The sequence below is a fragment of the Nelumbo lutea genome, chromosome 8 (genome assembly GCF_056320005.1).
Source record: "Nelumbo lutea isolate HS-2025 chromosome 8, American lotus-T2T, whole genome shotgun sequence".
NCBI lineage: Eukaryota > Viridiplantae > Streptophyta > Magnoliopsida > Proteales > Nelumbonaceae > Nelumbo > Nelumbo lutea.
The window spans coordinates 55725811-55786758 of NC_142691.1; the positions used below are offsets into that span (position 1 = coordinate 55725811).

The following is a 60948-nucleotide window of genomic DNA, read 5'->3' on the forward strand; positions in this document are numbered from 1 at the left end:
AACTATTGAAGATTAAAATATTGCATTTTATCAAATGAGACTATTAATTTATCTGAAATTATGAGTGTTTATGAGTTGGTTCGGTTCGGTTTTAGGTTGTTTTTCCAACCAAATTGACCTGATCAGTTGAAATTGATTGACCATTTATGAAAACCGAGCTACTCAAGTTGTACCAGTTCGGGTCGATTATTTGGTTTGGTCAGTTGGTTCAAAAGATTTAAGCTTGAAAATTAAATTTTAATTTTAAAAATTATAGTGTAATTGTTAAATATTAAATTTAAAAATTAAATTTATGATATAAAACATTTTAGACTAAGAAGTATGGGAAATTTCCCACTTTTTCATATTAGAAATTATATTTAAAATATAAAATATTAATATATATCAATGGTCAATACATCTGATTTTGGTCGATTTACAAATGGCCAAAGCGAAATTGATCCAGTATGGCCAGGTCATGTTGATCGGGTTGGTCGGTTTCATCAATTTAATGAATAAAACTAACTAAAATTAATTATTATTATTTTGTATTATAAAAATTTATTAAAAGTAGTATATAAAATATGAATAATTATTAATTATTTAAAAATTTTGAAAATATAAGATAGTTGTATACTCTTATGTGTTTCTATTAGGGTCATTTAGTATAATACACCGTAGAGTTTTGCATATTTACTTAAACCTACCTTATAGTTTTCATTTTAGTAAAATATGTCATATATTTTACAACTTATTTAATTAATCAACCTTTCACTGAGGAGTGTTTCTTTTTTTGCCATTAGGGCCATGGTTTTTTATTCCAAAAATACCCTTATCACTTCTCTGTACAGAAAACAAAATTGACCAAATATAGCTAATAGAGAGGTTGCTCGTGTCTTATTAGGGAAAAAATGGTATTTAGTTTTATTTTCTTTTGATAAAATTTATTTAAATGAACATTAGGGTCGACACTGTCATTTTCCACTGTCATCTAATAGAAGATTGATTAAATCAATAGAAAATTATAAGTAGTGTTTTAGTAAATTACAAACTATAGGTTAAATTTCAGTAACTCGATGGAACTATAAGGGGTGCTTTAGTAAATGACCCTTTCTATTATTTAGCTTTCACTTAACAAATCCGATGCATCGCACCAATCCCCGCTAGTAAGGATTATATTTTTAAGTTTGAGCAATCTAAGATTGGACATTCTCTTAAATGCTTTATATCAACAGTTCTCCAAGGCACATTTGCTACAAAATACAATAAATAAAAGATAAATAAATAAATAAGTATAGGCTTAGGCCATGGGCAGAGCCAAGGGTGTCACCGGATCGGTTTTGGGTTGGATTTTGTCTAAATCAAAATCAATTTGGGTGTATTGGGCAAGCCAATAAAATGAATTGAATTGGACCAGTCTAGACTTAATAGTTGAAAGTATTTATTGGATTGGACTCCATCTGGCCCATCCTTAATGAATTTATGTTGGATTGGGTTGGATTAAATCAATATCCAGTCCATTAATAAAAGATATGAATATGGATGTCAGTGGACCAAATTTGGATTGGAACTGATCTAAATTAAAGCCAATTTCAATAGATTCGATGGTTCAAACATTGAATTGGATCGGTCCAAAATGTTCCAAAATATTCTAATTGATTAAGGAAATTCTCTTACTATTCACTAGATGAATCACGTGAATAAGGATGAGGCGGATATGTGAGGCCAACGTGACAAGGTACATAATATTAGCATTGTTATCTTGGCAGGATGATATTCATATACAGAGTTGGATGTCCATCCATATACTAGAAATAACCTGTTGGATTGGGTCAAACATACTTTATATAATGTACAGATATATGTGTATGTGTGTTGTACTTAGCATAACATAATATATTATACATAATATGCATTTATATATTTTATTATAACATTTATGTATATGTACATGCATATATATAACAGTATGCATTATATATGTATATATCATGCATATATTTAAGTAAATGGTAAAAATACAAATCAACATTTTACAATCAAAGTTAACATTTATGACTTGCACCAAAACAAGCCAACTATTGGCTTTATAATAGTATAGATATATGCATAGTTTAGGTTAGGTCAGGCTGAAAACGATCACCCAATGAATATAGGTCATAGGCCCACTGGATTTCATCATCTAATCAGCCTAAAACAACTAATTATGGATATGGTAAAGTATCATATCTTTGTGTCAATTTGCTGCTTCGCTTTGAGTCCAGATCATTTGTCCACACAAACGCTGTTCACGTCTACCCACATAAACTATGATTTTTCAGATTATTCAAATTAAATGTGATACAAATAATAGAAATTTAACATTAAAAAATAAAATGTATTTTCAATATTTCAATAACTAAATATCTTCAATAAAAAATATTAAAATAACTAAATTATTACATAGAAAATACTTAATTAATTAAATATTTTAATAAATAATTATCTACAATTCAAATAATCAGTATATTTAAATATTTTATATATTATTTATATATTTAAATAACTATATATTTTAAATAATAAAACATTTAACAAAACTATACCTTAAATAGTTAAAGTAAAGAAATTATGCAGTGAAAAAAAATCATAACATAATATTCAAATAAATATTAATTTAATATTTTCACAAAATTAATAATGAAATTACACAATAATAATATAAACTTTAAAATAATTATTAAAAAGCACAAAAAAATAATTGTAATAGTTTTAATAATATTCATATTATTAATAGTTTTATATTTTTACAAGCTTCATCATGAAATTATGTACTAACAATATAAATTAAGATTTTATAGATTATTCAAATAATAAATAATTAACACTAAAAAATAAAATATTATTCGAACATTTCAATAACAAAATATCTTAAATAATAAAATATTAAATATAGAAAAATAATTACAACGAAAAATGTTTAATTATTTAAATATTCCGATAACCAAATATTAAATTGAAATAACGAGTACTTTTAAATAGTTAAAATAACGAAGTTTTGCAATAAAGTGAAAAATCTTAAAATAAGAATATTATAACATAATATTCAAATTAATAATAATTTAAAATTTTTACAAAATTAATAATGAAGTTATGTAATACAAAAAGTAGTTATAATATATTTAATAATATTTAGTAAAAACACAAAAAGTAGTTATAATATATTTAATAATATTTCATATTATTAATATTTTTAACTTTTTACACAATTCATCACAAATTATTTGCTGACAATAAAAATATTATTTAAATAAAAATATTATTTAAATATATCAATAACTGAATATATTAGATTCAAATAATGAGTATTTTTAAATATTTTATAGATTATATATATATTTAAATAACGGAATATTTAGATAATGAAATATTTAACATAACTATATTTTAAATACTTAAATAACGAAATTATGCAAAAAATTAAGAAATTAAAATTAAAAAATCATAACAAAATATTAAAATTAATAGTAATTTAAGATTTTTATAAAATTAATAATGAAATTATGTAATAATAAAATAAAATATAATTTTATAGATTATTAAATTCAATTAATGATTAAAATTATAAAATTTAAATTATGATATTATTTAAATAGCTAAGTAATATTTTAAATACCCAATGTCACTTATATCAATTAATAGTTCTAGAAAAATAACTTTCAAAAAATAATATTCATTAATAATGATTTTAAAATCTTTAAAATTTCACTTGTATTTTCAGAAATTATTTATAGCATTTTTATAAACATATTTTCAATAATTACGTATAAATCTGTATTTTTCTTGTTACTTAATAGAAATTTTTTAATAATGATTGGATATTAAACTACTTTTATTTAACATTTTAAATTTAATTTATTATACATAATGTATTTATTGTATTTTTGAGATTACAATATTTGTTGACTAAATTATTATATTTTTTAGTATTTTTAATATTTTTGTAATTATTGTAAATATTTTATTTTTACTTTTTATTTAGTTTATTTTCATTATCAATATATTGTCAATTATTTTGCATTTTAGCTCTAAATTTTTAATAATTATTGAAGATTATACCACTTTTGTTTATTAGAGATTAAAATATTAATTTAAATCAAATAAGGAGTATTGATCACGACCTAGTTTAGTTCGGTTGTAGGCTATTTGGCCAACCAAATTGACATGGTCATGTTAGGGAGTTGGTTACCCAAAATTTATTGACCATTAGTGAAAACCAAATAAATTGGTTTGTATTGGTTTGGGTTGATTTTTGGTTTGTTCATGGTTTAAAACATTACATTGAAAATTTAATTTTAAATTTTAAAAATTACATGAATATTATTAAAAAATAAGTTAATGATATAAAATATTTAAGACTAAGAAATGTGCAAATTTCCCCACTTTTTTGTATTAAAAAATTATATTTAAAATATATATAAAATATATATATATATATATCTTTGGTTGGATTATTCGATTTTGGTCAATATACAAACAGCCACAACAAAACTGATCCCAATTTCAATCGAAAATATTAGAAACTGAGCAATTCAAGTCAAGTTGGTGGTTTCACTAGTTTGATGAACAAGCTTAGTTGGAATAAATTATTGTTATTTTTGTATTGTAAAAAGTTATTAAAAGTATTATAAAATATAAATTATTAATCGTTATTGAAAAAATTAGAAATATAAAACAATTGTATACTCTTATGTATTTTATTGTTTATCTTTCCTTAACAAATCCCATGCATCACATAGGTCTCCGCTAGTATATATATTAAAACAAAGCGATCAAGAGATTTTCTCCTTTTTTTAATTTTTTTTATTTTTTATTCCATGTAATTTTTAAAGAACCAATGAAATGCTCGCATAGGTCTTTCTCTCTCTCTCTCTCTCTCTCTCTCTCTCTCTTACCCATAAGTTCCCAACAATCTCCTCTTCTACAATTTATCCTAAATTACTTCCCCCACTTTCATCTAAATCATCTCCAATTCCTATTTATATCCTAACTTATCTTTAATTTACTAGAGCATTTCTCTCCAAATTGTCTCTAATTCCTATTTATCCTCTATGCTATTTTTATCTATATCTATCTAAATAAAGTTTAAATTATAAAATTTTCTCCAAATTATCTCTAATAAACTTTAAAATAATTATTAAAAAATAATTATAATAGATTTCATAATATTCATATTATTAATACTTTTATATTTCTACATAATTCATCACAAAATTCTGTACTAAACAATTATTTCAATATTTTAATAACTAAATATCTTAAATTCAAATAATGAGTATTCCTAAATATTTTATATATTATTTAAATATTTAAATAACAAAATATTTAATGTAACTATATTTTAAATTATTAAAATAACGAAATTATCAATAAAATAAAAAAAAATCTTAAGATAAAAAATCACAACATAATATTCAATATAATAATAATTTAATATTTTCACAAAATTAATAATTAAATTATGTAATAATAGTATAAACTTTAAATTAAAAACACAAAAATAATTATAATAGATTTAATAGTATCGTATTATTAGTAGTTTTAAATTTTTACAAAATTCATCATGAAATTATGTACTAACAATATAAATTATGATTGTCTAGATTATTCAAATTAAATGCTACTCAAATAATGGAAACTTAACATTAAAAAATAAAATATTATTTAAATATGACAGTAACTAAATATCTTAAATAATAAAATACTAAAATATCTTAATAATTACATAAAAGATATTTAATTATTTGAATATTTCAATAACTAAATTTCTTAAATTCAAATAATAAGTATTTTAAAAATTTTATATAAATATTTAAATAACCAATTATCTTAAAATAAAATAAAAAATCATAAAATAGAAAGAATAAAACATAATATTCAAATTAATATTAATTTAGTATTTTTAAAAAAGTAATAATGAGATTATGTAATAATAGAATAAATTATAATTTTATAGATTGTTAAATTCAATAAATAATTAAAGTTATAGAATTTAAATAAGGGTATTATTTAAATAAATAAGCAACATTTTAAATAACCAATTTCACTTACATGACTTAATAATTCTTGTAAAATAACATTCAAAAAATAATATTAATTAATCTATATATATTTTAATTCCATGTCATTTTTGAAACAACCAATGAAGTGCACTTTCCTAGTAACCTATTAATAATTTCTTCTCCTAAAATTTCTCCTAAACTACCTCCCCCACTTTCTCCAAAATTATCTCTAATTTAGTAGAGAGTTTCTCACCTAAATTATCTCTAATTCCAATTTATCCTCACCGCCCCCAACTTTTTATCTATATTTATCTAAAGAATTTGGATTAAAAAATTTAAGAATTATTTAAATATTCTAACATAATTATATAATAACTATAAAATATTTATTAAAAATATAAAAATACTTTTATATTTTACAAATATATCACAAAATTATGTACTAACAATTTAAATTGTTTTTCCAAATTACTAATTTAAATGTTTTTCAAATATTTGATAACATGTAATAACTTTAAATAAATAAAATTCAAATTTCAAAAATTTAAATATTTTATAGATTATTTATATATTTAAATAATTAAATATTTATCATAATTACATTTTAAATAGTTAATATAACGAAATTATATAATAATTTAAAAAATTCTTCAAAGTAGAAATATAATTATAACATAATATTGACATTAAGAATAATTTAATATATTACAAAATTAATAATGACATTATGTAATAATAATATAAATTATGATTTTATGGATAATTCAATTCAATTAAAAGTAATATTTAAAACTTAAATATTTTACATATTATTTAAGTATTTAAATAAGTAATTTTTTATAGGACAAAATATTTAACATGACTAGATTATTAATAGTTAAAATAAAGAAATTATGTAATAAATTAAAAAATCTGAAAAATAGAAAAATAATTATAACATAATATTGATATTTATAATAATTTAATATTTTTACATATTATTGTAAATAACAAATTCACTTATATCAAGTAATAATTCAAGAAAAAGGCTTTCAAAATTTAATATTTATTAATATTAATTTTAAACTCTTAATCTGTATTTATTATATAATTATATATACTAAATTTCATATTTATCGTATTTTAGGAATTATTTATTATTTTTTGTGATAAATGTATTTTCAATGATTATGTATAAATTATTTTGTTTGGTTATTTAACAGGAAACTTTCAATAATTATTGGAGATTAAACTATTATTATTGAAATTTTTAAATTTAAATGATTGTATTTTTGTTATAAATTATTGATTAATATTTATTAAAAATTTAAGTATTATGTGAGATTATACTATTTATTAACTAAATTAATATGTTTTTGGTACTTATTGTATTTTTTTCATTATCAATATATTTTTAATAATTGTGTATTTTTGCTCTAAATTTTCAGTAATTATTGGAGATTAAACTGTTGTTGTTTATCATAGATAAGACTATTAATTTAGTAGAAATTATGAGTGTTCATGAGTTAGTTCATTTTGATCGTATGCTATTTGGCTAACCAAACTAAATTGGTCAAGTTAGGGAGTTGGTTAGTTGAAACCGATTGACCTTTTGCGAAAACTAACCCACTTAAGTTGTATTAGTTTGGGTCGATTTTTTAGTTTGGCCAATTGGTTCAAAAGATTTAAACAAACACTGTCATTTTCCAATATCATCTAATAAAATATTGATTAAATCCGTTGCAACTTATAAGTGGTGCTTTAGTAAAATGCTAACTATAGGGTAGATTTTAGTAAATCAATGAAACTATAGGGGGTATTTTAGTAAATGACATTCTATTATTTAGCTTTCGCTTAATAAATCTCATGCATCACACGGGTTCCTGTTAGTAATTAAATAAGTTTCAACACAAGATATGGATGGGCCTGTGCTTGTTCACACTTCAAGTCCAATGGGCTTTTGTGTGAGGGGGCATGTTAAAGAATATCAACCTATTCAAAGACCTCACTTAACAGCTTAAGCTTTTAAGTCGAATGGTTCTTTGAGATTATATAATTTAATTAAGAATCAAAAGAACACAAGTAAATAGCATTTTGTAAAATGAACGAGACATAAAGGATACCATAGTTCTGCCTAGAGGTGGAATAGGAGGACCTTCGTGGGTTACCAAAGAAGAGGCCATGACTCCTAATGAGTAAGGAAACTTTGTAGACTCATCAAGCCAAGTGAAGTCTAGAAGGACAGATCTCACATTTTGAATTGTTGCAACATGCCCTAATTAATAGTTAAGTGCAAGTTTGCAACTTTCAAGTCTCCATTACTAAAATAATGACAAAAGGATGGTAATTGCAAGTGTTTTTTAAAAAATACAGAAGTTTGTTCAAGTGAAACTTCAAGGGAAAATTTTTATGATTGTCAAAACCCTGAAAGGAATCAAATGCAACGAATAGCATCAACAATTGCCTTTCAATTATGTGATTGATTCTGTCAAGTTGCCAAACTGAAAGCATTTTCACTAACTTTTTTGTTTCTTAATTTTTTTAATTCCTTTTGACCACGAGGGGGCATGTATTGTCCAATCGATAGATGCATCATCAAAAGTAGAGATGACAATTTCACCCGTCTCTAGGGGGCCCGCCCCGATCGGGGTGAGATTCTTTACCATTGATTAGGGTTGGAGGATAACTCAAAACTCTGTGGTTAGGGACAGGGTGGGGATGATATTTGTTCATCCCACCCCAACCCCAAACCCACCCTGACTATGTTATATAACATAATATATATAAAATTATTTTATATATGTTATATTGTATTATATTATATTATACTATATAAAATAATTTTGGGTAAATTTAAAAAATGAAAAAATAAATTAATAAATATACAAGTAAAATAACCAAAACGGAGTGGAGCAAAGTTGGGGATCCCCGACCATTACCTTTAGAATGTAGATGGAGTTAAGATTTTTAGCCCCACCAGAGTTGGGGGCGAGGAATTTGAATTCAAGGTCAGGTACGGGGCAGGCAAAACCCTCCCCCCTTGCCATTCCTAAACAAAAGGACAAAGATAGCAATTACCTTAGCATTTTCTTTCCAAACTTTTAATTCCAACTTGTTATAACCTATAAAATCTCATACAAAAAATAAGATAAATTCCAAGAAACTATTGTATATGTATAGGGCTTCGTCCAGGCTGCCCCCCACTCCCATAAAAAATGATAAATAAATAAATAACCTTGTATAAGAATCTCTATCTTTGTTGAAAATGGATAAGAAGATGTTGATGCCTGTAGAGCTTGAGAGCGTATATATATCTTTTAACACCAATTTAAGGGGGTGTTCTTTAATGTAGATGAGAAATTGGGAAATGTGTTTTCACCCACACCACACCCCAACAGGGTAGTTGTTCTACACTTTGGACAAAAACGTGTGGACCAATCCACACCACACGTCTATGGGCATTCTACAAGGTATGGTGCATTTCAGTCCACACCATGTGTTTGATTCCATGCTTTTCAACTACAACATTTAAGATAACCTATTCCATTAATCATTGAAAAATAATATTTTATTTTATAGTAATATACATAATATAATAATAGTAAATTGCTAAGAATTTTAATAATTAATAAAATTAATATTAACAATAATTAATAATATTAAATAATGCATAATAACATTAATATTAAAAATAAATAAATAGTAAAATTAATGATATTTTATAATATTAACAACAATATTAATAACATTTAATAATTACTATTAATTATTGATATTAACAAAAGTAATATTCAAAACTTGATAATTATATAATAATATTAACATTAATTAATATTATTTAATAATAAATAATATTTGTAATGATGATTGAACAATTATTAATATTAACAAAAATAATATTCAAAATTTAATAATTATTAAAATAATATTTGAAACTTAATATTTTATAAATAAAATAAAATATAATTTTTAATAAAATAATATATAAAACTTAATTATTAATAAAATATACATTTATTTGATTAAATGTAATTAAAACTTTCATGCAAGATCATTGTTATGGATGCATTCTTTGGGAAGACATACCATGGCTGCCGGAAGTAGCAGGAACCTGACCCACCGCCAGCAGCAGTAATGATTCAGTGACTCTCAGTTTACCCAGTTCGGTAGCAATAATCTCATCCAGATTAAATTAGCTTATCTTGCTTGTTCTTATCTTCTTGTTCTTATCTTATTCTATTGCTCTTATCTTATCTTGTTAGTAAGTTATCAGATTATGATTAGTTTATCTTATCCTTAGCAAGATAGAACTGGAAGTCTCCCTATTTAGCAAGGAGACTTCCTCAGATTAGGACTCTTGTAATCTCCTATTTAAGGAGACACCCTTATTGAATGAAATCATCAAATTATTCAGTCAAAGAGTGAGTTTGGAGAGTTGGTGATCTCTTGGACAAATCACCAAAGGCACCAAGATAGGTTCATCACGAGCAGGAAGGAACAAGGGAAAACAGGAGGTTTTCCCCGTGGACTGACCCGTGACGAGATCCTATTCTCGGGCCCTCAACAACTTGATATCAGAGCAAGGCATCATGGGAGATCTGGAACAGCTACCATCCAGGGTCCACGACCTCGAGCACCAACTCGTGGAGACTAGCTCCGAAGTTCGTGAGATCAAAAGCGAAGTGAGGGAACTGCGACGTCTAATGGAGATGTTCCTTTCTAGCAGGGAAAGGAACTCTGAAGGAGAGACAGCCACTAATGACCGCTGACCAGATCCGCCAGAGTCTTCCGGTGAACAGTGGTTCGTTAGCCATGGAACAACCGTCATCCCCAAGTACAGCAGGCTGGAGTTTCCGTCGTACAACGGCAACGGAGACCCTCTAGGCTGGTTGTATCGCTGCGAGCAGTTCTTCCGAAATCAACGGACAGATGACTGGGATAAGGTAAGCCTAGCCGCCTTCATTTAACAGAAGAAGCACAACTTTGGTTTTATCGGTTAGAGCAAGAAGAACCCGGGCTCAGTTGGCCCCATTTTAAATCCTATTGCTTTCTTCGGTTCAGACCCCCACTGACCAGCAACCCACTGGACGAGCTAATTAACCTTAAACAGACCGACACAGTTGCTGAATACCAGTGAGTTCCAAACCCTCCTCGCGAGGGCATCCTCCGTGCAACTCGACCAACAAGTAGATATGTTCACAACAGGGTTAGCAGAACCCCTACGAGTGGATGTCAAGATGCAGAATCCCCCAAATTTGGTCACAGCCATGAACCTAGCCCGCGCATTTGAGCGCAAGTTGCAGCTCAGCCACAGAATTTTTAATGTGGGTCGTCCACCGAACTCGTGGGTGCCCCCAAGATCAGCAGCAACGACCCCCTCTTCTGCTACCAGCCGGGAACTGAAACCTCACACAACCACCACCTCTAGAGCAGTGATAAGTACAGGTAGTAACATGGCCACTCCTCCCATCAAGTGTTTGACCAGAGCAGAAATGGCAGAACGCCGAGCAAGAGGTCAATGTTTCAACTGTGATGACCTCTACTCGGTAGGACATAGATGCAAGAGGCTTTTTTGCCTTCTCATCGATGAGCAGGAGGAGGAGGAAGGGGAACCCGTCACATTCAAGCCAGAGATCTCTCTCCATGCGATCACCGGTATTTAAACCTCTCAGACCATGCAGTTACAGGCACAGATCGCAGGTCGGCCGATGTGCATTCTCGTCAATTCAGGGAGCACACACAACTTCATAAGTGAACATGCCGCCCTGCAGTTAAAACTACCAATGGAACTCCGGCCGCGACTACAGGTAGCCGTTGCAAATGGTGAGAAAGTTCACAGTCCAGGGATTTGTAAGGACGTCCCGATACAGGTCAATTCTGAACTAATTCTTATTGATTTATTTGTACTCTCATTGGATGGGTTCGATATTGTTCTTGGGGTCAAATGGTTAATCACCCTAGGGCCAATTTTATGGGACTTCAGGGTTAAAGAAAAGAGACCACAGGTCCATACTCTTCAAATAGAACCGACAGATATGGAAAAACTCATCGCCGAGTTTTCAGATTTATTCAAGGAACCCAAGGGACTCCCTCCTCCCCGAGCTTGCGACCATCGCATCCCTTTAGTGGTAGGGTCAGCACAGTCGTTGTTCGGCCTTATCGCTACCCTCACCTACAGAAGGATGAGATAGAAAGACAGTGTACAGCGATGCTGCAACAAGGAATCATAGCAAAAGTCACTCCCCCTTCTCTTCACCGGTTCTGTTGGTGGAAAAGCAGGATGGAATGTGGAGGTTCTATGTTGACTATAGAGAACTCAATGATCGGACGATCAAGGATAAGTTCCCTATTCCCGTTGTGGACGAACTGCTGGACGAATTGCATGGTGCGCAGTATTTCTCTAAGTTGGACCTCAGATCAGGGTATTTTCAGGTTTGCATGGCTCCCAGTGACGTGAAGAAGATTGCCTTCCACACCCACCATGGCCACTTCAAATTTTTGGTCATGCCATTCGGTCTCTCCAACGCCCCATCCACATTTCAGTCATTAATGAACGAGGTATTTCAGCCCCATCTGCGTAAATTTGCTTTAGTTTTCTTTGATGATATCCTCGTTTACAGCAAATCATGGGTGAAGCATGTGCATCATCTGTGATCAGTTTTTCGAGCTCCTGCACCAACACAAATTATTCCTCAAAAGGTCCAAGTGTTCCTTCGGGGAGCGACAGGTTCTTTATCTCGGCCACGTTATCCATGGGCAAGGTGTGACAGTTGATGGTTCCAAGATTCAGGCTATCAAAGAATGGCCCAAACCTCAGTCAGCCAAGGCCTTACGCGGATTCCTCAGATTAACGGGTTACTACCGCAAATTTGTTCAAAACTATGGATTGTTGGCAACACCATTAACCAACCTGTTAAAGAAAAATTCCTTCCGCTAGGACGACACAGCCGATGAAGCTTTTCTGGCGCTAAGGACTACCCTGTCCTCCACCCCAGTCCTGTAGTTACCTAATTTTGCCATCGAGTTTACAGTCGAGTGCGATGCTTCCGGAGTAGGTATCGGAGCCGTATTACAGCAGCAAGGGCACCCAATTGCTTTCTTCAGCCGCAGACTGGCCGATCAGCATCTGAAGCTTCCAGCCTATGAGCGCAAACTGATCGGCCTCGCCCGAGCCGTCCAGCAGTGGAGACCATATTTGTGGGGGCGATCGTTCGTCGTCAAAACTGATCATTACAGCCTCAAATACCTGTTAGATCAACGTCTCACCACTTCCCCTCAGTAGCATTGGGTTAGCAAACTGCTCGGGTTCGACTTCCAGGTGGAGTACAAGGCGGGGTCCTCCAGTCGCACAACTGATGTCTTATCTAGGCGAGATGAAGACGTGATGACTCTGTGTGGAATTTCCCAACCCCGGATCTCTCTGTTTGACGACATTAAGAAGGCAGCACCACAGTCTCAGGAATGGTCACCCTTGGTCCAGAAGATCCAGTCAGGCACTGCCGACCCCAATTGGTCGCTTCAAGATGGGTTGGTACTATATAAGGGATGGGTCCATCTTCCGTCAGACTCCCCGTTGATTTCCACCATCATCACCAGCATCCATAACTCCACCCATGAAAGCATTCAAAAAACGCTACACCGCGTCCGGACTAATTTCCATTGGCAAGGTATGAAAACTTCTATTCGAGATTTTGTCCAGAAATGCTCCACATGCCAACAGCATAAATGGGAAAACCTACACCCAACAAGCATCCTTCAGCCCCTTTCCATTCCGTCACAGATCTAGGCCGACATCTCCATGGACTTCATTGAAGGACTACCCAAGGTAGGTGGCAAATCAGTTCTCTTCGTGGTAGTCAATCGCTTCTCTAAATACACCCACTTCATTCCTCTGTCACACCCGTACAGTGCCACTTCAGTTGCCCTCGCCTTCTTTACACATGTTTTTCGCTTACATGGGTTACCAGAATCCATTGTCAGCGATAGGGACCCGATTTTCACCAATGCCTTTTGGAAGGAGTTATTCCGGCTGCACGGCACCACCCTGGCCTACTCTTCAGCTTACCGGCCGCAGACTGACGGTTAGACAGAGGTGGTCAACCACACCATCGAGATGTACCTCCGTTGTTTCATCGGCGATCAACCGTGACGGTGGGTGGATTGGCTCCCTTGGGCTGAGTATCGTTACAACACAGCCTACCACTCTTCCCTCGGCATGACTTCCTTTCGTGTCATTTATGGTCGGGATCCTCCCCTCTTGCTGTCCTATGAGCCTAGTTCTACTTGTTTGGATGCAATTGATCACTCCTTACAAGAACGCGACGCCCTCCTAGCCGACGTCCACCTTCGCTTACAGCAGGCCCAGCTTAGCATGAAGCTCACCTATGACAAGAACCACCGGGAACTGTCGTTCGATCCGGGACAATTTGTTTGGTTAAAGCTCCAGCCCTACCGACAACGCTCCTTGTGCCACAGGGCTGCCCCGAAGCTGATCCCTAAGTTCTATGGGCCCTTCAAGGTTCTACGACGGATTGGCAGTGTAGTCTACCAACTGGAACTGCCAGCGACCAGCCGGATTCATGATGTCTTCCACATCTCCCTACTGAAGCCATTTACAGGTGTTCCTCCGGACCAAGTTCCCCCCCTACCACCCTTGAAAGATGGCAAACTGGTCCCCCAACCAAAAGCTCTCATCCGCTCTCATTTCAATCGAGGAGTTCTTGAAGTCTTGGTGGAATGGCGTAACTTACCATCGGCCGAAGCCACATGGATCCCATTGACAAAGTTCCAGGCCACGTACCTAGAGTTCGAGCCTGAGGACAAGCTCTTAATCCAGGAGGGGAGTAATGTTATGGACGCATTCTTCAGGAAGACATACCATCGCCGCCGAAAGCAGCAGGAACCTGACCCACCGCTAGCAGCAGTAATGATTCAGTGGTTGTCAGTCTACCCAGTTCGGCAGCAGCAATCTCATCCAGATTAGATTAGCTTATCTTGCTTGTTCTTATCTTCTTGTTCTTATCTTATACTATTACTCTTATCTTATCTTGTTAGTAAGTTATTAGATTATGATTAGCTTATCTTATCCTTAGCAAGATAGAATTGGAAGTCTCCCTATTCAGCAAGGAGACTTCCTCATATTAGGACTCTTGTAATCTCCTATTTAAGGAGACACCCTTATTGAATGAAATCATCAAATTATTCAGTCAAAGAGTGAGCTATGAGAATTGGTGATCTCTTGGACAAATCACCAAAGGCACCAAGATAGGTTCATCACGAGCAGGAAGGAACAAGGGAAAACAGGAGGTTTTCCCCGTGGACCGACCCGTGACGAGATCCTATTCTTGGGCCTTCAACAATCATATAGCATGATATATGCAATTCAAAAAAAAAATTTGTCGATTTCATCTAAGTCAACTGAAAGTTAAGCGTCAAACTGAAGGTCAACTATGAGAACATCATGTTTTAAAAGCCAACATCGTGTAATGTAAAACATACAAAGTCAAATACATGAAAATGCAAGAAAAATAGAAAAAATTGCAGAAAAGTGCATGAAAATGCATGAAATTTGCAAAAAAAATTGCATGAAAATCAGAAAATTGCAGAAATTACATGAAAAAGCATCAAAATTGCAGAAAATTGCATGAAAATCAGAAAATCATATGAACATGCATGAAATTTGCAGAAAATTGCATGCAAATGCATGAAATTTGCAGAAATTACAAGAAAATAAGAAAATTGCAAGAAAATAGAAAAATGCAAAAAATTGCATGAGAATTTGTGGAAAATTGCAGAAAAATGCATGAAATTTTCAGAAAATTGCAGAAAAATGCATGAAATTTGCAGAAAATTGGAGAAAAATGCATGAAATTTGCAGAAAATTGTAGAAAAATGCATGAAAATGCAAGAAAATCTGAGTAAGGAACAAAAGGTTCAGTGTCCATAAACCCAAATCCTTAGTACCCAAAAATTCTTCTTTTTTGCTAATACAAGATCATGCTTTAGCCTTTCGGCTGAGCACATTTGTCAAATCTTCAATCCAAGCCCGCAGAAGTTGCACAACCCTGTTGAGTGTTGGCTTGTATAAAGATTAGGCTGTGCTTGGAATAGCATCAGGATAAAGACCCAATTTTAGGTTTTGTGGCTTGGGGCTTGTGTTTTGACTTCAGATTATAATGTTTTCTAAATTAATTTTTACCAAATGCTCAACATAAAGGCAAAAGCTTATCCGAACAGCTACCTTCAAGGCTTTAGGAAATGATCTAAATTTAAGTGTTTTCTTTTCTACCCATGATAATTTTATATGATGAATCTGTAAATTTGAATGCTAGAGTGCCAGTATCAAATGATTTCACTTCATGCTGGTTTTTCAGGTGTCCTTTTATTGCTTCGAACCGTCCATTAAGTGGGCCACTGTATCACCTTTATGAATTAGATTATCAAAATAGTGATGACTCCTGGGAAAAGGTTTCCTAGTAGCTTCCCTGCACGACCAACTCTATTTCTGCAATGTGGGTGGATGGTGCAGTTGATCATCCAAACTCTCCACCCTCTAAAGTTGCCACATGTTTAATCCTCTAATCGCATCACCCTTGCACTCCACTCTGTATTGATATGCACTCGAAGTTCTTAACTTCTTTCTCTCTCTCTTATTTTTTATGACACTAGACATAGCCTAAACATCTTGACTAGAAACCTGTTTCCATATTCCATTGTCTCAGACCAAGTGTTTTTTGTAACATTCTTTATGAACTTTGACTGGAATAATAATGTTTATAAGTAGAAAAACAAACTTGAGTAATGTTTCTGAGGTTGCATTTGACTCTCCCGAAAATAAGGCTTTTTCTCCTTGGTTGGGCAGAATACAAGGAGAAAAGGTTGGTTACTGGTTATTATCCGGATAGATGGGCAAAAGTTATAGATAAAAACTCCTTTTCTCTTATCCCTGTAAGTATGGGTCAATGGCTCAGATGTGTAATTGTTGCCGATAAAGAAAGAAGTTAGAGCTCTTATATCTTATTCTTTACTCTTTTGCCTATTTATTTGACAAGGAGATCAAAATTCTCCAGGTATTATACCATTTGCCATCAAGGATGTATTTAGCATAATCCAAGATGTAAGTGGATCTATAAAGTTTGTAAAATTGATGTCCACCATGTTTTGAAGGTTGATGTGCATAAACTTCTTGTCTTTACCAAATTATCTTGTTGGTTTATGCCAAGAGACCCACATTTTTCTTTCTATTTCTTATCATTTTTCCATCTGCTCTCTCTCTCTCTCTCTCTCTCTCTCTCTCTCTTTTTTTTTAGGTGGCTTTCCAGTTTTCAGTATGAGACTTTTAAGCCTAGTGCTTTGTATATATGGCTAACTGTTTTTCTTTCTATGGAACGTATTTGGTTGCTAAAATGATTTTTGTTTGTTTGTTTATGTATGTTCTGTAATGTTTTTTCCCTCCAGCTACAGCCATTTATATAAACCCACTCTTAGAGTTTTTGTTTTTGTTTTTTCTATTGATATTCGATAGAAAATAATTCCAATAAACCCAACTTTCCACAAAACTGAACAGCAGGGAAAGGCATGGAGTATAATTAGGATGACGGTACAGTCACATCTTATCCTATAATATTACAATGAAAACCCCTGTATCCCCAAACTAAGAATTCCCTATTGACCCCTGACTCCTAGAGTTACTATTTCTGCTTAATGCTTCTGTGAAGATTAACAACTATTTGTTTGAAGAAAAACAACTGCATAAAACTTGGAATCCTGGAATTGGGATCCTGGTGAATCATAAAGCATGTTTTAATTATATATCCAAACAACAGATTCCATTACACCACGATCAAGATCATGCTGGTTTTTTTCATTGTTTTTCATTCCCAAATTTTTTACCAAGTCAGCAACCCAAATTTATTTTATAATAAATATTAGAAAACAGATATTCATTCAGGAACATGGTCATTGTAATAACTATTCCATGAGGCTCAATCTTTGGTCCAGAGGGGCGGGAAAAGTTAAGTAAAACAAAAACGCAGAACACCAACGAACACAAACCTAAAGTTCTGAAAAAGAACACTGATGGTCGATGTAGCAAGGTTGAATACGAACACAACATATGTTTGCAGAAAAAGAATACAAAAGAAAGAAAAAAAAAAAAAAGAAGCCAAGGGTAGCCGGAGAAGGAGCACTTACCGCTGGCAATTTGATGCAGCAAAGTTGAAGTTGCAGAAGCAAGTGAGCGCTGATGGTTGGAATTGCAGTGACAAGCCCAGAAGCAAGCAGCGGCGAGCGGTATACTGCAACGGGAAAAAAAAGGGTTATAAGATAAAATTTATAGGTGAAACACAGGATCAATTAATGAGAGTTGCTTGACGAGAAAAATCCGTTGAGGAGATGTACAACTCGAAGCTCAGTTGGTTCGTGGCCATCCCTAGGTGTGGAGCACACTCTGTGGAAAATACATCCAAACTTTCAAAAGACAAGACTACCAAACAAAACACCAAGAAAGGACACGAGAAATATAGAAAAGTATGGATAGGCCAATTGCAGATTTTTTATTTCCAGTCTAGATCTATAGACATTAAAAATGTCAAATACCCCTACTCTATCAATTGACAACTACCCCGTACTTTGTGCCTAAAAAACCACGTCATTCACCCAAATATATATGGCCTGCTGGAGGTGTACGAAATAGCTAAGCACTATTAATGGCTATGTATGTTGTTAAAATAAATTCGGTTCGTAACGAGGACCAAAATTAATCACAAGAGCAAGGATGAAAAGTTGCTAGAATAGGGTGTCATGTCAGCTATTAAGAGAGACCTCCAACCATAAGAGATGTCAGAAGCCTTGGGTGATCCTAGGGGTGTGAGCTCTGACGATTAAGCCAATAATCGCCAAGGGAAAATAAAATGAGTTGGAGAGCTTGTGAGGAGAATTGGAAAGCTCGTGAGGAGAACTGGATAGGTATATGCGATGAGTTGAAGAGTTCATAGGGGGAGCTAAAGAGCTCATAGGGGGGGTCGGTGAGCTTGCGTAATGAGCTGAAGAGCTCATAGGGGGAGCTTGAGAGCTCTATGTGATGAGTTGAAGATCTCATAGGGGGAGTTTGAGAACTCTATGCGTCGAGGTCGTACCTTGTTCATAGTAGCATACTACTACCATGTTTAGTTGTGTCCAAATGAATGGGGGACTCACCTATTTGTAGGAGAGGGGCTTGATCCAAGAACTAACACGTCTCTTACACATGGTCGGAGCACAGTCCTCTTGTCGTGCCCTTAGTTGACACATTGTGTGCACATGGTAGGCAGTGACTGCATGGAGTACACTGTCATTGATGTTTTAATTAGCTCAACCACGTGTTGCTTGTGCGTGTTATGAGTTGGTGTTAGATCAGCTCGTCAGTACCCAGTCAACTCATAGCCCGTTAGGACCAAGTCAGCTTGTAGCTTGTCACAACTAGGTCAGCTCATAGCTCATCATGACTAGCTCAACTCATTGCTCGTCAGGACTAGATCAGCTCTTCAAGACCAAGTCAGCTCATAGTTCGTCACAATGAAGTCAACTCGTAGCTTGTCACGACCAAGTTAGCTCATAGCTCGTCAGGACCAATTCAACTCATCAATTGATAACTTTTCCCTCTAGCATGCTACCACTTGGTGATTTCTAATTGGTGATCGATTTTGGCCATATCAGATGCCCCCCCCCCCCACCACTTCTGAGGATGAGGTAGCATCTAGATCATCTCATCTAAAGGAAGTACAAGTTTGGTTATTTGTGTCTTCAGGCCGATAGTTTAGCTTGTGAGAAGAACTACAGAGCTATGTGCAATGAGCTGAAGAGCTCGTAGAGGGAGTTGGTGAGCTCATAGGAAGAGCTTGAGAGCTCCATGTGATGAGCTGAAGAGCTCATAAGGGGAGCTTGAGAGCTCCATGTGTTGAGGTGTCTAGCGTGTCCTATTCATAGTAGCGTACTACCATGTTCAGTTGTATCCAAATGAATGGGGGACTCACTTATTTATGGGAGAGGGGTTTCATCAAAGAACCGACATGTCTCTCACACGTGGTCGGAGTTCAGTCCACTTGTTGTGCCCTTAGTTGACACGCTGTGTGCACGTGGTAGGCTATGGGCCTACATGGAATGAGCTGGCATTGATTTTCTAACTAGCTCAACCATGTGTTGCTTGTGCATGTTATGAGTTGGTATTAGATCAGATTGTTAGGACCAAGTCAGCTCGTTGCTCGTCAAGACCAAGTCAGCTCATAGCTTGTCAAGACCAAGTCAACTCGTAGCTCACCACATCTAGGTCAACTATTAGCTCATCAGGACCAGGTCAGCTCGTAGTTCGTCAAGATCAGGTCAGCTCTTCAATTGACAACTTTGCCCCCAACATGCTACAACTTGGTGGTTTCTAATTGGTGGTTGGTTTTGGCCATATCAATTGAAAGAATTTACATTTGACAAGTGCCCGCACATCCCAACTAGACTTGTTCATGGGCTGGATCGGGCCGGCCTTGCCTCTTTATCAATAGAAATGTGCATGCTCAAGCCTAAAACTGGCCCGACCATTGGGCCTAGATATTTAGCCCAAGCCAAACCCTTATATAAAGCCCGAAGCCTTACCTATACACAAAATGTCTTATTTTTAGTATATTTTTATAAACTAATATTATATTAATTTAGTGATAATCTAATAAATTAATAAAGTATTTTGTATTAACTAATAGTAAATTAATATTTATTAATAATTTAATAAACAAATATTATATATTTATTATATATAATATAAATGCTTTTTTATTATATGTAATAGTATCGGGCCAATCTTGGGCCCGGGTCAGGCTTATTTGAAAAAGCTTAAGCCCAGCCCAAAAAATGACCAGGCCTAGTATTTAAAACACGAGCCCGAGCCTATGGGCTTGAAGTTTTGTCCAAGCCTGAAAAATAACAAGCCGGGCTATTGGGCTACCCGACCCATGAACAAATCTAGTCCCAACTGTGTATTGGGAACATCAATTTCCCATACTTGTCCTCTTAATAGATGGCTGAAATGTATTGTGGGACACTTGTGGGGTACAAATGTAAACTCGAATTAGAAAAACCTTATATTAGAATCTCTATCTTTGATTAAAACGAATAAGACAATACAGGTAGAGCCTAAACGTATGTATCCATCCTCCTATAAATTTTAACTGTAGGATTGCTCGGGCATATTCATGATCTTCAATTAATTATTGTTTTGTTGGAATCCTTTTATCTCATATCACATGAGTTATAACCTGGATGGGAGGTGATAATGCCAAAACTGATCACAAGTTAGAAATCACCAAGTGGCAGCATACTAGGGAGAAAAGTTATCAATTAACGAGCTACGAGTTGACCTGGTCCTGGTGGTCTATGAGCTGACTTGGTCTTGATGAGCTATGAGCTAACTTAGTCGTGACGAGGTACAAACTACAAGCTAACTTGGTCTTAACGAGCTATGAGTTGACTTGATCCTGACGAGCTACGAGCTGACCTGGTCCTAAGGAGTTAATCTAACACCAACTCATAACATGCACAAGCAACACATGGTAAACTGAATAGAACATCAATGTCAACACACTCTATGTAGGTCCATTGCCTACCACATGCACACAACATGTCAACTGAGTGCGCAACGAGTGGACTAAGCTCCAACCACTTGTGAGAGACATACCGGTTCTTGGATGAATCCCCTCTCCTATAAATAGGTGAGTCCCTCATTCGTTTGGACACAATTGAAGACGATAGTACACTACTACGAACAAGGCATGCTGGACACCTCAGCACATGGAGCCCTCTAATTCCCTCTATGAGCTCTTCAACTCATCACATGGAGCTCACTAACTGCCCTTATGAACTCTTCAGCTCATTACATGGAGCTTACCATCTCCCCTTACAAGCTTTCCATCTCACCCATATGAGCTCTCAAACTCTCCTTATGAGCTCACTAGCTCTCTTCATGAGCCCTTTAGCTCTCTATATGAGCTCTCACCTCATCTCACTAAACTCTCTAACTCACCTTACTTTCCCTTTGCATTAGTGACTTAACCATCGGAATCCACGCCCCTAGGATCAGCTAGGGCCTTTGACATCTCTTATGGTTGCAGGTTTCTCTTAGCAGATAAGGTGCTGTGTCGAGGTGACAGTCCATGACAAGGAAACACCCTACTCCAGCAACTTTCCATCCTTGCCCTTGTAGTCAATTTTGATCCCTCATCAGGGGGATGAATAAGCCAAAACTCAAAAGAATGTGAACATGTTGGTGTTTACATGTGATGTTCTAGTTTTACTTTTAAACGCTAGTGTGTTGGCATTTTTCCTGAATTATCCATATGCTGAATGTACTTTGGTAGGCCCTTTTTTCTCTAGAAGACACCAACTCATCAATTTCTCTAGATAAATTGGCCTATGTTTTGTTCTACAACTTGTCAATTCCAGGCTTAGAATTGGGAATTTGAGACCAATTCCAATCTCCCCCTAAAATCAAAACCAGTCCCTTCTATTCCTAATTTGTCTTACAATAATGGCTATACAAAAGTCATAACTGGGATAATTAGAAGCAATGAATAAGATCTTACCTCAACCTCAGCTACTGCGAGTTGAAGGACAGATTTGCCATCGGCATCCCCGGCGTTTACATATCGGAGTTATCCATTGAATCCAGCGACAACTTCATCACCTCAAAACGCCTGTGCTTGACATAGAGGTGTAGAATGGTTTCCCCACAGCTGACGAGTTCATGAATCATTCCAGGTTTTTTCTTAACCAGCGGCAACTTCATCACCTCAAAACTCCCTATTATTCTTCAATTGCTGCAAGATAGAGAGGAATCATGCCATCCAAGGGTGGAGCCAGGGGGACCCAAGGGAGCCATGGCCCCCCTATAGGTAAGAAACTCTCCACTATAAAATAACTTTCATGTAAATTTTTTCATCTGCCCACTCTCCATCTTAATGGTTGGTCCCCCATGAGCCCATCCATCTCTATCACGAGAAAGTCAGAGGCCTGGATCAGAAATCAGAATCTTGATCCAACAAAGCTTTCACGATTTCAAGGTGCCCTCTTGTTGCTGACATGTGAAGCGGAGTATGCCCCCTTGGGTCTTTGAGGCAAGCAAATTCAGGGTTGCAACTCAAGAGCAGTTTAGCAAATTCAATGTGACCGAGCGTTGCTGTTGTGTGTAAAGGAGACTCCCTGATCTTACCCACAATCACTTCATCAAGAAAACCAGACAAAGTTTTTACTTTTTACATTCCCTTGCAATGCTGCTTCAAGAAGTAATCTCTCCATTCTATTGCTCTTGCCCCCCTGTACTATGGGTTTGTGACAAAGATCCTATTGTACTATACTATGGCCGTGAGACAAAGATCTCCTTCCCCATTAACTCAGCTAAGGGACGGATGGGGTCATTTGATAAAAATACCCCCAGACAATCATATTAACATTTTCAAAATAACGAAAATAGATACCCCGCCCCTTATTCATTGTTTTCAAATGGATTTCACTTTTGACCTAAATGTTGCCTGAAACCCAGCCGAGAGAATTCTCATATAATCAATCCATCCCAGCTCCTCCGAATCCAATCCAATCTCTGCCCGAATTCGTGCCAATATCACACCAAACGTAGAAGGAAGTGAAATATCACATTGTTGTTGTTGGGGATGAAAAATTGTGTTGCCGTTGCCGGAGAAGATCTCTTTTTGCCATTGCCAGAGAAGAAGACCTCTTTTCGCCTAAGAGGCAGCCTAGAAAATACAAAAACCCGAACTTTTGGACCCACACCCAACCTACACAACTCAATAACAAGACAGGTTGATTCCCTTCCTATCTGCGACTTAGGAACTTATACAAACCTATACATTTGATGAAGCAGCAAGGATGTAAGGAAAACAAATATTGTTGCAGCAAGACCAAGCCAGGTTGGAAAGCTAACCGAGCCTCTATGGCTTCCTTTCGGCAACTCTTCAATGGTGATAACCCAAAACACATTTCATGTTGAATATCAAGTGGTAGGAACCATCTAAATTAAAATTAATTATTGTTTTGAAAATTAGATTTGATTATTGTTTATTATCTATTAGATTTGATTATTGTATTTTGAGGGCCACTATCCCACAAATGCACTTACTAGGTTAGGTTGCTCTGATACCTCTGCTCCATGCCCTTGAAGAACAATGCAAGTCTGTGAGCCAATTGAAACAGTTCCTCTCCTACATCTTTATTTATGGTCTCCACCGAAACTCATTTGTGAGGAGCCGTGTTCTTTATATATGTGTTTGCACTTCAGGAGCTGAGGAGGCTGACCTAGAACGAAGTTATGGGACTATTATTCTCTACCATGAAATCTCTATAGGTCTTCAAACACAAAACATCGTTTGAAGCCCCAAATATCTGCTCTCTTGGAGATGTTATAGTTCTATTGTCCCAAAACTCTGATTACTATTTGGTAAGATCTAAATTGAAACATTGTCCTAGACTGTTGCAATTGGTTTATACTTCGTCTTACCAACAAGTAAATAATCAGAGGTTTGAATCCTTGTTTCTTGTACAAAGTTTTCTTGCTGGATAGGATTATTCATGTTCTTAGAATTTAAGCTGAATTAGTTATAAAAGTTGAGTTTTGAATTACAAGGGAGAAATTCCTTGCCACTGATACTTGATCGCAGGGGAGAAATCCCATACCATGCATTGGAACTTTGTAATTACCCAAAAAAATTAGAATATTTCAACACGGTAGAATCAATCGTTATATATAGTGATTAGGTAGCAATTTCCAAATATTCTGTCTTTCTTTTCTTCTTTGACCATGAGGAGACCCTATAGCAACACAGAAGCTTTGAAGGCATAAATGAGGTAAGAAGAAATACAAAAGACCGTGCCAAGAGTTTACTGTTGTATCCCCAAAGAAGAATCTCACGGTAACAACAATATAAATTCGAAGAAGCTATGTAGAAGCTTCACCCGAGGAGGAATACTGAATACTTACTAGCTAAACACTGTTAAAAGATGATAAAAACACATAGCGTTCACATTCAGGAATTGAATTGCAGGTTTTGTAGAAAAATCCTTTGTATTAGAACTCTGTCTTTGCCTAACTGAGATTTTATGAATCTGGCTCTATGATCAAAATCCCATGGTCCTAACGTAAACCCATGTCGACTGAGAAAGTTGTTTATTTTGATTTTCGTTTTCGGTTGTAGGATTAATAAAGGGTTTTAGTAAGCAGGAGTCCGTCATGTCACGGTTGGAATGAAGATCTCTGTTGGATGGAAGGAAACAACAACGAAATGAAAAACAAAAAGATTTTCTTTCCATCGATCACTACTTTTATTGTCCACTTTTTGAATTTGAGGCCACTGGACTCATGATTGAGAGGGTTTGGCCTATAAACTCAACTGTTTCAAGTTGTTTTCATAATATCATCAGCAAGATCAGGAAGAATCCAGAAAAGCCTATAGATAGAGAAGTCTGACTGAATTCTCTAAAAGTTCTGCTTGCAGAGTGCCAGTTCCTGACAGAACAGAACAGAACAGAAGGAGTTCTTGTAGTCGACCCATATAGTTGGGATAAGGCTTGGATGATGATGGTGAGAGAGCCAGTCCCTAATCAAACCAAAAGAAAGAAAGACTAATTACATTTTCTACATAATTCTTTTTCTCATAAAAAATCTGACAACTTATTTCAAACCATGTTGCCCAAACCATAGCCTGGGGAATCACCGACCATGCTGCTCTGCCCTGTTACTAAGTCATAAACACATGATCCTCTTTGAGTGTCAACAACAGAATCAGGGTGGTATCCTTGCTGCTAAACTTCATTCTGGTAATGGGTTCATAACCCTCTAGAAAAATAATAGAAGGGGATAACACGTTATTATAAACAAATATTGATCAAAACTTTCTCTTTATTAATTGTAACTAAGGCTCAGTTTGGAAAGAGTACAATTAATGCAAATATGTACAGTACAAATACATACAAAATAATACAAAATATAAGGTTTTTCACTCCACAAATTTGCATTTGTACTCCTTCTAAACTGAGCCTGAACTAATGAGGCAGGGATATGGAAACCGACTCATTTTTTTAAACACCCACATGAAAAATTACAACCCATTCTCAACTCCACTGTTAATCTCCGATATGCTGTCAAAATTGCAACAGTTGCAATTGCAAATGGGTGATGATCCAATAGATTAATCTCTGTAGAAACAAAACAAATGAAGGGACAAATAAACAAATGGACAAATAACTTTCAATCCAGGTCAAGCATCTACTGAATTTTATGTAAATGTTTTCCTTTATAGCTATAAAGGTTACCTATTCTTATAGCCAAGAAGAATTCCACAGCTCTGGATACTATATAATGTTCGATATTCATCACAAAATCTAGTAACGAAGTAATGAAAATAAGAAAATGGAGTGATAGAATCCATTCTCCATTTCAATGTGCTCAGATTTAGAGACTCCATTCTCTAAATCACCTTGTTTCAGAAGTTGTATTCTTGTGCTTTGAACAAGGATGAAAATGCTGGTACTCTACATTCTTCCATTTTTTTCTGCCAAAGATAAACATGTCATAGTAATTGGATCACCCAAGACTTCCCACCATATGAAATGAAAGATAAACACACCTTTTGTTCATATTCTCATCACAAAAGAAATAAAAGAAATTAGAGAGAGAAGATTTCCTTATATCATTGTATGCTTTGAAAGAAACCAATTTAGGTGAGATAATTAAGTTTTTTGGAAGTGAAAGACAGACAAAGTACGCCCTTCTCTGATTCAAGAGTATCAGAATTCTTAAAAGCTGAACCAAAATCCATATGACAAATAATAACAAAAGAACAGAACAAGAGAGAAGGAGATTGAAACAAAATTTCAAGCAGAATTTGAACCAGCTATTGTTCATTATTGAACAGTCATTTAAAGAACCATGGCATTTACTTCCAAAATTGCTTTTACTTTCAAGAATTTTTATATATGCCTCCTTGACTTTTGAGCTTGGATTTTTTTTTTTTTTGGAGAAAAGGTAAAATATATTGTATTTATTGTATAATTTTTTTAAATTTAGATAATTGTTTAAATTAAGATATGCATCTTCAAATTCTCTTCAATGACACTTGCTTATGAAACCTTACATTCGTTACAATTCAAGAACCAAAAGGTTAAAAAAGAGAGGAAGAAGGAGGATGAAGAAGAAATTACCTGAGATAGATCTAACTTACCTCTAGAATAACTTTTAGCACATGATTAGAAAAACAAAAACTCCATCGGACAAGTTTAACCTTCTTTAATATTTTGTTGTCTATTTGCTCATCCAATGTCCCCACCGTTTTCCTTTATTTTAATAAATGAAGATTATAGAAGAAATGGTCATAAGGCATCACTCAACGTCAACAAAAAAAAAAAAAAGGGAAAAGAAAAAACTACACCCCAAAAACCCAAACTCAACCAACAATCCAAAAACCCTACAAACCCTACATACAATCCAAATTCAATAAACAAAAACAAACCCCACAAACAAAAACTACACCCTGAGCAATAAAGACCATATTTGCTTCACTGCTCTAGTCTCATTCTTTCGATTCTTAGTGATTTTGATAACGAATGGGCAAGAATGAATAGCATGAGAGCATTTGGATCCGATTTTCTTACCACAGGCTTCATACTTTTTCAAAATGAAAGTTGGACCATGGCAAGATAATCTATGTAACTTCTGGCATAAAAAAATATTTGTGCTCCATACTGCTAATTCTATTTTTCTTCGACTCTTCTAACCCTCTCACTGTCTAGTCTTCTCTCCATTGATACAAAGTCCTCTCCGCCCCCCCACTCTCTCTCAGAACTCACAAGCTAGGGTCATTTGTGGCTGAAATCGTTAAGGCTATCCTTAGCAGTGTTTGGTAAGATTTCTCACTTGTTGGGAATAAGCTTGCTATCTCACAATAGCCAAATAACACTTAATCTGGATTGAAGCAAAGTAATTCTCATTCCCTCTTTGTGCAATTAAATGAGCATGCAAGCCAAACAATATCAATCAAATAGAAAGTGTATGCAATAACAAGAACACAATCAACACATAAAGACACAAGATTTTAATGTGGAAAACCCTCCAAAACGAAGGGAAAAACCACTGGCAATTAGCCACATAAAACTTCCACTAATAAATTTAATGGGATACAGCAAAGTTCTTCTCTAGCAGTAAATCTCGAGGGTATCAACATCAACTACTCACCCAAGAAAATGTGGATTTCATCACATATTACCAAATAACTCAGAGACAAAATTAAATCTCACCAAAAAGATAATAGAGGAGAGGAATAACAAATCAAACCAGTAGATATGCAGCTTGAGGCGCCATTGACTGCATACTGAAATCCCAAACCGATTGGAGAAAGGATTACTGTGCAGGTTCGTATTCTTCACCCATGAGAACTCAAAAACTTCTCTTCTTCTTTCCCCTAACTCTTTCTCTTTTTCTCTCTCTCTCTTCTGCTTTCGGTGGTAGACAATTTCAGTTCGCCCCAATTTTTTTTTTCTTTTTTTAATGCTCCTCACTTCTCTCGCATGCGAAGTTGAGGAGTCGCTTCGCATGAGTCTCTTCAAATCCAATGAGTCTCTTCGACTCCAACTCCCCGCCTCCTTTTTTTTTCATTGTTTGTGGGCCCTCCATGTGGGAAGGGAGCCCAACCAACAATCTCCCCCCTCACTTCTCACATGGAGGGTGGTAGCCCCATACCAGCGGTCTTCCTACAAATAACAAGCTTTTCCTTTGACAAAGTCTTGGTCATCATATCTGAGCCATTCTCATCAGTATGAACTTTCTCAAGTTTTAGCAGCTTCATCTCTAGCACATCTCGAATCCAATGATACCTCACATCTATATGCTTAGAACATGAGTGGAGAGTAGAGTTCTTACTAAGGTGGATTGCATTTTGATTGTCACAGTATAGAGTAAAATTTTCTTACTTATGGCCCAACTCTTGTAAGAACTTCTTCATCCACATGACTTCTTTGCAGCCCTCTGTAATGGCAATATACTCAGCCTTAGTAATAGACAAAGCAACACACTTTTGCAGTTTTGATTGCCACGAAACAACTCCCCCTACAAAGGTAATCAAGAACCCTGATGTAGACTTTCTAGAGTCAATGTCACCAGCCATGTTTGCATCTGTATAATCATCTAACACTGACTTGTTGCTTTCAAAGCACAAACAAACTCTAGAAGTACCTCTGAGATATCTGAGAATCCATTTCATAGTTGCCCAATGTTCTTTTCCTGGATTAGAGAGAAAGCGACTAACAACACTAACCACATGAGCTATATCTGGCCTTGTACATACCATAGCATACATCAAGCTACCAATTACGGATGCCTAAGGCACATCCTTCATTTCTTCATTTTCTTTCTCACTTGTAGGACATTGCTTGGAGTTAAGCTTGAAATGACCTACAAGTGGAGATACAACCGGTTTTGCTTTGCTCATATTGAAGCTCTCTAAAACTTTCTCAATGTACTTTTCTTGGGATAACCAAAGCTTCTTGTTCTTCTTGTCATGGATGATTTTCATGCCAATAATCTGTTTAGCTGAACCCAAATCCTTCATAGCAAAAGTTTTATTGAGTTCTTTTTCAACTTGTTGATTTAGCACCATCATGACCAACAATCAACATATCATCCACATAAAGCAGGAGAATAACAAAATCATCATCAGAGAATTTCTTTACAAACACACAATGATCAGAAGTAGCTTTGTTGTACCCATTAGCTTCCATAAAGGAGTCAAACTTTCTGTACCACTGTCTGGGTACCTGCTTGAGCCCATATAAACTCTTCCTCAACCTACAAACAAGATCTTTTTTACCTTGTTGCACAAAACCTTCAGGTTGCTCCATGTAAATCTCCTCCTCTAAGTTACTATGGAAAAAGGCGGTCTTCACATCAAGTTGTTCAATTTCCAAGTTTAAGCTGGCAGCCAATCCCAAAACGACTCTGATGGACGACATCTTCACAACAGGTGAGAAAACTTCTTCAAAGTCAACACCCTTTTTTTGATTAAATCCCTTCACAACCAATCTTGCCTTGTACCGTGGTTGTGAGCAATTTTCTTCACTCTTCAATCTGAAAACCCATTTATTTTTCAAGGCCCTCTTACCCTTTGGTAGCTTTACCAGATCATAAGTATGGTTCTCATGCAAGGATTTCATCTCATCTTGCATGGCTTTTAACCATTCTTGTTTCTTCTCATGAGACATAACCTCCTGATAATTTTCTGGTTCTCCCCCATCAGTAATCATTACATACTCAGTAGGGGAGTATCTTACAGAAGGTTGATGCACTCTGGTGGATCTTCTCAACTGAGGCTCTTCTGGTGGCTCTGAGTCATTCTGTTCATCTGCTTGCTCTTCTTCATTTACTGGCTCACTATCCACAGGAGTAGTATTTTCATCTTGAACTTCTTGTACATGTCTTCTAATTCCAGTATTTGTAGCTGGTGGACCAACCAAACCTAGGTTAACTGGTTCATGAGTTGTAGACTTTGGTTTATCTGGCCTTTCAAAGTTTGCAATAGTTTGATCCTCGATGAACACTGCATCTCTACTTCTAATGAGTGTCTTGTTGACTGGATCCCAAAACCTGTACCCAAATTCTTCATGACCATACCCAAGAAAGATACACTCCTTCGTTCTACTGTCAAGTTTGGATCTCTCATCTCTAGGAACATGTACAAATGCCCTGCAGCAAAAAACTTTCAAATAATCATAAGATACATCTCTTCCTTTCCAAACTTTCTCAGGAACATCACCATTCAAAGGAACCGAAGGGGAAAGATTTATCAAGTCAACTGTTGTTCTCATTGCCTCCCCCCAAAAAGACTTAGGCAGCTTTGCATGAGAGAGCATACATCTAATTCTATCATTAATAGTACGGTTCATTCTCTCTGCAACACCGTTGTGTTGGGGTGTTTTTGGCATTATCTTCTCAAACTTGATCCCATGAGTTCTACAATATTCTATAAATGACCCTCTGTATTCACCACCATTATCTGCACGGACACATTTCAACTTCCTTCCAGTTTCCCTCTCAACTATAGCATGAAAATACTTGAAGACATCTAAAGCTTGATCTTTAGTTTTCAAACAATAAGCCCAGACCTTTCTGGAATGATCATCAATAAAAATAATATAATAGTGAGCACCACCAAGACTCAAAGAGTCCATAGAGCAAACATCAGTATGGACCAAATCTAGAACATTTGCTCTTCTAGAATGAGAGAAATTTTTAAATGCGATTCTGTGTTGTTTACCTACCAAGCAGTGAGAGCATGACTTCAAGTCAGAAAAGTTCAAACCTGGAACATTATGCTTCTCTGAAAGAATCCGCAAACCATTCTGACTTAAGTGACCCAACCGTGTATACCAAAGTCCAATGGAAGATTCTTCAACTACATTTACCTCTCCCCCACAAGATTTTGCCTCTGCCACATAGAGAGAACTACACTTGATTCCCCGAGCTTCCACCAATGACCCTTTAGTGAGCTTCCATTTTCCTTCACCAAAGTAGTTATGATAGTCATCATCATCAAGCATCCCAGTGGAAATCAAATTAAAGCGAATCTCCGGAACATGTCTCACATTCTTCAAGAGCAATTTGCAAGCAGCGTTTGTGTTCAGGCATACATCTCCTATACCGACAATTTTGCACTCTCCATCATTCCCCATCTTCACATGACCAAACTGACCGCTAGAAAATGAAGAGAAAACATCACGACGAGAAGTGACATAATATGAAGCACCAGATTCAACAACCCATTGTGAATCTTGACATGTGAGATTGACACTGCCACCATCGCATATAATACAAACATCATCACTAATTGCAACTGCTACAGTGTTGGCTCCTTCTTTCTTTTCTTCGCCCTTTTCTTTGTTTTGTTCCCTCTTAAGTACTCTGCATTGGAACTTCTTGTGTCCTGGCCTTCCACAGTGATAACACTTAATCTCTTTCCTTTACTTGGATCTTCCTCGAGACCTGTCATTGCTATCACGATTCTTTGGAGTTCTACTTTTGCTTCTCCCTTGCCTTTTAGTAACCAGAACTTGACTCTGCATTGTTAATCCTCAGTCTTTCCTTCTATTCTCCTCATTCAACATGCTCTCCTTCACCATTTTCAAAGTGGGCACTCCATTTGGAGAAGAATTTACAAAAGAAACCACAAGAGTATCCCAACTGTCAGGCAAAGAGCTAATCAAACACATAGCATGAATCTCTTCATCTAACTTTACTTCCATGGCAGTCAACTGGTTCAATATACCTTGAAAGACATTCAAGTGCTTAGAAACAGAAGTTCCATCATGATATCTCAAACACATAAACTTCATGAAAAGAAAAACTTTATTCTGATAATTTCTTTTTCTCATATAACTCGTGCAGAATAGTCCACACCTTATGGGCGTTAGTCTCATTAGCAACATGCTGATACACAGTATTATCCACCCATTGCTTGATTTTTCCAATTGCCTTTCTATTTAGTTTTTGCCAATCTTTATCAGACATACCCTCTGGCTTGCCTTCATCACCTAATATGGTGTCTTCATAGTCATAACAACAGAGCAAATCCATCATTCTAGACTTCCATATTGAATAGTTTGAATCAGTGAACCTAATCATAGTGCCACTATTGTTATTGGTCGAATTCTCCATTTAATTAGCACAAGAAATTCCTCAAAGGAACCTGGCTCTGATACCACTTGTTGGGAATAAGCCTGCTATCTCACAATAGCCAAATAACACTTAATCTGGATTGAAGCAAAGTAATTCTCATTCCCTCTTTGTGCAATTAAATGAGCATGCAAGCCAAACAATATCAACCAAATAGAAAGTGTATGCAATAACAAGAACACAATCCACACATAAAAACTTAAGATTTTAACGTGAAAAACCTTCCAAAACGAAGGGAAAAACCACGGGCAATTAACCACATAATACTTCCACTAATAAATTTAATGGGATACAACAAAGTTCTTCTCTAACAGTAAATCTAGAGGATATCAGCATCAACTACTCATCCAAGAAAATGTGGATTTCATCACATATTACCAAATAACTCAGAGACAAAATTAAATCTCACCGAAAAGATAATAGAGGAGAGGAATAACAAATCAAACCAGTAGATATGCAGCTTGAAGCGCCATTGACTACATACTGAAATCCCAAGCCGATTGGAGAAAGGATCACTGTGCATGTTCGTATTCTTCACCCATGAGAACTCAAAAACTTCTCTTCTTCTTTCCCCTAACTCTCTCTCTTTTTTTTTCTCTCTCTCTCTTCTGTTTTCGGTGGTAGACAATTTCAGTTCGCCCCAGTTTTTTTTTTTTCTTTTTTTAACCCTCCTCACTTCTCTCGCATGCGAAGTTGAGGAGTCGCTTCGCATGAGTCTCTTCAAATCCAATGAGTCTCTTCGACTCCAACTCCCCGCCTCCTTTTTTTTTTTTCATTTTTTGTGGACCCTCCACGTGGAAAGGGAGCCCAACCAACATCTCTCTCTCTCTCTCTCTCTCTCTTCTTCTTCTTCTTCTTCCACTGCTGATTCATTTGATTTTCTGCCATTTTAGGACATTAATCATTGAAGTAGCAACAGATACAGGTGAGAACTTCAAATTTGTGTCATGCTTTAACAATGGAAAAATCTTCTATTTCTTTGACTTTAGGTGATCATATTTTTGAACCAACTCTTCTTATTGTATTAGTTTGTAAATGAAAGTGAATGAGCTACTCCGAGTTTCTCGGTAAGAAGATTATGAAGTAGCATTGGTACTCTGTTTTATTAATCTTGTTATCTTTCTTATCTATTCGTTTCTTATAGCTTGCCATGATCCTTTTTTCCTTTAAAATCTAGTTGCTTGCTACCTATAGTTCTTGAAAGATTGAAATGGATTTAAATACATTTTAATTGAATTTCTTTTGAAGATTATGATCTTTAATTATGTTTTAGGTGCAATCATCATAATTATGAAATTGTAAATTATGTATTTGAATTTCAAAGTATTTTATGCTGGAGGCTTCCTAGCCATTTGGCAAGTGAAGGGTGAAGTGGCACATAATGTGTTTATTGAAAAGCTTCATATAAAAAGAAATATAGTTATGTTGTATACTAAAACAAAAACAAGATGAACCGAAGAAGGTGAGCCAAAAAGGCCAAGTGAAAAGAGGGAAGAAGTGAATGACAATAAATATGAACAGATGCCTTTGGAATCCCCCCAAGCTTTTGTAATATAAAGCTTCTCAAGGGCTTTGCTTATAAGTTAAAGAATTAATGTGGAACTAACTATGAATTTTTTTGTATGAAAGCTTCACTTTCACCGGTGCTCCCTCTGTTTCTTTCTCTCTCTCTGACTGATTTTATAACAATGACGGGCACATATCATCTGTATCGACTTAATCCCCATTAATTGTATGTGTTTGCTAATTTATAGGAGATAGTAAGATTTATAGGACTTGATCATATCCTAGGAGGAAAGAAGAAATTTGGTAGTCAATCATACGGGGTTTATATTATTCTGTCGTGATATACTTTGCATTCATTAAGACAAAAAATTGGCTAGTGGGTGAGCTGGACTTGAATCGTTTTCTGTGAGTCCAAATGTTCAGTACATTCTACTGGGCCTAAATAAAGTTTTACGGAGTCTGGTGACCAGTAGTCTCATGCTGTATGGACTTAAGTTAGGGAAATTTTTAGATGTTCTTGACATTGGGAAATGGTTGAATGGGGTGTGGATTACCAAGGTGGTCTCTTGTGTTTGTTCCACCTGAGGGAGGAAGTTGGTATTATTTTTTGTATATAAATTTCATGAAAACCAAATTGGGGTCCAATTGACATAGAATTCATATGAACAACGACTACAAGGTTGGACATGGAAGGTATAATATACAATAGTTCTGTATGAGTCAAACTTAAACAACAAGTGCTTTGTTTCAGATTTCTATTTTTGTGCTAAATCTTCTGCCATTATCTTTGCATTTGCAGAAGCTCCTAACAAGCTTCGCCTGGTGAAACCCACACTATAGAGTCCATTCTTGCCTCTCCATCCGTGGGGAAATGGCCTATTTGGATAACCATCTTGAGTGTTAAAGAATTCCCCTTCTTAGAAAGAAGAAACAAAATGATAACTTATAAAAATCTTTGTTGTATGTCAAGCTGATTTTGGTTGTTGCTGGTAAACCTCACCTAAAGTTTCTGGTTGTTGCTGAAACCTTCCCTAAAGTTTTACATTTGCAATTACCTTCCTTGAACTTCATAACATAGATACAACTAGACTCCATCTATTAGAATATTCTAAAAAGACCAAAATTTTTATTTTCCAAATTTCTTTTCATATTAATTGCTCCCTCAATCCCTTCCAATGTTTTTTCTAAAATTGATATGCTTCCCAAATTGTCCTTTCTTTAAATGGCTCCAAGGTAATGATGCAATTTTTTTTGTTGTTGAAACCAGCTACAATATTATTTAGACATTTGGTGCCTCTAATAACAGAGCGGGTATACTTGCAACTTTCAGAAAGTTTAGAGACGGTGATACTTGCAATTACCAAAATTTAGAAGAAATTTTAGCAACGGTCCAAAACTTAGAGAGGTTTAAGCAGTTTACCCATTTTTACCCACACGCCCGCCCTTGAATTCACATTCCCAGCTGGCACCTACCCCGACCGTACATTGAACCTCGAAATTCTGAGACTGGGGGTATCGGTCATTCTCCCTTTTTATTTTTTAAGCTCCTCCCAATAATACCCGCCTTTGTTCCCCAAATATATTCGATCGCCGTCCACTGGCGGCGTATTCCGGCGAGGTAGTTAACATTTCAGAAGTTCTAAACAGGGTTAATGCAAACGTACACAAAGCGAAGATTGAGCATAGCTGTAGAACGGATTCGGAACTCTACGATGGAAAATCAATCAGAAAGCAAGGTTTATGTACATTACAACCACACTGATCCCTGCAAGCAAGCGAGGTGGACTGCGAGGTACTCTCTTCCTGTTCCTGTCGTCTATAAGGGCCTGTTTTGCTCCGAATAGGCTGTGATCCAAACTGAGGCAAATGACTCGGTTTAGTCAAACTCATTTTCTATGCTGGTATTAATTTTGTTAGTTGTGGCCAAAACCTTGAAAATCCAGTTCGTATATAGTAACTATTCAAATGGGTTTTATAGTGATTCTTCGGGCTTGTAGAACTTGGTTCCATGTAACACTTGGAATCTAGTTTTGTTCGATTTCTGAGTCGACCTAGTTGTTTTCTGGGTGACTTTTGTAAGAGTCTGTTCCGGGGAACACTTGGAAGCCAGTGGGCGTTTTCTGCAAGACTGAGCTTAATACTGGACTCTGGGGAATACATGGAAATTTACTCTTGATCGACTTATGAGTTGGCCTAGTTACATTTCCGTGACCCGTACCAGTCGAGTTTGTATCCTTAGATAGGACAGCAACATTTTATAAAGCATTGCATAAGTGTTTTTTGCGGTTCTCCTTTCCGGTACTATAATTTCATTTTTGTTATCCTCATCAACGATTGCATTACTATTAAATTTATCAATTTTACCCAAATAATTGATGTTCATACTATTGGCAGGGAGAGTTATCAATTCATGTACCAAAGGCCATGGCAATACGTTAACGATTTCTATTTGAATTTGGTGAAGGGGCACTCATCATTGCGTGGTTTGTTTGGAACTGAGGTGGGTTTCAGTAGATTCGTATTTCCTTTTCATTCTTCTTGCTGGGCATACGTCTTAGAATACTCTGGGTAATGACTGTCTAGCTTCTTGAGTAAATTGTTTACTTTTGATTTAGTAAACAAACAAAGGGCCATTGCTTGGTGCAATGGTAAATTCTCGGTCTGACAAACGTTCAAAGCTGGTTTGAGCCTGACAATGGCCACTTCGTGGGAAAAAAGAAAGCGAAATGTTAGGTTCGTACACAGTCCACCCCTCCAAGACCTCAGATAGCTGGGACCAGCATTGGATAATGGCCCTTTTTACATAGTGAACAAACAGAATACTGTACTTGGTCAATGATGGCAATGCACGCTTTGGTTATTTAGATTGTTTGTATCTTACTCGGGATATGAATGAAATTTCCTTTATAAGAGAAAAAGTGGTATTTTTTTATGGACTTCTGTTTATTATTTACATTTATTGGTTCTTTGCTTTGGTTGTCAATGTCCACAATTCTGAAAATTTGGTGGTTTTACTATTTTTGATGAGTCTATCTGTTTTCTTAAAATTGAATACTTGATGAACCAATTGAAAATTTAGTGTTACTGGCGAAGCTAGAATGCAAATCATTATGCATAACTTAATTGGTGTTTGTATAGTCCATTTGGATTTATGTATTTGGAAAAAAATATTTTTTTTTGATCAATAATAACATCTTCATTAAATTAAAAGAAAAAGAAGGATTACGGATACAAGAGGGGAGATAAAATATCTTAGCTCCCCAAAAACATAATACAAAGGGAATACAAGAGAAAAAATTAAAGACTAGCCCAAAAGACAGACTCCCTATTCATCCCTTGCTTGGCCAGTCCATCAGCAATTGAGTTGACACTCCTCTTCACCCAACTGTGTTGCATCTCAATGTCCCTGCATAACCATAAGAACTGCTTCTTTTCATTGTTATAGGTCCACAATCCGCTGTCCTCTTTCTTCAGCCAGCTAACCACCACCTTCGAATCACCTTTCAAGATCAAACGGCTGATATTTAATTTCTTTGCTCTTCGAATTCCTTCAAGCGCAACAAGGATCTCAGCCATAAAGAGAGTCGCCTTCTCCAATAGGGCCGGAGAACAAAGCAATAACAATCTCTTCCTCATTCCTAAAGAAGACTCCTCTAATCCCTAAGGGCCCTGGATTCCCTACACTACTGCCATCAAAATTTAACTTTATAACACCCAATGGGGGGGGGGGGACCAAGAGGGACAAAGAGTCCTCTTGCACCTAGCAGTGGAAGCAATCTCTTTCCAACTTCTTTGTAAGTTGTCTATAGGAAAGTCTGAAAACAACTCTAAAGATTTTAGCCAATGGACAACCCTTAGAAGGATTAGGTCTAACAGTTCTTCTGGGGTTCTTTCCTTGTCTGAAAAAATATGCGAGTTTCTTTCTTCCCACAATGACTAGCAGCACACAACTGCCCTAATACTCCTCCACATAGTCTTCCCTCGCTTCTTAGGCCATCGGAAAAAAGAGGGAGAGAACAAACTTTGTACACTCTTTGTCGGATTCCAAGAACACTCAAAGCGGGAGAACACCCACTCCCACACAAACTTTACAAAAGACCATGACAAAGAGCACATCTATTAAGAAGTAGACAATAATTGGGTCTCTTTTGCTGGAGTAGGTTAAATGTGTTTATTCTTTTCAGGAACATTTCCCAACGAAAAAAACAACCCGAGGAGGAATAGGCTTGCTCCATGCTTCTTTAGCCGGAAATGACAACCCAAAGGGACAAAAGGCCGAGTTAAGGTTTTAAAGAATGAAGCACAAGAGAAAGTACCAGAGGTAGAAGGGGTCCATAATCTGGTGTCTTCCTTATCAGGATTTAGGAAGACATTCTCAAGGGTGGTTAACAAAGGTAACAAGCTTTCCAAGTCTGTATACCTAATTGCCCTTCGGAGGCCAAGATTCCACCGAAAACCAGAAGTGGAGTCTGAAGGAACTAAGAAAGAAGAGATAGGTTCATTTTTCAAGTCTGACAGAGCATACAAGGATGGAAACTGGTCCTTCAGAGGTGAGACCCCTACCCAGGGTTGTTCCCTGAATTTTATTTTGTTACTAGAGTTTAGACCATACTTGATCCAAGGGGAAAAGACTGGAAGTAGATTGTGAATGGATTTCCAAGGAGAAGCAGCTGTAGCCCTTGCCAAGATTCTAGGATCCCAGCCATTGTCTTCCAGCTCATGTGTACTTGCCACAATCTCAGTCCACAATTTTTCCCTTTCCAATGTAAACCTCCACAACCATTTCCCTAGCAGAGCCATATTTCTTTTCTTGATGTTACCAATCCCAAGACCTCCTAGGTTTTTGCACCTAGTTACCACCTCCCAACTCACCCTATGATCTCTCTTCTCCCCTCCTGGCTCCCACAGAAAATTCCTAATTAATTTTCCAAGAGATTGGAGACGTTAGAAGGGATCTTAAACACTGACAGATAGTAGACAGGTAGGTTAGCTAGGGTAATGAGAGTGACTCTCCTTCCTAAAGAAAGATAATTTCTCTTCTAAGCCGCCAGTCTTTTCTCAAACCTCTCCATCACCGGATTCTAGAAACTTACATTCTTAGGGTTGTCTCCTAAAGGGAGGCCCAAGTATGTCGGGGGCCAGTTTGAGATTGCACACCCTAACTCACCTGCAAATTCCCTTGGGTCCCTCTCATCCACATTCACTCCCACCACACAACTCTTATCAAGGTTCACCTTGAGGTTAGAAATCTGCTCAAAGAGTTGTATTGCCAACTTTAGATTCCGGATCCAATTAATGCTCCCCGCTTCACAGAACAAGATTATGTCATTTGTAAACTGTAAGTGTGTTAGAGGAACCTTCTCCGTTCCTACTCTCCACCCTCTTATCAGATTCCTCGAGTTTGCTCTATGGATCAATCTCCCAAGTACATCAGCAATCAGGGTGAAAAGGAAAGGGGAGAGAGGATCTCCTTGTCTTAGACCTCTCAAAGCAGGAATCTTAGACCTCGAGTCTACTTTATGGACAAAATATTTTGTTGTTACAATTACCGTAATGCCCAATATTAGTTGATTCTCTTATCATCCATCCATGATATTCTGATCAATGGCTTCTGTCATCATCTTCACCACCAGTTCTTGTCCTTCATCACATTGTATCATAGTAGACATAGTTTGTTGCAGCTGCAGACTGTTCTCAGCACTGAAAGCACTAATTAAAACAGAAAAGAGAAGTTCCATTTTGCTGTTCAATTAGCAATAGTTGTGCAGAACATATGGTAATTTGGCAGATTTGCAGATTCACAACTAATTTTTATGATTTCCCTCCTCTCAAAATCAACCAAACCCAGTCTTAACTTAAAGATTTTAAGCACAAATAAACAGAAAACCTTCCTCTCACCACTTCTAATCTATAAAATGGTCTTGGGTTTTGTTGAGTTTGTGGGCTGCCTGTATGGTGGATGTATTTATGGACTGGGCCCAATGGGCTTTCTGTGTTTTAGATATTATATTGTTTCTTTACTTATTCTGTTTAGTTGTTGGGCCTCTTTCTTTTGTCATTTTATGTTTGTTTTTATCTCTTATTTAGTCTGGGACGGTGGGACCACACCTAATTAGGATGGTAGGGGTAGGGGTGTTTTAGTCAAATTATTGTAATTAGTAATATGTATATAATAAAATATTAGGAGCGGTTGCACAGTTTTTGGCCTCCCAACCAATTTCTCTCTTCTTCCTTCCGTTCTTCTCTTCTCTTTTCTCTCTTTCTACAAGTTCTAAACCCTATTTCTTACTGTTTTATTGTTTCCTATTGAAGTTTACAGCTAACAACTTGGTATTTTTTTGATCAATAGCTAACAACTTGGTATTAGAGCAATCTTAAACAAATTTCAAGCAGTTCTCATGCAGATCTAAGATCAGCCAGCTGCATGAGAGGATAAAAGGGTTGATAAAATGATCAGCATTGGTTTTTGGCTTGATACTTGGAGTTTTTTTTTAGGGAATATTACTTCCCAAGCTATGGTCTTGGAGACTGGCCTAGAAAACAGGAAGAATCAGTGAGAGAAGGTGCTTCCATTGTGTGCATTCTTATCATAGAAGTAATTGACCATATTTGGAGCATCTAGGAAGTGGTGGTTAGGGCTGGATTGGAGATTGACCATATAAAGGGTTTCTGGACTATTATTCTAAGCAACCGTCCCGCATTGTTTCAGCCTTCTGGTGGTTCTTGGGTTGATAATCTACCTTTCAGAAGAGTCCCATTGCCGGTTCTTGGGGCTGTCTTTTTTGGGAAGTGAAGTTAAGGTGCTTAGGGTATTCTTGTGTGTTTGACAAGGTATGGGTGTTTTCTGAGATGATCAAAAGGCAGGTAGTTTGTGAAGATTGGATGCTGCCCATTCAATCTAATGGAAAGTTTAGTTGATCTCTAGAACAGTGTTTTAAAAGGCGTGGGAGGTGTATGCTTGGAGGCGTGCCTCCAGGTGAGGCACTCCCAAAATTCCCTGAGGCGTATACCAGAGGCATTGACACCTTTGAGGCGTACGCCTCTTGCGCTTTTTTCATGAGGCATGCTAGAGGCGTACGCCTCATGCGCCTCATGCACATCTGATATAAAAAGATAGAAAAAACAATAAAAAAAATGAAAGGAAAGGAAAGGAAAAGAAAGGGAAGGGAAGGAAAAAGAAAGAGAAGAAAAAAAGAGAATAGGAAAGAAAAGGAAAGGAAAGGGAAAGAAAAGATCAGGGGAAAGAAAGTGGTTTGCCCCCTGCCCCTTCGGTTGGGGGCTTCACCCCCCAGACCCCCCCTTTCAACTATTGTTATGCATCTTTATTCTTCTTAATATAAAAGATTTTTATTAAAAATAAAGAAAAAAATGAGATCCCCCCTTCCGCTTCATCCTTCTATTCAGTGTTGTATGTATACTTGTGTTCTTATTTTGATTAATGAAAAAATGAATGGGAATTAAATTTTTAAGTAAGCAGGTTAAAAATTACTCTCATTCATGTTACAAAAAGAATTCATTTTTTAGGAAGAAAGTGTTTTTGGTATGTAGTAATATTTTCTCATTTTTTCCATTTTCACTCTTTATTTTCCATCTTAGAATTTCATCTTGGGTAAGAATAAGAATGAATGAGAGTTGAACCAAACATGGCCAAAGTTTTAACAATTAGCAGGAATAAAAACAAAGTTTCTCACCCCCCACAATTAATACCATTAACACCCAAATAGAAACAAAGTTTCTCACCCCCCACAATTAATACCATTAACACCCAAATAGAAACAAAGTTTCTCACCCCCCACATTTTTTCCATTTTCGCTCCACCATCACTTGGAATTTGTTCTGCTATAACTTGCTCAACCCCAAATTTGCTTTTCTGTGCAACAATGCTAGAGTCCTCTACTCGGTTCCCTTGTATAAGAGCTAAGCAGTTTGGGATCATCTCATATGGAAAAGTGAAGCTTCTCAAGCTTCTCATTTTGGATTGTAGGCAAGAATTCCAAATCATTCCAGAAAGCTCCATATATGGATTGTAGATGTCTTTCAAGAACAAGAGTCAAAGGGCTTGATTCTATTGTTATCTCAACAAATAATGGAAGAAGAGCAATAAAAACAACATAATCACCATTAAGAATGCCAGTGCAAGTTCCCCCGCCATTGTATGTAGAAATATTTAAGGTGGTACTTTATTGGATATCTCTACTTCTGTTTCAGTATTCTCCATTGACCTTGAGCAGCATTTTGTAGGCAACATTGCTGCCCTTTGCAGTGGAACAGTCTTAAGCTAGGCTGTCCAAGTGGAACTGCGCAGAGTGTAATGGAATAATGGAGGAGAGGTGTTGACGAACTTGCCATAACCACCATCATTTTATTCCACCGACCAGGATCGAGTAAATTCTTTGGTTTGGACTTCTGAATTCCCCACTGTTTTGGCTTTAACTGAATCGCTAAATCATCAACCTTCTCCCAATATGATTTTTCCATAGCATCTGTAAGAGAGCGGTCCAGTGGAAGGAGAGGAAAACCTCCAAAGGTTCCTTTTCTTAGATCATCAATTGTGATCACTATTGTCTTTTCTACTCTTGCGATCATTCATATTACAAAAGTCCACAACAGAAGCCTTTTTAAGAAATTGAATCACACTTGTAGGATGAAAAATGCTATGAAGCCAAATAGCCAATTATTAAGATGCATGGTGGTGTCCAATCTTGGAATACCTCGACTGAGATCTAAAAGCATGTCACGAGGTCCAAACACATCATCCAGGGACGCCTTAATTACCTGACTGAATTATTTAAAGCTAGTAGGAGTTGCATTGATCCCCTTGAATTTGACCATAGAAGATGTCTTTGCTTCCCTTAAGGAATCCATTGAGAGAGAGAGAGATGAGAGTACTGATTGTTAGTGTTGGATTTCGTTAATTCGCTGTTGATTTCCATAGAGTCAAAGAGATCTCTTCCAATGGCATCTACTTTCTCATCTTCTTTATTGGAAATGGCTTCTAGTTGATCCAAACGATTGGAGAGGGATGCAAACATCTGCACCATTCTCTCCCTAAACTTCTCTTGCTTCTCACCAACAACCGAACCTTTTCTTCTAGTTTGAAAAGCCAGTGTTCAAAACCATGATTAGGGGTGGATTTGAGCCAAGCTGAGCCGAATATTATGAGGCTTGAGCTCGGCTCGCCAAGATTGTATAAGGCTTGAGCTTGAGTTCCTGAGCTCGAATTGAACTAGAATATTGAGCTTGAGCTTGAGTCGAGTCAAAAACTCATAAGCTCTAACTTGATTTAAGGATAAATGTTTTATAAAAATAAAAAATTATATATAAAAAAAAATTTATTTGATATTTAAAAAATTAAGAATTATATATATATATATATATATATATTCAAGCTTGGCTTGTGAGCCTCACGAGCTGAGCTCTATTAGGCTTGAGCCCGGCTCGTTTATTAATTAAGCCTTTAAATTGGGTTTGAGCTTAGCTCAAAGCTCAGTTGAAACCAAACCGAGCTGAGCCCGACTCGTTTATTAATTGAACCTTTAAATTGGGCTCGAACTCAGTTCGAATCTTGGTTGAAACCAAACCAAGCTGAGGCGAGCTTTTCATGAGCGAACTCAAGCAGCTTGTGAAGAGCTCGGTTTGTTGCCACCCCTAACAGTGATCCATGGTTGGCTCTAATATCATTTGATACGTGCCTTAGGAAAATTCACCCCTAAAAGGTAGTTGTTAGAGGGAGGGAACCCAAATATATATATACCCCATAACATCCCATACTATCGATATGGGATACTCACATTAGCATCCCATATTACCGATATAGAATATCTCACATTAGCATCCCATACTATCAACATGGGACAAATGGATTGTAACATTCCACCACGCTTTACAGTCCCAATACCCATGGAAATTGTCTTTGCATTAGTCCACTTAGTCTCGACTGAACATTGCAATACAGACATCACCACCTGTGCCACATGATTGCAATTGGGAGGTATATTGCAGGCCCTGATACCATTTGTTATGACCATCTAGGACGTAATATAAATTCCATCTACTTTAGGGAAACAAATACCTCCAAAGTGATAACTCTCAATGAACAAAAGATAATTCTCATAATGTACTCATTGAGAAAAGTACAAGTTAATAGATTCTGAAACTAATTCCTAAAATCTTAGTCCCAACATTAACCCACGTATCCTACTTAACTCAACCACTATCCACATAATTTCCCAACATGACCCAACTATTCAAACGCAACTTATGTCTCTTCACTGGTTCAAAGTAAAAATTTTTCCACAAAAATCTCAACAACGGACCCTATCAAGTTTCTCTAATTACTATGACCCGTGGGCCCAGTAGTGGGTCCGTGACATAACCTCGACCCCCTCAACTCCGATGGTAGAGAAGCCTGATGGTTGTTGACCACTCAACCAAGAAGGCATTGGATCAGCAACGCATCCATAACCAGGACGAGGCAGACAGGAAGATGAAATGCATTTAGCGGCAGCACCCGAACTTGTTGACCTACTTGTGACTGGGGGGCTTCGGAAAGCATAAAGCCGCTGCTCTTCTCTGTAATTGTTATTGTCGTTTGACAATGGACCATAGATTCAAACATTATCGTTTGACAATTGTTATTGTCGTTTAACTGGAGGAGAGAAAGGACAATATTCTTGGACCTGGGCCTGGGCAATTTCGTCAAAAACAGATTTAGTCACTCGCTCTGCTCCATTTGACCCGACGTTGTATAAGACATGGGGCTCCACACTCCTTCACCTCTATCGTTGTAACCGAAGACACTGTACCATGACTCAAAACACCATTGGAAGCTTGATACATGGAAGATGCGTCACTAATTGCCTACAGTAATGCGTTTTCTACCATGTTCCTCCAGACATCTTTGCAGTTTTGTTCCATAAATAAGATGTCTCTTCTAGGCCCTGAATTTCAACTAGCTTCTCACAACCCTTGAGGATCATATTTTTTTTAAAACTCCGGTGTGTTTGATAGGTTTGGTAATCTTTACAATCATATGCCTCCAACATTTGTAAACTTGATGTTCAGTTTGGAAAGAGTATAAATGCGAATATATACAATACAAAACTATAAATTCATACAAAATAATACAAAATATAAAATTTTGCACTTCCAAACTGAGTCTGAAGGATGATCATGAAGTCTCTCGAGGTTCTTGCAATAACTTACATCATTTATAGTGAGATGTGAGATGTGACTGTAGGGTACGAAATTTGCCCTTGCTTAGCATCAGATGTTCCAAGTTTGTTGAGCAACCAATGTTTTCTATTGCACACCCCTCAAGACAAAATACTTCTTGATTCCAAGAGTCCAATTGAAGATGATAGCTGTTTCATTGCAGTTCTACTTAAATAAAGCAACTTTAAAGACTCCATCTTCCCCACTTCCTCTGGTAATTCTTCTAATTGCTCACAACAATTGAGGCTTAAGATTACAATCAAGGAACAGAACTTTAAGAGATTTCAATTGTCCAATTGAAAATGGTAGTTGTTTTATTGCAGTTTTACTTAAATCAAGCTCCCTTAAAGACTCCAGCTTCCCCAATTCCTCTGGTAATTCTTCTAATTGCTTACAATAACCGAGGTATAAAATTTCAAGAGATTTCCAGTGTCCAATTGAAGATGGTAACTGTTTAATTGCAGTTTCACCTAAATCAAGAGTCGTTAAAGACCCTATCTTCCCCAATTCCTCTGGTAATTCTTCTAATTTCCCACAATAATTGAGATTTAAAAATTCAAGGCATTTCAATTGTCCAATTGAAGATGGTAGCTGTTTAATTGCAGTTCCACTTAAATCAAGAACCTTTAAAGATTCCATAAACCCCAATTCCTCTGGTAATTCTTCTAATTGCTTACAATAACCGAGGTATAAATCTTCAAGACATTTCCAGTGTCCAATTGAAGATGGTAGCTGTTTTATTGCAGTTGAATGTAAATCAAGCACTTGTAGAGAGTTCAATTCACCAATGCTGTTCGGAAGGTACCCAAGCTTAGAACACCAACTCAAATCCAAATGAACAAGTCTCTTAAGACATCCAATGGATTCACAAACCTCAACCAACTTTGAACAACCTTTAAGAATCAATGTCTCGAGATTTGGAAGCTTTGAGAAGTCGGGGTTCTTTGTTAGATAAACAGAATAACTAAGATCAATGATTTTCAACATGCTAAGGGGCTGCAAAATAAATAAAAAAAAAAAAAAAGTAAAAAAGAATGAACGAAAGGGCAATTAGCTGTAATAAATATATATTATATATAATATAATATAACGATCTAAAGGAAATGACAGTATAAATTGTGTCTTACTTGCATTCCCTCCACCCAAACTTGTTGGAGACGACTCGATTTCATTTCGAGAACAACAAGGTGTGACAAACGAAAATCCACTGGTATAGATTTCAAAGGGCAAAAAGGCCAACAGAGCCATCTTAGCTTTTCCGAGATATACCTGTAGCTTCTACCAACAAGGGTTACATTGTGAAGCTTCAGCAATCTTAGATTGGACATCCTCTTAAATGCTTCAGTACTTAGTAGTAATGTCTCTCCAAAACACTTGTGCTGCAAAATACAATAAATAAAATAAGTATAGGCTTAGGCCATCCATGGGGGCAGAGCCAGGGGCAATCTTAGATTGGATCAAAGATGCTTCATATTCTGTAAGGGATTGGTTAGGTTCAGTTCCTTAATAAAAAGGAAACTTAATGGGTAGTGGGTGACTTCAAATAGTTCCAAACCGGAATCACGACATACAATACAGAGTAGATAGTATAGGCAATTGAAGCTCTCTTACCCCCTCAGGTGGCTCAAGGATGAGGCCCTCAATTCTTTTAGTCCCCTGCAACAACAATAAAATGATGTTTTTCGTTTTGTTCAAAGATTCAAAAAGTCACAACATCTAGAGAGTAGTCATAGATACTGTAGAGAAATTCTAACATCTAACAAAATCCGAGTCCAAATCCAAAAAGCTGTAGGCCTTTTCGATCGCTTTAACAAATCTGAATTTGGATCCACAAGGGGGTTCATATTTGGTCCATCATACTGTAGCCTCAACCAGATTTAACCCTTCATTGCGGCAATGCATCTAATTTTGGTTGGATTAAAATATAAACCAATGCACTTTAATTTGTTCAATTGACTTAATATAACTAAAATCTTTCTAAGTATACGAAAAAATACGTAAATATGAAATATACATATATTTCATGGAGATATTAGGATCTAAATGGATAGGTTGATCATGGGGTGAGACAGGTAACGCTTAACACCTATGATATGGGGGTGTAGCTCAAGCGCAGCCAGTTTCTACGCCTATGGTCTTAACAATAATTTTATAGGGTATATAATATAATATATTATACATAATATGCACTTATGTATTATATCATTGTATTTATATATAATGCATATAATGTAATGGATTATATAAGCATATCATAATAATTATTATATATGCATATGCATATATAACAGTATGAATTATATAGTAGTGCAAGGGACTAAGGGCATATGGGGGTGTTCTTTTTCTAGATTTTGAGAGGGAGGAAAGTTGATCAATGGGATTTTAATTCCCATTGACCAAAAATCTCATATTCTTTTTTCAGATTTATGTGGGGACCATGGAAAGTTTATTTTCCTAGGTATCACTTATTCGTCTAAATGATACCCATCTCCTAGGTGGATAAATCATTTTTGCCACCTTGGGGGAAATTGCCAACACTTCAATGGCCCTTGTAATAATGAATTTTTATGATAAAGATACAAATTGATACCAATAAGTGGCTGTAAGCTTTTCCTGATATAATGTACTTTTGGTATCATAGTCAAACCCTTTTACGCGATTATCGCCATAGTTGCATCCCTGCCAAAAACGCCCTAGTAGACAATTCACCTATTCTTTGATGTGGCCAAATCCTTTACCCATTCTCCTCCATGTAAAATGGGAGCCACATCATTCCACTTGCTATACTGCTTCTTGGATAAATCTTTCATGAGAAAAAAAAGAAATGATAGGAGAAGAGCTTTGACCAATATAATCAATATCCAAGATTTTTGGTAAATACTTGATGTTTAGTGATATAAGTTTGTGCTTTATTTTTCCTTGAAATAATCTATATTTGAAACTTTGAAGAAAGTAAACAATAAAATCCACACAAAATTTCAACTATAGCTTATAAATTAACAACAAAATGTTGATGCACTTATTTCTTACCTCATGTTTAGTCATTACATCATAAGCATCATCCCATGACCACAATCTGCTTCGCCTTCCAGGTTCTTGAGGAGATTCTCCACGAACAACTTCTCTCCCCATGTCTTGAAGTAAATTGTGCATTCTTAATTTATTATTGTATCCATCAATTCTTACAAGAGATTTGGAAGTGAGAACACTGATTCCAATTTTCGGATAGAAGCCACAGGCATCTAGTATTATAGTTGCATAGTCCTTATCCATTCCATTAAGGAAGCATGAAATGTCAAGGAATATTTCCTTCTGCGTATCATCGAGTCCATTATCATAACTTATTCTAAGTATATTCTGGATTTTGCCATTAGGAATTTTCTGTAGCTTATTTAGAGTGTCTTCCCATTCGGGTATGCTTCTGTTTGATAAATCAGAGCCCAAAACTTCAATAGCTAAAGGAAGGCCTCCAACACGATCTATCATACGATTTGTGAGATCTACATACTTTTCCATGGGATGGTTTAATTTGAAAGCATGCCAACTAAAGAGCTCAGCGGATTGTTTCATACCCAATTCTTTAACCTTATATACCCTATCTATTAACCCCCTTAGCAAATCCTCATCTCTAGTTGTAATGATTATTCTACTTCCTGCACCAAACCAATTACGCTCTCCAACCAAAAAATTTATCTGTTCTATGTAATGTATATCATCCAGAACCACAAGAACCTTTTTGTTACAAACTCTACTTCTAATCTCAATGATTCCTCTAGCAACATGGTGTATATCTTTTCTCTCTTTCTTCTCCATTAAAATATCAGAAAGAAGTCGTCTTTGTAGGCGAACAAGCTGGTTGCCAAGAGCTTCTCTACCACATCCAAGAAAACTTCTACCTTCAAATTTGAAAAGTATTTGATTATAGACAGCCTTAGCAATGGTTGTTTTACCTATTCCTCCCATCCCACATATCCCCACAATAACCACCTCATCTGATTGGAGATTTAACATTGAAATCACATCGTCTACACGAGAAGTTAATCCAACAGGATATTTAGAAACATACAGCTTTGATGAACTCAAAATAGTTGAAACCACTCCAACGATCTTCTGTATGCATGTTGCCTCATGCCTATCAATCATGTTCCACAGAAAAAAAGTAAACGTCAAACTGAACATACCGAGATTAATGAAATTGTAAAACACGAACAAAGTGAAGAAATTAAAATTTGATGACGATTAATTTTGTCCATCTTTTAAAATATAAGCATGTAAAATGATAGACAGAGTCAGTGGGAGGGATAACAAGACTCAAATGTCCACATCTCTTTTGGAACAAACCCATTGAACCACCACTCAGTTCTTTCAATTTTAATATCTTTAGTAAATAGTCCAAGTCCACCCATGTTATTTACTCAAGTACTTCCTGCAACTACATTTTGATATGCTCATGTCTTAATCTAATTCAATCTTCTTTGCACACTTAATTAGAAAACTAACTCAATAAATAAAGGGTTAATGGGTAAGTCCGTAAAAGATTATACATGTACTATTGAAATGGTCCATACTTTTCCAATTCAAATATTGCAAATGCTAGCTAAAACAATTAATTCAAATAAATAACTAGCGTGAAATTAATTTATATTGTATATAGAAAATGGGTCCATGTTGTGAATAGGAGGTTGTTAGGAGTTTGTACAGTTTTGGAGGGTTACTGCACGGGAAGCAGAGATCTAAGGTAACTTGTAGACTTCTATGTTGACAGTTTAGTCTAGGCGAGAGGTAGAGATGCCAAAAGTGTTAGTGTTTAGTGAAGAGGAGGTTGAGGCAGAAACTTGGCCAGAGATGGTGATTCCAATTTTCAGATTTTGGAATTCTAGGTTGGTTTAGTTCCTCGAGAAGTATCTGAGTTGTATTTGGATTGTTGATGTATTGGTTTTCAGTTGGATGAATGTCTGGGTTAGTTGTTTGTTGTTTCATTCTTTGCTGGTGTTGATGTGTTTGGGCCTCTCCTTTTGCTACCAAAACCTAAAAAATGGGTATCAATTCAACCATCTGCTTCATGGTGGCAACTGTTCGAGCTGGTTATATCATAAATCATATAATAAAAGTGTGAAAATAAAAAAAAATTCCATGTCTTTGATGTTATATTCATCATGTTAAATGAAATTAAACGAGGGTAATAACAAATAAGAATTATTATTATTAATGATGAAAATGGCTCAAAATATAAAAGATCCTATAAAAAAATTAAGACCCATTGACTGGGCCAAATGGTTCAATGCAATGGTTAAAGTGGATGGACCACTAGCTAGGCCATTCATTTGGTCAATATTTTCTTTATAAGTAAATGCCTCAGACTAATTGGACCCGAGACTTGGTTGGGTGACAGGTCGCCTCTGCCTTTAGCCTCTCAAACGTATTCAATTGAAGTATATGGACACTAGTTTTAATTTCATGTGCCGCATAGACATTCACTTCAAATAGAAACAGATTTAAATTCATGAAGTTGGAAAATTTGGCATCTGTTTGGCATCGATGTCGTTGCTCTAGAAAACTGCGATATATTACCATCATTGGAAAAAAAAAAAAAAAAAAAAAACATATTCCAGGAAATGCCTATTTGTTATAGCACTTGATAATGAGTAATAATGCTAAAAACGTTTTCTACCAAACAAAAAAAGACATAATGTTTAGTATAAATGTTGCTGAGAAAATAATGTTTTTTTTGTTTGAAAATGTTGCTGCGACATTTGCCGAGAAAATGATGTTTTTTTTGTTTGAAAATGTTGCTGCGACATTTCCTGTAACAACATCAATACTTACTATACTTGGTAACGGTGCTTCATGTCTGCTGTAGAAAACGCCAAATTAGCGTTGCTTGGAATTCTAGGTCATATGAACTAGTTAAGCTAGAGAGAACAGATGCATGGTATTTCATAATTGAGCGAGTGAGGATATTAGAATTACCCATTGGCAACATTTGGTAAATCCCAACCAGACAAATTCGCAGCTTTTGTGAGGGCTGCCTCCCAACCTTCAACCTTCTTCATCTCCATGTCGGCTCGCTGTTTAACTTTGTCAAATTCTTCTCCAAAATCCCCGGTCTGATTGCGTACATCTGATGGATTAACATCATAGAAAACAGGGAAAACCATCTGATCCATCCTTTCTCGGCATTCCATGATTTTGGCTACCTCCTTCAAGCACCATGTTGAAGAGGCGTAGTTTCTGGAGAAGACGATTATTGCGATCCTTGATTGTTCAATTGCTTTCAGTAGTGCTGGTTCAATCTCCTCTCCTCTTTTGAGCCTTCCGTCATCTCTGAAAGTTCGAATTGCTACACGATGTAAAGCTTCGTACAGGTGATCGGTAAAGTTTCTACGGGTGTCTTCGCCCCTGAAACTCAAAAAGACATCGTAATCCCACCGAGAGGTGGAAGAAGAGGAAAGACGTCGACGTTTGTGGGTTACAGTACAAGCGGCCATGGCGTCTCAGTGAAGGAAAGGACAAAGCACGGTGATGCAGTCGAGGCCTACTCATGGAAATAAAGTCCGCAAATAGTACGCGTTTAAAACCACGCGTCTTTTGATGGAAGGAATTCGGATTCGGATTGGATATGATCCGACTTATTTAAAGCGAGGCGTACGTCGTAATTTGCAAATTATAAATTTGTAAGTGTTACAAGAAAACTATAATGTATTCTTAATTAACATTCTTTCCAAAACATGATTTGTATATATACATTTGTTATATACATGGCAAAACAGACTTAAAATCATACTAAACCTGAATGTAGGAGAGGCCAAGCGTTCTCCAACAAACACGGTTGTTATGCCCAACATACACGAAATTCACGTAACACTTTCTAACCCGCCAAACATTCAAGAAATCGGTTCCACAAAACCAAAGAAAGTCTACATTTTTTCAGTTTAAGAGGATGAACATCAGAAAATGTGGCACTATTGTCCTAAAAGAGATATTGATATAAATATAATTAATTTCTCCATATAGGGTCATATACTAGTTTATTAAGAAAGTGATATTGACTGAATGTCTCGCATCTCAACCACTGCGTTAATATTTGAAATTGAACTAGAGTTATTGGTTTTTGGAAAACTAGTAACCAAAACCGAACCAAAGGCGATCAATTAACCAATTGACCGGTTCGATTAACCATTGGTTCGCTTCGTTGGTTTTTTGGTTGTTTACTATTTAAAATATTTATTATAGAAAAATATATAAATATATAATAAAATACTAAAAATACATATAATATTATGTTTTAAATAATAAATAATATATCATATATTATAAATATATATTGATATATAATGCATATTTATAAATTTATAATGTATAAAAAATATAAAATATATATAATCATATATATACCAGTCAGCTCAGTTTTTTTTTTTCGCTCACCCCTACTACTGGGCCATTTATATTCAACAACTAAGAATTTCTTAGAGCTAGAGATTACTTGCTTGAAGATTCTAGGACCCGCTGGGGTCATGGGAATAGGGGTCTAGAATTAGAATCAAAATGTATTATTCTGATTACAAGCTGTTTGGTTGGGAGGAATCAGAATTCTGTTCTGGAATGGCATTCCCCCATGCCTCATTTGAAGGAATAACCATTATTTGTAAAATCTCATTTCTACTGATTTCAATTTCTATTCCCATTCTTATCTGAACCAAATAGGCTATGGGAATAGACAACTTTAATTCCGATTTAGACTATGAATCAAGCGGACCCTCAATGTGAAACCATGGAGGTAAGGACAAAGAAGGGTATATGCCAGGCTCATCATTCATTTTGGAAAAGCAAAGTTGCTTGAAACCTACCATTCCATCGAAGGTTGCTTGAAGCTTCTGCATCATATGAGCAAGATATTTATAGATACATATGTAACTATTGATGTGAAAGGTTTTAATCTCATTGCTCTGGATACGCTCTCGAACAAAATGTCAGTCAATGTTAGGATGCTTTATGCGTTCATGGAAAACCGAATTAGCAGCGAAATTGAGGGTAGCTTGACTATCACAATGCAACTCCATGGGTGTCAATGTAAATTGTTAAATTTGCAAAAACTCGTTTAAGCCAAATAAGCTCTGAAGTTGTGACTTTCATAGCTTAGTATTCGGCTTCTATATGACACAATGTGTTGGTTCCTAGTTTTCCAAGAGAGTGGAGACTATCCAAGCATCCTGATATAACCTATTGTCGAGAACCAGGTAACTGGACAACTGGCCCAGTTAGAGTTATAGAAGGCCTGGACTACAAAATCATTAATGGATGAGATAAAGATTTCATGATGAGGAGTGGAGTTGAGATACCTAACCACTTGTAAGGCTGCCTGGAGGTGTTATTCATGTGTATCTTGCATGATTTGGTTGAGTTGATTTTGTGTAAAGCTAAGGTTAGACCTTGTGGATGTAAGGTAGAGAAGGGGATGCACTAAAAGCCTATATTGGGCTGGACATGAAAGCCTATATTGACATCATTATAAATATGTTGTTGTTGTTGTTCCATAGGAGTCAAACATGGATTGCATTTGTGCATCTTAGTTTCATGTAGAATGCCAACGATGTGTTTATGCTAACTTAGGAAGATGCCTAAGTCTGAACGGACCACCTCAATACCCAAGAAAAATGCAAGGAGACAAGATTCTTGATGCTAAAACACTAATTGAGATGAGATTTAAGGGTGGTGATAGAAGTTGGGCCATTCCCTGTTACAATTAGATCATCTACATATACAAGGACTACAACAAAGGAGCTCTCTTACTTGCTTGTGAAATGTGAATAGTCTATTACTGATTGGGTAAATCTGGCTTATACGAGGGCATGAGTGAATTTTTGCAACCACATCCATGAAGCTTGTTTGAGGCCATACAAGGACTTTTGAAGTTTACAAACACGATTGTCTCTATCTTTAACAAATCCAAAAGGAATGTGCATGTAAACATCTTCATGGAGTTCACCATGAAGAAGAGTGATAAGGGGTAATTTGGCTTGACCTATCAACACCCGGACACATGGAAGCGATCTATTGACTAGGTGATGACTTGGCATTTCCTACCATCTCAACAGGCCAGGTCCACTCAGATACCTTGGACACCTCAACCTAGACCGAGGTCTGAGCCGCTCGTGATGGCCCGACCTACCGAGGTGACATGTAGCCAACTTCTAGAACATATCTAGCTATCTCCGACCTCTCTGGAATCACATTGTATGTTTGCAAGCCTTATCCTCATCCTACTCGAATCAGATGGACTCGATAAGCCTTATCAACTAACACAAATTCCACCTCCTGGTGCAGAACGGATTCCTAGTAGCACGAGCCAGAGATCTCATGGGTGTTTTGTAAGACCTATGACAATTCACATATATAAGGGGACCAACCCTAATGTCTCAAGGTACATGCGATTACTTGCTAACCAGTTTACTAGCATTTAAGCTATCAGCTCACATACCAAAGTACTAACTTAAGCATCGGAGAACCCACACCGGGTAAGCCACCCCAGGTTCTCGAAGTGTTACTTCATTGTAGTTTGATCGGCCAACAAAGTAGACCAATGTCTGAGCTGCCCTCCAGCTAAGAGCATCCAGATCACACTACATCAATTAGCATTGTCTGTGAAAACCACTACATAAAAGCTACGTTCCTACCTCTTTTTAACTTTTTGCAAAACTTCAATGGCTTCTTCCAGTAGCACAGAGTGAGGAGTGAGGATCCATCCCGAGATCACTCCTATCACCTCGGTAACTAGGGCCTAGCCCTTCATTGGGAGAACATCAGCAAACGGGACCTGCCCCCTTCACGCAATGAAGTTAGACACCGGGAGAATGTTAGGGACAAGACTCTGGTCAATACTAAAGTGAATAGCATCAATGAGGTGACGAAGAAAAAAAAGCCACAGACGCGCTCGCTGCACCTTAGGAAAGAGCAACACCACCACTACTACCGAATTGGAGAAGAGAAGGGAGGAAGATGCTCGATTGAAATTCAGCCAACATCAATCCCACTGAGTTGGCCTTCCCCCTTGGCACCAAATATCCTTTCAGCCCTATGGCTCAAGAACTTCAAGACACCCACCTTGGAGATCTATGATGGAAACACTGACCCTAATGATCACATTCATAGTTTTCAGTCCCTAATGTTACTTCATGGGGCAAATGAAGCATGTCTTTCTATGGCCTTCTCTACAACATCCAGAGACATTGCAAGATTATGGTACCAAGGCCTACCCCTTGACTCTATCAAAAGTTGGAAGCACTTTGTAGATCTTTTCATAATGCACATCACCACAAGTAAGAAGTGCCCGAAATCACTGACTAGCCTTCTAAACATGGTCCAATGGGATAATGATTCCCTAAGGGACTATATCAAAAGTTTCAACTTGGAAAGGCTCCAAGTACCAAACCTTGACTTGGTCGTGCAGCTCACTGTGGCCCAGAAGGGAGTCCACCACCCTGATCTCCATTGGCAGCTTGAGTTGAACCCACCTAGTTCCATGGAAGCATTCCTCATGGAGGCCATCAAATTCATCAAGACGGAGGAGGCTCTCAGGTCTTGGTTAAAGCTACACCAAGCCGGGAAAAAGAAGTGAACAAAGGAAGAAGCCAGTAGTAGAAAGCACCAACAGTGGAAGAGAAAGTCATCAAAAAGAAGCAAGTCACCACACAGTAGGTAAAGCAAGTTGCCAAGTAAAAGTCGGTCACCACATCGGGGTTCTAGGTCAGGTTGGAAATCTAGGCCCCCCTAGTCTAGAATCAAAACTACACCATTCTGAACACCAAACTGGGTGAAATTTTAATGAAAATCAAGGAGGCCAATTTTGTAAAATGGCCACCCAAGATGAGAGGAGACCCTACCAACCGCAACCTTAACTTGTACTACCACACCCATCGAGATATCGGGCATGACATGGAAAGCTGTCGCAACTTGAAGGATGGGATCAAGGAGCTAATCCCCCATGGCTACCTCAAGCAATTCATCATGTACGAGGATAAAGACCACCGACCTGTTGAATAGCACACAGATGCATCGGAGTTGAGTAGGCACAATGACAGAGAGCAACCACCCCAAAATACACTAGAACTAGAGAGACCGATCTATGGGTTGATCAACATGGTTATAGGCAGGTCTATTATAGCATGTTGCAGTACGACAACGAGTAAGACAACAGTTTGGGAGCTAAAGCACAAGGATGAGAACCCGCCAAAGCACCCTCGGGTGGAGGAAGTGATTTAATTCATTAAGGACGATGGTCGGAGGATCTAGTATCTGCATGACAACACCCTTGTTGTCAATATGGTAATCAACGACTTTGAGGTATAATAGATTTTGGTTGATTTAGGCAGCTTTGAGACATTCTTTCCCTGAAAGCGTTTGAGAATATGGAATTGGATTGGAAGGACCTCCAACTAGAAGATGTGCCCCTAGTTGGTTTCAATAAAGACATTGTGAAGCCCCTCGGTAGGATCAAAGTCAGTGGTAACAGGAGTGGAGTCCAACATTGTTCAATTTGAGCACACCTTCCTTATGCTCACCACCCTGTCCCCCTACAACACAATTTTAGGTTGGCTCATCTTGCATGCACTTTGTGTGGTGGTGTTGACCTATTACCACTCAATGAAATTTCTAACGAGGTATGTAGTAGGTGTAGTATGGGACAACCAATTGGAATCGTGGAAGTGCTACATCGTGACACTCAAGGGAAAAGTGTAGCTAGTAGAAAACGTTGATATGGAGCTAGAACCCGAGCACACCGACAAGTGAGATGCACCAATGGAGGATACAATACAGGTTTAAGTCTCAAATACTAAGCCCATGAAGACTCTCCAAATTGGCGCTCACCTAAATGAACCATTTCAGTCATAACTGGTAAGCTTTTTGCTTAAAAAATTAGATGCTTTGGCATGGTCAACAATAGAGATGGCTGGCATTAACTCTAGTGTTATTATTCATAAACTTAATGTGGATCCTTTAGTCAGGCAAGTTAGGTGAAATAAAAAAACTTTGCCTAGAGAGGTGAAGTTGGACTCATACTATACATGCCAAACAAGGTAAAGCTAGAGTATGCTCTCCGATTCGAATTCGATGTGTCGAACAATGAAATAGAGTATAAGGCACTAATAGCCAAGCTGACATTGGCAAAGGAGGAAGCTAGTGTAAAGCACGTCATGGTATGTAGTGACTCTCTATTGGTCGTGAACCAAGTGAATGGTGAGTATGAAGCTCGGGAACCCACCATGATGGCCTACTTGGACAAAGGGAACTCCTACCTAACTTCCACTCTTGGTTCATCTGACAAATACCGAGATTGAAAAATGTTGAGGCTGATGCACTATCTGCTCCACATGGCCTAGCATTGTTAGGGAAGTAGAAGAGATCGTCCTCATGTTGATAGAAGAACCAAGTTGGTTCGATCTACTCGTTGAGTATCTGCTCCACAATGTCGTACTAGCAGAGATTAATGCAACTTAGAGGGTAGAGCGTTAATCAACCTGTTATGTTCCAATTTATGGGTGGCTTTATAAAAGATCCTTCATGCTCCCCTACCTACACTGCTTATGACTTTCAGAGGTGAGCCAAGTGCTACACGAAATCCGTGAAGATCTCTAGGGAGGACACTTTGGGGACAGGGCGCTTACCCAAAACAGTGCTAAGGCAATGATATTGTTGGCCTACAATGAATGCGAATGCACTCAAGCTTGTCCAAAAGTGTGATAATTGCCAAAGGCATGCCAACATACTTCACCAGCTCACTACCAACCTGAAGTATCTGACCAAAGGCACTCGAGCTCTTCTTGGCTAACCTTCTCCATAGTTCCCTTGTCAACACCGTCATCATCTTCATCCTCAGAGTCTAGGTTTTTGTCAGCTTCAAGCACCATCTCTGTAGTGACTCCTATCAGGGTGATAGCTTCAAGGTTGAGGCTAGGGAAGGCACTCCCTGGCTCTTCCAAAAGGCTATGGTACCAAGGTCCTATCAAAGCTGGTTATATTCTGGCAAAGCCTTGTACTTTTCAATAGCAAGGACCTCAGCCTCCTTCGCCAATCTCTCAATGTGTTCATCCTTTGTTGTAATGCACTCGTTCTTTGCTACCACCTCAGCCTATACTTTTTTGATGTGGTCGACAGGCTTTACCAATTTTCTTCAGCACTCTGCAGCCATCACCTTGTCATTTTGTACTTCCATAGCCAAATGCTCGAATTGCTTTAGAAGTGAGTGGACCTTGGAGTTTGTTTGCAAAAGGAACGAAATCTACTAAGTATGAAAGAAAATGCAAGCAAAAGCACAGTAGCGGGATCAAGAACATACCACCATGAGGTGACCTAGTGCCTTGGCACCCAGCTTGAGAGTTTGTAGCTCGACATACTTACCAAAGAGGAAGACCAACCTTGAAGAATAAAGACAAGTGAACGACTTGGAAGATATTGAAGCTAGTACGTGACCTCTAGAATATGAAAACTCAAAATGGGACAAAAGAAATGGGACCCCAAGACCCCTATTTATAGCCACTATAGTCAATCACAAATGGCTCAAATCAATTTAATCCAACGGCTCTCATGAGTGTAGTCGCATAACTCTCGACATTGAAATTGGTTGAGTGTGCATTTTGATGTTTGTAGAATTTATAATCCGAGTAACGTCTGCATGTTCCCTAGACATGATCTAGCTCTGTGGTTGAGCTAGTTGGGTCTTTAAGGTTTGACCCCCAGACCGGACCTTGGCCAAAATGAAGATCAGGCCAAATCTACCTAGGCTTGTCATGAACTCTTGCACCAGGTCAAGACCTCTAGCATGGGAATGGAGGCAATTGATGATGGGTAATTTAGCCTGACTTATCAACACCAGGACACGTGAAAGTGATTTGTTGACCAGGTGATGACTCAACATTTCTTGCCACCTTAACAGGCTAAGTCAAGTTGGGTACCTCAGGCACCTTGGTCTAGATCGATGTCCAAGCAACTCGTGATGGACTGCCCTACCGAGGTGACAAGTAGACAACTTCTAGAAGTTGTTTTCCTGTCACCAACCTCTCTGGGATCACGTTGCATGTCTATAAGCCTTATCCTCATCCCACCCAGATTGGACAAACTCAATAAGCCTTATCAGCGAACACGAAATCCACCTCTTGGTGTGGAATGGATTCCTAGTAGCGTGTGCTAGATATCTCTGGGCTGTTTCATAAGACCTACAACAGCTCACCTATATAAGGGGACCAACCCCAATGCCTCAAGGTACATGTGATTAGTTGCTCACCAACATACTAGCATTGAAGCTTTCAACTCGCATACTAGAGTACTAACTTAAGCATCAGAGCACCTACACCAGGCAAGCCGCCCTTGGTTCTCTTAGTGTTACTTCCTTGCAATTCAACTGACCAACAAAGTGGATTGACTTGAGCTTCCCTCCAGCTAAGAGCATCCAGATCGCACTCCATTAAAAAGCATTGTTCACATTGAACTAGTGAAGTTCCCAAGACTTGGTAGTAGCCACTACTAATAGGCAATGAATAGTAACAATCTTTGCTACAGGTGCAAAGGTATCATGGTGGTCAAGGCTTTTGACTTGATTGTAGCCTTCTACTACTAAACGGGCCTTATATCTTTTAATACCATCATCAGCCTTCAACTTGATCTTATATACCCATTTCAATCCTATGGCCTTCTTACCAGTGGCAAGTTAACAAACTTCCATGTATTGTTCCACTCAAGTGCTTCAATTTGGGCCAATATTGCTTGTTGCCACTTGGGATCCTTAATGACCTTAGAAAAAGATGATAGTTCTATGATTAAGGAAATCGTAGCTAAACAAGCACCTGGACAAGTAACCACATTGGCAAGAGGAGGTAGGTGGTAATCATAGGAGAATAAGTGGGTAAAAATTTGGCGCAATCTATGCGGTCATGAACCAGGTTGGGATAAAACTTAGGGATTTTCTTTAATAATGGTTTCAAATGAGTTTGCTTTAGCTGGTGGGTGTGAATTCTAATATGAGAATTAATCTTCACAAAATATGACACTTAGAACGCGAAAATGTGGCTGGTGGTAATATCAAAAACATGATACCCTTTTTAACCAAAGGAAATCCAACAAACACAAAACGTGTTGCGCTGCTAGCAAATTTGTCTTGAGGTTTGGGTTATACTTGTGCATAACAGAGATAGTCAAACACTTGCATATGGTTGTAACTTGGGGTTTGTTTTAATAACACCCCTGACAGAGACTTCTTTAAAAGAAATGGAGTTGGTAACTAATTAATGATATATATGGCAGCTAGGGTTGAAAGTCGGGTTGAAGCCAACCCTAACCCTAACACAACCTAAAATTCAACCAAATCTACCCAATCCTAACCCTAACTCTAACTGAATTCCTGCAACCCTAACCCAACCCAACCTTCTTCCCATCCCTTAAAATTTCATAAAACTATTTAATCTCAAATCTTGACTCACATTTCACTATATG

At 36.8% G+C, this 60948-nt stretch overlaps 1 protein-coding gene and 2 long non-coding RNA genes across 6 annotated transcripts; 1 reads left to right on the forward strand and 2 right to left on the reverse strand.

Annotated features, from left to right (window-relative positions):
* Positions 1-17928: 17928 nt before the first annotated feature.
* On the reverse strand, positions 17929-18465 carry LOC148844295 (uncharacterized). The gene is made up of 2 exons (XR_016103771.1): positions 18399-18465; positions 17929-18295 (listed from the first exon to the last, which is right to left on the reverse strand). It is a non-coding gene; the product is annotated as an uncharacterized LOC148844295 (long non-coding RNA).
* Positions 18466-35560: 17095 nt separating this feature from the next.
* On the forward strand, positions 35561-42877 carry LOC148844296 (uncharacterized). 3 transcript variants are annotated; one of them, XR_016103009.1, is made up of 3 exons: positions 35561-36043; positions 36646-36751; positions 36867-37181. It is a non-coding gene; the product is annotated as an uncharacterized LOC148844296 (long non-coding RNA). The 3 variants fall into 3 exon arrangements; XR_016103010.1 differs by lacking the exon at positions 36867-37181 and adding an exon at positions 42483-42877 and having other exon boundaries at positions 35814-36043; XR_016103008.1 differs by lacking the exon at positions 36867-37181 and adding an exon at positions 42493-42877 and having other exon boundaries at positions 35814-36043.
* A 2343-nt stretch (positions 42878-45220) lies between these two features.
* LOC148844297 (disease resistance protein RPV1-like) lies at positions 45221-52019 on the reverse strand. 2 transcript variants are annotated; one of them, XM_088960106.1, is made up of 5 exons: positions 51436-52019; positions 48496-49597; positions 47077-47121; positions 46593-46844; positions 45221-46461 (listed from the first exon to the last, which is right to left on the reverse strand). In XM_088960106.1, the coding sequence occupies exons 1-5, from the start codon at positions 51951-51953 to the stop codon at positions 45697-45699; spliced, it is 2682 nt and encodes an 893-aa protein (XP_088816232.1). In that variant the 5' UTR covers positions 51954-52019; the 3' UTR covers positions 45221-45696. The 2 variants fall into 2 exon arrangements, with proteins under 2 accessions (XP_088816232.1, XP_088816233.1); XM_088960107.1 differs by lacking the exon at positions 47077-47121.
* Between the last annotated feature and the right edge of the window lie 8929 nt (positions 52020-60948).

Bases quoted from the DNA above. Each gene is read 5' to 3' on its own strand.
- LOC148844297 (XM_088960106.1), bottom strand. From the start codon at position 51,953: ATGGCCGCTTGTACTGTAACCCACAAACGTCGACGTCTTTCCTCTTCT. The intron at 49,598-51,435 runs GTAATTCTAATA...CATGATTGATAG, and splicing joins TTACCAAATGTTGCCAATGG to GCATGAGGCAACATGCATAC. The intron at 46,462-46,592 runs GTAAGACACAAT...TTTATTTTGCAG, and splicing joins TTTGGGTGGAGGGAATGCAA to CCCCTTAGCATGTTGAAAAT.